The 69,605-nt window shown below is 33.4% G+C and overlaps 9 protein-coding genes and 3 non-coding genes across 14 annotated transcripts; 7 read left to right on the top strand and 5 right to left on the bottom strand.

Annotated features, from left to right (window-relative positions):
• The first annotated feature begins 2,140 nt into the window (after window positions 1-2,140).
• Window positions 2,141-3,580, top strand: LOC133316217 (cysteine-rich and transmembrane domain-containing protein WIH2). Its single transcript, XM_061517944.1, has 3 exons — window positions 2,141-2,291; window positions 2,547-2,709; window positions 3,362-3,580. Exons 1-3 carry the CDS (start codon window positions 2,240-2,242, stop codon window positions 3,405-3,407), a joined length of 261 nt encoding a protein of 86 aa, XP_061373928.1. The 5' UTR covers window positions 2,141-2,239; the 3' UTR covers window positions 3,408-3,580.
• Window positions 3,581-4,555: 975 nt separating this feature from the next.
• LOC133316173 (LIM domain-containing protein WLIM1-like) lies at window positions 4,556-6,160 on the bottom strand. The gene is made up of 5 exons (XM_061517895.1): window positions 6,023-6,160; window positions 5,309-5,405; window positions 5,157-5,203; window positions 4,878-4,961; window positions 4,556-4,800 (listed from the first exon to the last, which is right to left on the bottom strand). Exons 1-5 carry the CDS (start codon window positions 6,158-6,160, stop codon window positions 4,576-4,578), a joined length of 591 nt encoding a protein of 196 aa, XP_061373879.1. The 3' UTR covers window positions 4,556-4,575.
• Window positions 6,161-8,526: 2,366 nt separating this feature from the next.
• TRNAP-UGG (transfer RNA proline (anticodon UGG)) lies at window positions 8,527-8,598 on the top strand. Its single transcript has one exon. It is a non-coding gene; the product is annotated as a tRNA-Pro (tRNA).
• Window positions 8,599-9,397: 799 nt separating this feature from the next.
• On the top strand, window positions 9,398-9,469 carry TRNAP-UGG (transfer RNA proline (anticodon UGG)). Its single transcript has one exon. It is a non-coding gene; the product is annotated as a tRNA-Pro (tRNA).
• A 294-nt stretch (window positions 9,470-9,763) lies between these two features.
• Window positions 9,764-12,918, bottom strand: LOC133316179 (ADP-ribosylation factor-like protein 8b). Its single transcript, XM_061517901.1, has 6 exons — window positions 12,785-12,918; window positions 12,310-12,391; window positions 12,179-12,211; window positions 11,942-12,063; window positions 10,548-10,709; window positions 9,764-10,126 (listed from the first exon to the last, which is right to left on the bottom strand). The coding sequence occupies exons 1-6, from the start codon at window positions 12,826-12,828 to the stop codon at window positions 10,009-10,011; spliced, it is 561 nt and encodes a 186-aa protein (XP_061373885.1). The 5' UTR covers window positions 12,829-12,918; the 3' UTR covers window positions 9,764-10,008.
• Window positions 12,919-21,269: 8,351 nt separating this feature from the next.
• LOC133316215 (octanoyltransferase LIP2, mitochondrial) lies at window positions 21,270-22,913 on the top strand. The gene is made up of 2 exons (XM_061517941.1): window positions 21,270-21,517; window positions 22,195-22,913. Exon 2 carries the CDS (start codon window positions 22,198-22,200, stop codon window positions 22,903-22,905), a length of 708 nt encoding a protein of 235 aa, XP_061373925.1. The 5' UTR covers window positions 21,270-21,517; window positions 22,195-22,197; the 3' UTR covers window positions 22,906-22,913.
• A 3,909-nt stretch (window positions 22,914-26,822) lies between these two features.
• On the bottom strand, window positions 26,823-35,774 carry LOC133316221 (endo-1,4-beta-xylanase 5-like). The gene is made up of 7 exons (XM_061517948.1): window positions 35,711-35,774; window positions 35,582-35,628; window positions 35,130-35,352; window positions 34,571-34,737; window positions 28,281-28,379; window positions 27,366-28,157; window positions 26,823-27,170 (listed from the first exon to the last, which is right to left on the bottom strand). Exons 1-7 carry the CDS (start codon window positions 35,772-35,774, stop codon window positions 26,823-26,825), a joined length of 1,740 nt encoding a protein of 579 aa, XP_061373932.1.
• Window positions 35,775-40,578: 4,804 nt separating this feature from the next.
• On the top strand, window positions 40,579-43,226 carry LOC133316167 (uncharacterized). 2 transcript variants are annotated; one of them, XM_061517890.1, is made up of 4 exons: window positions 40,579-40,738; window positions 41,017-41,254; window positions 42,470-42,527; window positions 42,646-43,226. In XM_061517890.1, the coding sequence occupies exons 1-4, from the start codon at window positions 40,680-40,682 to the stop codon at window positions 43,224-43,226; spliced, it is 936 nt and encodes a 311-aa protein (XP_061373874.1). In that variant the 5' UTR covers window positions 40,579-40,679. The 2 variants fall into 2 exon arrangements, with proteins under 2 accessions (XP_061373874.1, XP_061373873.1); XM_061517889.1 differs by having other exon boundaries at window positions 42,467-42,527.
• On the bottom strand, window positions 43,221-50,223 carry LOC133316166 (probable beta-D-xylosidase 5). The gene is made up of 7 exons (XM_061517888.1): window positions 49,537-50,223; window positions 49,104-49,273; window positions 48,856-48,953; window positions 47,989-48,750; window positions 47,076-47,739; window positions 44,870-45,057; window positions 43,221-43,426 (listed from the first exon to the last, which is right to left on the bottom strand). Exons 1-7 carry the CDS (start codon window positions 50,221-50,223, stop codon window positions 43,221-43,223), a joined length of 2,775 nt encoding a protein of 924 aa, XP_061373872.1.
• TRNAN-GUU (transfer RNA asparagine (anticodon GUU)) lies at window positions 46,824-46,897 on the top strand. The gene has a single exon. It is a non-coding gene; the product is annotated as a tRNA-Asn (tRNA).
• A 5,748-nt stretch (window positions 50,224-55,971) lies between the features above and the next one.
• Window positions 55,972-61,488, top strand: LOC133316216 (vacuolar-sorting receptor 1-like). Of its 2 annotated transcripts, none has more exons than XM_061517942.1 (12): window positions 55,972-56,558; window positions 57,197-57,889; window positions 57,971-58,059; window positions 58,154-58,223; window positions 58,302-58,385; window positions 58,480-58,556; window positions 58,653-58,734; window positions 59,395-59,477; window positions 59,595-59,661; window positions 60,457-60,585; window positions 60,679-60,791; window positions 61,072-61,488. In XM_061517942.1, the coding sequence occupies exons 1-12, from the start codon at window positions 56,261-56,263 to the stop codon at window positions 61,171-61,173; spliced, it is 1,887 nt and encodes a 628-aa protein (XP_061373926.1). In that variant the 5' UTR covers window positions 55,972-56,260; the 3' UTR covers window positions 61,174-61,488. The 2 variants fall into 2 exon arrangements, with proteins under 2 accessions (XP_061373926.1, XP_061373927.1); XM_061517943.1 differs by having other exon boundaries at window positions 60,457-60,589; window positions 60,692-60,791.
• A 1,614-nt stretch (window positions 61,489-63,102) lies between these two features.
• Window positions 63,103-64,663, bottom strand: LOC133316190 (transcription factor bHLH84-like). Its single transcript, XM_061517912.1, has 5 exons — window positions 64,073-64,663; window positions 63,645-63,911; window positions 63,446-63,511; window positions 63,294-63,359; window positions 63,103-63,201 (listed from the first exon to the last, which is right to left on the bottom strand). Exons 1-5 carry the CDS (start codon window positions 64,661-64,663, stop codon window positions 63,103-63,105), a joined length of 1,089 nt encoding a protein of 362 aa, XP_061373896.1.
• Between the last annotated feature and the right edge of the window lie 4,942 nt (window positions 64,664-69,605).

The raw sequence follows: 69,605 nt of genomic DNA, 5'->3' as shown, positions 1-69,605 counted from the left end.
GGCTGGCCCTCCAGATCCCATTTTATCATCTCTAATTATCAATACCATTCCATATCAGCATGTAATAGATTTTTATATTTAAAAATAATAAGTTATGCTTGATTTATATTTTAAAGCCACATATAATTTTTAAAAAATTAAATATAACTATAAGTGTAATTTTACTTTGGTTTTAAGTATATATATATATTGATATTATAAAAAAAAAAGTATATATATATTGAATTAATTTGTTTTACTTTCCAAAGAATTGGCTGGTATTACTCCACAATTCGATATCATGACTAATTTTGTTGATTGTAAGTGTAATAATAACATAGATTAAAATGAGAAATAGAATGAGAGTGAACGAGGGGAAAGGAAAATGATGCGGTTTGGGTGAAGTATCGGAGCTGAGAAAGGCGCGAGGAAAAATAAAGATGTCATCTTAGAATTTGGTATTTATAAGAGTAATTGAGAGAAGGGAGGAAATGAAAAGTTTCCCACCTATAAAGTTTAAGTTTTGAATTTGAATAATTCTCACCTATTCAGTTCAAATTTCGAATTTGAATTTAACAATTAATAGGCTTAACTATTTCCCATGCAGAAAGTAGTGAGATATTAATCATTGTTGTTGGCCACCAAATAATTTGAGTTTGAAAATTGAATTATTTTGGAATTTATTTTCGAACTATTTTATTAAAATGAAAAAAAATTACTAAAAGAGGAAACAATTCAAATTCTTTCAAATGTGAACACAAAATTGAAAATGAAGGAAAGAGTGACACGTCAGCAAACTTTCCAAAGTTTGATTCTCCTTTCTATATATTAAGATAAGAATAAAAAGTCATATGTTAAATCTCCATTTAAACTAGATCTTTATCATTAATTTACTTGCATAGTTGCATAACTCACATAGTTAATAAATAATAATCATTAAATATAAACAAGATTAACTATTAGGGAGTGTTTGGTAGGAGGTAAATTTTTTTTTCCAGAAAAATGGGGTAGGAAAAATTATTTGCCTATAACTGATAGGAGGTGAAGTAAAAATATGGTTGGAATTTATTTTTTTCCATTATTTGCTTTTCTATGTTAATGGTTGGGGAAAATTATCATTGAAGGGGTGAAATTACTTTTTTCCAACGTGGTAGAAAAATTAACACACAATACAACATAAGTAAAATTAACTCAACATTTTCAAAATAATTTTGACCTATCAAATATCTTTTAATGACTTATTCAGGAAAAAAAAAATTCTCCACTATATTTTCATAAATTATTTTTTTCTAATAAATTATTTTTTCTTCTACCACTGTTAATATTAAAAGTGTAATCTGACCTCACCGAAAAATATATTAAAAACAAATAAAGTGGGGACTGATACGTACGCGCATTTTACCCGGTATAAGCTAAGAAAGAAAAGAAAAAAACGACTTGATAATGTGCCGAGTGACGGCCGTTGGTCAGCAAAACAATTTATAGTTGAATTGCCACGTGTCATGATCAAGACGATTCTTTCATTACCGTCAGAGCAATAACCCATGATAATGATAAAACAGAGTTTGATGTGAGATATAGAATTGTATCATTTTATTTATATTTTTCTTGGGTTTGATGTTTGAATTTTTTAAATGATATAAGTTATGTCATTTTAGGAGAGAGATAGATACAGAAAAATGAAATCATGGGAGAGAGAAAGTAAGTGATTTTTTTAATTTAAAATTTAAATAATTTTTTTTCTGTATCTGTCTTTCTTAAAAGGACAGAGTGTTATGTCATTTAAAATGATAAACACTTTTCTCATTTTTCTTTTATATAAAATCACACAATTCTCTATTCTTTTAAAAAAGAAAGAAAAAAGTGTTTGTCATTTTAAATGATATAAATTATGTCATTTTATGACAGATAGACATAAACAAATGTTTTGTTATTTAAAATTTAAATTAAAAAAAATTACTCACTTTCTCTCTCATAATTTTCCTTTCTTGTGTCTATCTCTTTCTTAGAATGAGATAACTTATCACATCTAAATTGAGAAACAACCAAGTCAAAAAGAAATATCTTTCCCATAAAATAATAAGAAACAAACAAAAGCAAAGGAAAAAAAAAAACTGTCCTCGGTTACAACCTCCGACGTGGAAAAGCCAACCACAAATCTTAAAAAACCTTCAATAAATATCATCCTCATCATCTATATTTTCGCATAACAAAACTGTGCTAAAACTCCTCTCTACTCTCATCCACCCGTCCCCAAACAATGAGTTACTACAACCAGCAGCAACCGCCCGTCGGCGTTCCTCCGCCCCAAGGTCCGTCCTCTAATTCCTCTTAAATGCTTTTTTTTGTGTGTCTTTACTTTTTGGTTTTTGTAGGTAGTTTAGTTATTATTTAACTCTTGCATGGTTATGTTGCTGGGTTGGGATTTTCTTGAATCTTAGTCTGACAGACAGGGTTTTGTGATTGTGGGGATGTTAAGGATCTGTGAATCTTTTTTTATTCTTTATTATTATTATTATTATTATTTTGGGGAAATCGGAGTTGGTGATTTTGTGTTTCTTAAATAGGTTATGGAAAGGACGCTTACCCGCCGCCGGGATACGCGCCGCAAGGTTACCCGCCGCAGCAGGCGTATCCAGCCCAGGGCTATCCGCCGCCTTATGCTCCTCAGTACGCTCAGCCTCCGCCTCCTCAACGCAATTCAAGCAGCCCTGGTTGCTTGGAAGGCTGGTGTGTCCTCTCTCTCTCTCTCTATAGCAATAATAATAATAATAAAATAAAAATTGAATGGGTGAATTTGGTTGTGGCGACTCAGATCGGGTACGATCTACTAGTTTACTCGATCGCGGTTGCCGGTGCACCATAACCTACGGTGCGTCAGCGGTTACAAGATATTATTTGCTTTTCTCTGAGGAGACTCCGTCACGCACGATACTCGAAATGGATGCACAATTTTTTATTTATTTTTTGGGTGGGCCCGTAGAGTGTGTACAAAGTAACTTAAGACGTGTAAACTATGCTTAATTAATTAATCGGGAAGACGTGTAAACTATGCTTAATTAATTAATCCGGATGATTATATTTACAATTTTTTTTTCTTACAAACTATATTAATTATGACTGGTCAGACTTTAATTAAGATTTCAATCAAGATACTATATCTGGTCATAGTATAGTTTATAAAACAAAAAAATTTATAAATATAACCTTCCTTCGATTAATACGAAAATTGCTAACTTGGAAGTAGGAACTGCATTTATATCTTATTGAATTTTCAGTCTCGTCTCATTTTTTGGGTAACCAGAAAATAATTACTGACTTCATGAAATTAATATTTTCAAGGCACCGATTTTAATTTGTTTGAATTTGTAAATTGTTCCAGCTTGGCTGCGCTGTGCTGCTGCTGCCTCTTGGATGCGTGCTTCTAAGAAGACATTACTCTGCACAAATTGGATTTACATAAAGTGTATTTTGACTTTGAATATTGTTCTTTTTTTTTTCCCTCGTTGATTGTTTGCCTTTTATGAATATGAACTATTGCTTCCGAAGATAACAGTGCCTCATTCACATGATTGGTAGATTTCTAATTTTCCTTGTGTTATCGTTTGATGCCTTTATACTTCGGCGGTAGATACAATCTACAACACCCTCTGATAGCGTAAGATTTGTTGTATGCGTTTGAATTGGAAATTTGGGTTTTGGTGACTCATTCACAATTTATTGACCTTACAATGATTTGATTAGTTAATGGAGCTATCAAATCAAAGCAAAAAGAATGAGTGATTGAGAGAAAACAAGAAATGGGTTCAGCCTGCAAACAAAGACAAATCTTTGCAGCACGAAATACTTGTGGCTTGACAACTTTCTTTGTGACGTGAATTGCACTTGAGCGTTGCCTTTTGTATATATGGTCCTTAATGTGGTTTGGCAGGTTATTCTCTTTATATTCTTTTGCCAGTAGAGTCACCATAAGTATTGAACAGTTTATTCCACCCACGACTATTCTTTTTTTCTTCTCCACACTTTCAACATTACTACGTAATCCACTGTTTAACCCTGTTCATGGGTTATCCTTTTGTTAGATTCTTGACAATTATTGTTATTCATTCCTTCATTCTCTTCCCCATCACACTGTTTCTGGAATATATTAGTAGGAGCCTTCTGTTAAGCGAAATACTAGTACAAAGTTCAGTGGTTGCGTATTTATACAGGTGTCATTGGTTGAATCTCATATTAAGCGGAATTAAATATGAAAGTTTTATATGTGTTTATTTAAAATTAAATTAAAATTAATTCGATTGCCCCAATCCAACTATGTTCGAGATGGATCGGTTAAGATTGAAAAAAAAGTTTTCTCTCAACTTGATCGGTTTAGTTTTACTTTTGTTTAAAATCAATCTAACCCATGTAATGACCCCTACAAGAGTCCTTCTAATTTTTATAAAAATGCTGAAAGCATTCTCAAGACGTGTACAAAGCAAACTTCATCTCCCACACCTTAGAACCTGTCGCAGCAACACATTCATTTTTACAAACGCAACACCATTGTAGCATAATGAAATTGGAGCATGGATCAGCATTCTTGTACATTAGACATTAAGCAGGAATTCCCGTGGACGCGATGTTGTCAGCCATACTATGCTTGTTGTCTTGGTCATTCTCGAGTTGGCTGTAATTCCCTTTCTCTTTGAAAAGTTGAATGTGATGATGTTTGCAGTAGAGTTTTCCCTCATGTGTAACAAAGTTAGATGAGCTTATAGTACAACCTCCATAGGTACATTTGAAGCAGCTCTTGTGGTAGGGATTCCTATTAATCGTAACCTTCAACAGAATAACAAAACCATATTAGTATTAATAATTAGGAGGAAGATGAGTAAAATAGTCAATTAAAAGGTTACCTTCTCAGTGGGATAGACAGTCTTATTGCAAACCACACATTTGTCTCTGGTGCCCAAGAACACGTTTGCGAGTACCTTGGCATTCTGTTAAAATTATCCAGTTCCATTTACATGTCAGTGAAAAAGAGAGAGAGAGAGAGAGAGTAAATAATGAAATCAATGAAAATGGCAAACTTGACATGACAAATGAAGTATACTCGCTACCCAACAAATGAAGAAAGAGATAGAATCCAAAAGAATGTTCACTTAGTTTGGCAAGAAATGCTACAGAGAAATAACCTCATTTTCAGTGTTCTGTCTTTCTGGTTTCTGAATTTTGGGTGTTCCTGTGATGATGAGAATAAGAGGCAAAAAAAATAAAAACAAAAATAGTTAAGTCTATTATGATTTTCACATGGGATTTCTGTTTCTAGTTTACTAGTAAATTTCACCTTCGAAGCTTTTGTCCAGGCTACCAGTTCGCTTGAAGAGTTGATCATAGTGAGGTCTGCAGTAGAGCACCCCCTCAAAAGAACAGAAGTTGCCGAGCTGCAAACAAAGTTACAACTCTCTCAAAAAATATTGGAGTATCATTTGGTCAACTTTGGAGGCTTAACTGTAGCGGGCTAGCCGTGAAAACCTTTTTTATTTTTTTATTTTTTTAACTAACATGAACTAAGTTCGGTCACATTTTGAAAGCTTTGTCTAACTAATTTAATAAATGGACTTTGACTAATTGATACACTAAACTTTTGAGAATGGTAGTCTAGTAAATTCTTCAACAGAGACATCTGTTTGTTGGGCCCTTGGAATTAAGGGAAATGAAAGCTGCTAAACATTTTTATCAACTACAATAGCCTTATATAGCACATGATTAGTATGAGTGGAAAAACCTAAACAGAAAGAGGATGACATGCATATACACACACATATATATATATATATATATATATATATATATATATATATAACTATGTAATGCAGCCATAATCATCATTAAAGGATAAATAATCCCTGCTGATATGGTTTCATAATGCTTCTCCCTACCAATGGAAATATACAACCCTTCATCATATTCATATATCCTCTATTTGAGCATTATAGATGCATACACAATGTTAAACATACAATGTATATTGTTACATACATTACATAAGGGTTTATACCTTAAGGGTATTCCGGCAATGGTGGCATCGGAAGCAGGCCTTATGATAGATACGGCCATCTGCGGTTAGCTTTTCAACAAGGTAAACGGTTTTGTCACAAGCCATGCACTTTTGTGTTGTTCCTGCAAAACTGGCCATGGCTTCCAATATCCACAGATGACCAGACCCTGACGGGCCTGACCAGAAAGAGCAAGAGCAACAGAGAATGAGAGGGTGAGGGAGGAAAATGCACTCTTCCGCAAGGATTTTCCTTTGCCAAAGTTGCTCTTATCCCAAAAGAGATAAAAGAAATCAGAGGAGGAGATGAAAAACTGAGAGAGAGAGAGAATTGTGGACAGCAGTGAATTGCGGATATAGATGCAGTGATTATTTGACTATGAATTGTGGATGAAATTAACAAGATTTATATAGAATGTAGAGCAATCATTTTGTCCTAATTTTATGTAAGTTAGCATCAGAGTGATCCAATCCAATGGTCAAGATATATATTTAACTTGAATTATTATGAATATCATTCACGCTTCGAGTACCACCAAATACCACGTTGGGGTAGGGCAATAAATACCGTAATCCCAGATCACGGTCCGAATTCTGGATTAGTTCAATAAGTAACTTAAAGAGTCAAACTTGTGAGGACACCGAAAAAAATCTGATTCACCTCGAAAAGATACTTTAAGTTCGGTTATATTAAAAAAAATATCATTGACTATGAAAGGTCAACCTGGGTTGGTGCCAAGTGGCTTTTCTCTGATTTTAATATTCGACTTTTTTATGTATGGTAGGGTCATTATTGATACTAATCACATTACAATTTTTCCACAAATATAATGAAAACTAACCATCCGACTATATGTAGGATCGTACATGAAAACAACCACCCAACTAATACCACGGGAAATAAACATTCAAAACAGGTTATGATATGTGGGTGGGTTAACTTATAACACGATATCAAAATTGATATTCAAGTCCACTAGTAAAAATATTTGTGTCGTGTTCGTGTTGAACAAAAATAACTTGTAAAAATTTCATGACGTGTCATATGTTGTTTAATCCATATTTTTTTATTTTATTTTATTTAAATTTTTTTAAATTTCTATCATTTTTTTGTCAATTACTATTTTGATCCACAATTTTGTGTCGTGTCAATCCGCAAAAAATTCATTTCGTATTTGTGTTGAAGATTTTGTCACGAATAAAAATTTATGTTGTGTTCGTGTAACGTGTATTCGTATCATGTCAAATTCGTGACGTGTCGTGTCAACTCATTTTAACACCCCTACATTTAGTTTATTGTTATATGTTTGTAAGTTTTTATTGCCTTCGATGAATTCAATTTTTTTATTGTAGGAAAAGAAGGGATGTGAAGACATAAAATACTGTGAAGTTATTGCAGCTAACTGCCGAGTTTCCTTTTATCATAGTTAGTGAAAGGTACACATATTGATTCAATTAGTATATGCTTGATTCCGTTTAAGTGTGATCTTAGGTTCAAGTCTACGTGAATGTAAAAAATTTTCTTTTGGGGAATTAGCCTCACGCCCTCACCATGATATGGATTGTGATTTATCAAAAAATAAAAATAAAAATTGAAAGGTTTGAAAAGGTAACTTCCTGGCAGACGCTCCAGTTTAAGCAAATTTAACAAAAACAAGAAAAAAGGAACTTGAGAAAACATTGGGTAAACACAGTGAATAGGGCCTACAGTTTACCCTGCTATAGGAAATGGGAGCATAGACACAAATCCAAGTGACGCCTCAAACTCAGCATTGTGGGGTTTGCATGACTTTATCAAAGTGTTTTTTGATGCATTAGTTTGATTTGCCTATATTGTATTTCTCTCATAAAAGAGATGAACCAGGGTACCCAATGGTGATAAGATTGCGATTTGAATGTTCTTTTGCTTCAATCCTGATTCCTGATCAGAAAATTTCACATAATAAGAACCTATTGGATATGGATATTAATATTGTCATTAATTTCGGCCTAACATTATAAACTCATCCTTTGCGTAATAATATATGAAAAATATAGGATGGGTATGGGTTAGCCTTTTATTATTGGAAAAAGTATTTCTACGGTCACCGGAGATAAAATTATCTTCATTGAGCTCAAAACAACGTTATTTTGGTGTTATAAGATTAAAAAATTATAATGATAAAGACTAATATAACTCTGCAATGTATTAAAATTATAAAAATATTTTGATTTCTGTCTCAAAACGACGTCATTTTGGACTCACTAAGGATAACTTATATCCATTGATTGCAGAAATCTTTTACCTTTTATTATTATTATTTATATAAGGTAAATTTTGCAATACGTCTTGTACATCCTAAAACGATATTAAAATTGTGTGTTACCATTGTAGTGATTACACGTGGCACGAGAAAGTGGTATAAATCAGAAGTAATGTTTATGACTTAGAACCTATTTTAAAATAATTTCACCGAATCAACTTCTTGCCTTGTAATATAATTAAAAAAGACTCACTTTACCACGCAGGGCATTTGGTCTAGTGGTATGATTCTCGCTTTGGGTGCGAGAGGTCCCGAGTTCGATTCTCGGAATGCCCCCTTTTTTTTATCCTATATTTTAAAGATCTGACGGCTGGCAAGCTTGACTTGTTAATTGGTTCAATTAAATACCGATAAACATCAGTTTTATTTTTTGTTTTTTGAAGATCTGGAAGCTGGCAAGCTTGACTTGTTAAATTGGTTTAGTTATAACAATTAACATTAGTTTTTTTTCTTCTTGTTTTTGAAGATCTGGAAGTTGACAAGTTTGACTTCTCAGCTGGATAAGTTAATTAAATAAATAAGCATCAGGGGCTGCAAGTGAAATTCCTTGGGATGAATGATGTGACCATGTGATACATGAACAGTTTTGGCCGGAAGTTTTTCACATTTTCAGTACCAACAGCTTGCCACCGAAAATGTAATAGAAGACTGTGTTCTGAGTCATAATTGATCTTAAAATATAAAACAAAATATTTAAACCAGAGTAGACAATGAGCAAACTCTCTGAGACACCTTCCTTCCTAGAAAAACATGTTAACTTCAGGAATTGGTAACTTCATCCAGTGGTCCCAATTCCATGAAAGGACATAGGACCTGCTGCTATGGTGAGTCATAGTTGATCTTAAACATATAAAACCAGAGTAATGAATAAGTTAACTCTCATAGGCAACTTCCCTGGGAAAACATGTTAGCTTCATCCAGTGGTCCCATTTCCATGAATGGACATAGGACCAGCTGCTACTTAGTAGTTCATGCCATTTTCTCATTTTCATGCAATCTTCCTACAAAACTGCAGATATATAAACATTTAAGAAAAAATATAGATAAATTAACTTACACGTAAGTGTCACAGAATGGGCATTTGGTCTAGTGGTATGATTCTCGCTTTGGGTGCGAGAGGTCCCGAGTTCGATTCTCGGAATGCCCCAAATTTTTACACTTCCCTAGTCCTAGAAGGGACCCTTGCTGCAGGGTCTTTTCTTCACTTGTTGAGCACACTAAGAGAAGACAGACAGCTTGCCACGAGGCACTTTATAGCAGTTGCTTTGACTTTCAATACCCACACTGTGGCAAGCGATCTCAACTCTCAGGACATCTTTTGAATCTAGACATTCTAAGATGAAGTAATATTGTTTGAAATATAATAGTGAATTGTTGTACTTGTACACGACGCCTGGCACCCAAAAATATCAAATCTTAAAAACAGATGTATGAACATAATGATTTATTCAAATCCAGTACACATGTAGCACTAGCAATTATCTTCCATTATAATTTACTACACTCAGATTTAATACGTAAAAACCTCCATATCAAATTACATATGTCTGATTTGATGTAAGCCAGTCAAAAAAGGAAGAGAAAAAAAGAAAAACTAGTATCACACTAACAACGAAGTCACTTCAATCAGCTTGCTATCAGAGTCTGTAATGCAACATACACAGATTCATAGGCTGGACGCGAGCTTCAGTTCTTTGATTTAGAATGTTTTACAAGCCAATCAACAACTGTATCAACGTTGGTGGAGTTTTTACATGAGACCATGAAGCAACAAACTTCTCTATCATTGATAGATTTCAGTCCCCTGCACATGTGAAGCAAAATTAATGAAAGAAAAGTAGGAGTGCATTCTGAAAAGCTATATTGTTCAAATCAAAGCATCAAACCACATTAGCAGGTGCAGAGAGAATAAAACGCATTGCATAGTGGCTATTCTTAAGGTACCTAAACAAAAGATTATAATAAGGGGAAAATACTTCTGCTGTTACCACAGAAGTATTTTCTTCTTGCGGCTGACACAACAAATTTATTTATTTATTTCTTTAAAAAAACAAACATGATAAATTAGCAGCTACGAATAATCTGACATGGCATTATTTGACTAGTAATTTCTACTTTGCTACAAGGGAAATGTTTACGTATACTATTGATTTAGTCAACACCATACTCAGCTTGGCTAGGTACATCTGACCATCTTATCTTGTATATCCAGACACAATACTTACATCTGTTCTGTCATGTCTTGCTCAGACAAAGCCTCTGGTTTGTCAATCTTATTACCCAGAACCAGCAGGGGAGTCCCATTTAAAGAAGGTTTGCTCAACAAGTCATGAAGTTCATTTCTAGAGACAGGTAAATTGTCATGATCAGCTGCATCAACAACATAACTGCAAGTTCCAACATAAAAAATTGATGATAATCGTACTTTAAGACACTTCACCATATACGTAGTCTAAAATGAAATTCTACAATAAACAGGAAAAAAATAAGTATAAAGTTGAAAATTTGTGATGTGTTTGATGCAAACAACAACGGCTTAATTAAACTATTGGCAATCTTAGTTTGCATTAAAGTTCAATTTTGGTACTCCTTTCAAATGTAACAATATTATCCCGATAGTTTTCACATTATGCAATTATGTTCCTCTGCGATGCTGATTGGCATACAATTGATAATGTGTCACTCTTTTTTTTTTACTTTGATGTATATTGGCAAAATGCCTCATCGGCAAAAATCAAGTTCATGCTGAGCTCAATAAATCTCTCAGACAAAGAGCAGCAAGGTGAGGGTTGCAGCATGGGATCTTAGTTAGAAGGTTAAATTGAATGATCACTCATTTCAATATACGAACTATATATAAATTGTGTTCGGAGATGTTCAGCCCAAGGGCGTGAACTGATGGGTTGATGATGTATGGACCAAGATGGAGTGATTTGAACGGAATGACCAGGTCTCCATTATTGATCGGTCTGTGTGTTTGTGTGATGGTTTCTGCCGGGTATACAGTGGAGAATGGGCAGTGAAGTTGTTCACCTGCAGAGTGCTCAGGGTATTCAAAGAGAGGTATGTGCTACAATGCAGGAAGCAAATGATCCTTGCTTTTAGGTTAAGAGTGTGACACAAATAGGTGGTTATGAGAAATTATAGAAGGTGTGAGGTAGCACAAACAGTTTTGAGGTGCATGAGTGTGTGTGTGCCAAATGTAGGGGGAATCATACGGCAGGGGTGGAAGGTGGTTGTTTGGAGAAAGAGAGTGGAGAGATGTTCCATGAGCCATGAGGTGGACATATTGTCCTGTAATGGGAGTGAGGATTAGGACGTATATGGGGCCTAATCCACTGGTTCAGAACAAATTGCAAATTAATCAATGTGACAAACTTTATACTCTTTGTCTTATTAAATATTTTTATAGAACTAATTTTATTTCTGTTGAAAAAATTTGAAATTTCTCAATCCTATTTCTTTAAAGCTGAAAAACTACAGCAGAAAATATTGAATCAAATGAGATTAAAGACGGGGCCTTTACAACTTACAACGAGAAAGGTATATGAAAACATTTCATCAGACAAGAAAAGGCTAGATCTCATTCACTGATGCAATAAGTGTTTAGAGGGCGTACACAATAGCTGAAACAGCACGGCAGTATCTCTCCCACATACTGCGAAACCTTGGTTGACCTCCAAGATCCCATAACTTTATTGTCACATTACCTTTAGTTACCTTTTTCATATTAAATCCTACCTGTAGATAACAACTTCATCAAGTAAATTTCCAGAGAAATAAACTAACCACAAATTTGCAGCAGGACATCCTCTAGTTACACAGTTATCAGTGATTTCAAAGAAAGATAGTGTACCGTAGGAATCATGTCTTCACTATAACCCCCAGTCTTCAGAAGAATATCAAACAGAAACTCAGCATCAGCATGGTAGGAAAAGAAGAAAAATAAAATAGAAAGTTAATAATGCAGAAGGTCAGGTCACATACTGCAATAACATTTACAAGTGATGTTTTCCCAGCATTCTGAAGGCCAATCAAAGATAGCTCCATTTCATGCTTGCTAAAGAGACTACCATTGGACAAGAGAAAGAAACAAATTATTAAAAAATCCACCATAAATGTCACTTAATCATCTAGTTGAATGAAAAATCACAGAAATACTAAGTAGCATTTCAGTTGAAATGCAAGAGCAACACGATATAATATAGTAGGTGAACCCTAGCAAGTAATTTTACCAACTTAATACTGTGTATTGAAAATAAACAACTTATGACATCGTCAATCTCACACAAACATTAAGAAATATTAGGTACACATGAAGTAACACATTCCAGTAAAACCATGCGAGTGAGCTCAAAAAACAAGGAAAGCAATACAAGTATTGAAAAAAGAGTTTCAAATTTTGTGAGAGAGCATCGAAAGAGGAAGGAAAAGAAAAAGACAAGTTTAGTAGTAGGTTCACCTGCGCAACCAATTGATGAAAGCATCCCACAGCCACAACCCCATTGGTCTCTGCTCCGATTCAACGGAAACGACTTCGCTTCGATTTCAACACCAACAAACACTTGGCTTTTCTTCCTACTCCCTCCTCCCGACAATCCAAAATGATATTACCTTTTTATTTTTATTTTTCTTCAAAAAAGTAGAAAAAGACATATGTTTCGAACAAGCTAATACATAATTGGAGTAAACAAATTAAATTTATATATTTTAATACGAGCGAACTATATTTACAATTTGTTTTTTTACATATTTTTCCAAACTATTTATATTGAAGTATTAAGAATTTATAGATAAATAATTTGTAAATATAATATATCCTTTCTAAATATATATAGAGAACGAATTTCCTAATAAAAAATATGGTTTCAGAGCCAACACAGCACAGACTTAACAAATAGGAATTGTTCTCACTTTTATTCAATTTTGCTGGGATTGGACACTTTGACTGGACGGTAATGGTCGGTGTTTTATTATTATTTAATTATACATAATATTGGGTTTCAGGAGGGGGAGGGTAGGTCCGGTCGAGTAAAAAATGTTGAATTTTAAAAGGAGATTTATGGTTTTTTTTTTTTTTTTTTTGGTAAACAATTTATGGGTTTTTATTACGTGATATAAAGTATGATTAAATTGTTTATAATATGCATAAAAGTGTTGTAATTGGATTAAATATACAAACTTAATTTTACTCTAATTTCGTTGTTTAAATTTAATCTTGTTGAAAAATGAGTTTACAAAATTGTAAACAGTAATTTATGCTTAGTAAATTTTCATTTGGAAAATAATTTTAGCCAAAATGATATTGTTTAAACATGTTGATAAAAATACGTTTAGGTGTATATTTATCATTACAGACATGTAAATATTATTAGAATAATAATATGATACGAAATTTTGAAAAATACTGTGACACTAATTATTAAACATGTTTGCACTCTCATATTTAATTCATGGTTGCCAAGCCTTCTTCAACAAATTATTCAGTCAATTTGATAGTTGGTTATGAATGAATGTTATTATTTTCTTCAACCCTTATTAAAGAATGGTTGATAGATGATTTTGTGCTTCTTTCAAAAATAATTTATTATTTTGTATTATTTTTTAAATTATATATTAATTTAATCCTTTTTAAATTATATATTAATTTCATTATTATTTTTTAAATATGGACAATGCCAGATTTTTTTTGTTATTCATTTTCTATTAATTTCGTATTTTTACTGAGAATGTTTTCAAATTTTCAATAAAATTAGATATCATATCTGAAGTGATTAATAAGTAGGGGTGTTAACGGACCAAGCCGAGCCGAGCTTTGGTCTTAAAAGACTAAGTCTGTATTTAAATGTGTCGGCCTTACCAAGCCTGTTACCTGTAACGGCCGACCGCTTCAAGAATCAAATGACTATTCCCACATACTAACACGAGATTTTTCAGTGTGTTTTTTCCTTACTCGCACACTTTCCGAGAAAACTTTCCAGGAGGTCACCCATCCCAGAATTGCTACACCGTACTGGAAGAGAGGCCCTGCTCTGACACCACTTGTAACGGTCGACCGCTCCTTGTCTGTGCCTCTTTGCACCGGCGATCACTCCCCCGCCCTCGTCAGCGCTCAGGATGTTACATGACCACCAGCTTCCGCCTGGTTCGTCCTCGAACCACTCCGTACTGGAAGAGAGGCCCTGCTCTGATACCACTTGTAACGGCCGACCGCTTCAAGAATCAATGACTATCCCTACATACTAACACGAGATTTTTCAGTGTGTTTTTTCCTTACTCGCACACTTCCCGGGAAAACTTCCCAGGAGGTCACCCATCCCAGAATTGCTCCAAGTCAAGCACGCTTAAGTGTGGAGTTCTTCTGATCCGGGTTACCGAAAAGCAGATGCATCTTGTTTGTATAGGTAGTACCAATTAATTCTTATAAGCTATCCCAAACTGTGCAGTCTCACACCTGCACAGTCTTTGGAATCCCTCTCTTTCGGGTGTCGATTCGAATCATTCATGCATGAAACCCCCCACTGGAAGCCTGTCAGGAGCCGCTCCTTGTCCGTGCCTCTTTGCACCGGCGATCACTCCCCGCCCTCGTCAGCGCTCGGGATGTTACATTACCTGTTATGAATATAATTATCGGCCTGTGGCCTGCCTTATTTACAAAAAATAAAAGCCTGATTTAGCCTGTTAAAAATAAATAAGACAACAAAAATTTATCCAAACAAAATATACAATCAACAACACTAGTAATTCCATAAATATTCATAAATTCAATGTATATCCAAACAGCATAATATAGAACAAAATCATTCAAAAAGTCTGTTTAACTAATAAAATAGGGGTGAAATGGATTGAAAGGAGAGAGGGCTATTATAAATAGTATAAAAAAATATAAATAAAAATAAAAATCAATATGCTAGGCCAGCTTGAGAGGCTTCAAGGCCGAGCATTTGAATTGGAGCCTGAGGTCTTTTTACTAAACAAGTTTTTATAAAAGTCCAAGCCTGATTCCAACAACCAATATTAGGCATGTAAGCTCAGGCCTTCACGAGCCGAGCCAAACGCCCCTCTCTCGTTTATCACCCTAAGTTATCCATATGACCATATCTATATATTAAATTATAATATATCATTTAGAAAGTGACTTAACTTATTTTTTTTTTAATAAATCATTTTTTATTAATTTATCTTTTTCAAAAAATTTAAATTCAAATTTACTAAATTCAATCATGAACATATTTTTACAATTTAAATATTTTTTAATATTAATTTTAAGGTTTTATCTAAATCAATTATTATTAAGTATATTTTTATTTTAGTTTTTCATAATTTTTAAAAATACTTTTTATTTATATTTTTAAAATTGTGTTTAAATCTATAGTACTTATACACTGCATAAGATAACTGCTAATCTTATATTCTAAGACAAAGCCATTCTTTGGCAACTTCTGACACATGGCTGCTTCTCCTTCTGACACGTGTTTGTTTTCACACTCCACAATTCCAAAAGTTTCCTTTTTGGGTAATTCAAGGAATAAAAAAATTCAAAAAGAAATTATAATCTGGACTCAAAATTGATGGCCAAGATTTGCTGTCCAAAATCAATGGTGCAGATCTGTTCTCATCTTTATTAGGACATAGCTCATCTTATTTTCAAATTTTAAAAATTAACACACAACTCATCTTATTTTCAAAATTTAAAAACTGACAACTTAATTAATCTTCACCTACTTTCTCCCTTGGAATGTTAAACGTTTAACAAAACCTACAGGCCTTCTCATTTTTTTTAGTGGTTCCTCCAGATTGCTCACATCTTCTTCTTTCTCCTGTTCTTCGTGTTCTTAGCGTTTTTCCCAGCTGCTGTTCGTCATTTTTTTGGCATTTGTCGTTCTTAGCGTTGTTTTTTTCCCACATTTCATATCATTCGCCGTTTTTTATTTTGTTGCTGCTTTTTGTCTTCGTTTTTAATTTTTTTTTCTCCGTTGCAATTTTGTTGCTGCTGTCGTACTTGTTTTTTTAAGTAGCTTACTATCAGTTACTATTGAATTTTAATCGATTCGGGTGTGGAGACAAAGATGGGTTCGGTATATTTTTTATCTGATAGTGGATTTTAAGATCTGGGTTATGTTTATATTTGTGTTTCCCTGCGAAAGTTTGGAAATTTTGCAACGTGAGCTAGGTTTTTAGGGTTTTAGATGGTTATTATGTGATGGGTCCTGGAGAATTTTTCTTTTCTTTTTTTTGTTTTTTGTGTTTAAGATATATTCAATGGTTTGTTGATTAGGATTTTGGGTTTTGGTGATGGTTTTGAAGGATATGGCTGAGGTGAAATCAGAGGAGTGTTGTATGGAGAATAAACAATCTATTTCCTGTTCCTCTGTTTCTGAAGGCAGTGGCAGTGCAATTCACAAGTCTCCAGGGATATGTAGCACAGCATCAACATCGCCTTCAAATCGATAACATAATTTAGTTCTTTACTTTTTCATTGCAGTATTAGTCATGAATTATCATGATGTGGTTACCTTGAGGGCAGTGTTTTATGCCTATCTATTATTGGCATAGTTTCACATTCTGAAATAGCAGCTGATTCCCTTTATACTATGGAGAACTTATCCATTTTGTATCTGTGTTATGATCTCTATGCATTGATTTTCAATGTATGAATATTTTCTGTACAGAAGGACCACTGGACCTATAAGGCGCGCTAAGGGTGGTTGGACAACACAGGAGATAAATCTTTACTCATTGGAGTGGGTAATATATTTTTCCTCACTGTTTTTCATTCTTTTATTTTTCCATTTTTCTTACAAACTCTTTGCTGCCCTTTTTTTGTTTGTAGACGTCATTGGTTTAATCTCAGGAATTGGTGAAGTTTGTGAAAGTGTGGTGTCTGGTAGGAAGACAAAAATGGTGTTGTTGGAGCTTGACAACCTGAGGTATTTAAAATGTTAGAGTAAAAAAAAAATTGTTGTCGTCTATTACCTTATATATTATATATTTCGTGTATAACGTTTTACTTGCTGCAACTCATATATAGAGGTCACAAGCTGAAGTGCACTTTGTGGGAGCATTATGTGGATGAGATGCAATCTTTTTTGGCAAACAACGACACTCCTCATAACATCATAATAGTTCAACTGGGAAGGATAAAATGTTTTAGGGGTATGTTTTTTTTAAAGAAACATTTTTTATTTTTTACTTCTCTATTATGTTTTTTATTCGATTTTTTTTTTCAATAGGTATATTGATGATAAAATGTGATGTACATTTCCTATCTAATTTGGTATATTGATGAACGCTGTTGAACTCCACTTCTTTTTCTTTCAAAGGAAACTAGAACCTCTTTAACTTAAGTGCAAGAAAAGGCTGTAGGTTGGGTATTCAATTTTGGAATCATAAAACTGGAGTGGGTCTGAAAGAAGGCTATAGAGAGAGCCTTTGAAACCGTGGAAGAGTTGTTGCATAGAAATGAAATGTTCTTGATGAAGTGTTTTTTTTTCAGTACTTATTACATACATGTATGAATATGGTGAATTGTTGATATGGTAATGGCCTTTGTTTATTCTTAATTTCTGCATATAAAAATCTGTGATTGGTACCTATTAAGGCATTAACAATGAATGTATGTCTCCTAATGTATAAATGACTGATTTAGCAATAATAGTTGATTGCTATGCTTTGAGATTGGCTGCCAGGTGTGCATCTCTAAAAGCTGATATGAGAAAAGTATAAGATCAGCTAAGAGAATGAAGATATGCTGAGCAAAGTACTTATACATCCTTGGCCAGGTAAAGAGATGAGAAACACCTCTTAGGAGATGTCCTACTTTGAGCAAGAGAGGCTCATGGAGGTGTAATGAGAAGAGAATGATGCATATATGTTTGTTTATTAACTGTTATAATGTCATTAGGCTTTATATCTTTTCTTCTGTTCATATGTTGCCAATATTTTCTTAGGCACTTAGGCAGAGAAGAATCCGAGTTGTTGAGGGAAAGACCTCAAGAATTCCATGGGTTATTGACATTAAAAATCTCACCCTTTTTAGGGCTGCTAAAGCAGGAGAAAAAAATGACAAAGGCGAGGCCATTGAAGGATGCAATGGGCAAGAATAGGGCTGTTATGTGGTTATGGATGTTGTGCACTTGTGGGAACTATCACATGAAGTATAATTTGAAGCATGTTGTATTTTGAAAAATATGTTTTATTTTGATGAATTTGTGTAGTTGTGATATATGTGGCTATATGATTAGGAGATATTTTGTAATATGGCTGACTTAGTATATAAATTTCCCTCTGGATGTATGTGAACCGCCACACAATAGAAAGAAGAACTAGGAGTTTCTTTTGATAGATATTGTGCTGGAGGTAAACTGTTATAAGAATGATGTATGTTGCTTGTGGTGAACTTCCAATGTGATATGTTGCCTCATGATGTTGGGCTTCAATGAAACCTTAATGGTATCTTGTGTTGTCATTTTGAGGATTATAGCTAAACTTAAAAGGGGAGAAGTACAGGTCCACAACAGAATTTTCATCCCAATACTCTCCTACTGTTTTTTTTTAACATTGATTCAAAACTTCTAGCGAAAAAAAATAGTACTCTCTTGCTGCTAAAAAATTAGTTATATCTTCCAGTATCAATAACGACGTTAATTAATATTAAAAGCAAAAATTGTAGTGTTACATGTTGTGCAATAAATGTTAATAATCAAATGATTAATCCAATCTTTGATTATGTTTTGGTTCGTCTTTTACAAGTTTAATTTTACAAGTTCGATTTTACTCAAACAAAGACTAAGTAAACAAAAATTATAATCCGACTCATTGAATAATTCAAAAAACACATACTAACAACTGATAGCGTATCGTTTTGGAAATTTATATGTCAACAAATCTTAACAGGTTATTTCTTTCTATTTCTTTTCTTTCTACATTGTCATTTTTTGAATTTAAATTTGAATTTGGAACGATGGTGTATTGGGGACCATCTGTCATCAAAACGCTGCATCTAATCTACTGTTTACTCAACGTAGAAATTAATTAGATCTCAGGTTTAATGATTGTTGCTTAATTTGAGGAATAATGGTTTTGGAAATCGTCCAATATAATTTAAAGCTTAATTTGTGGACCATCTGTCATCAAACCGTTGCTTAATTTGAGGAATAATGGTTTTGGAAATTGTCCAATATAATTAAAAGCTTAATTTGGGGACCATCTGCCAAAAATATTTATTTATATAAAATGCTGACAGTTAGAGGCCGTGCTGACCCGCCAATATATATTTATAATTCAATTGAAATTTTATCCTTCTTCTTTTATAATTAAATTACTAAATCTGATTTCAAATTTTGGAAATACAAATTTGTGAAATTCCAAAGACTAACGACACTAATCCTTGCAAAAAAAAATTATTTATATAAAATGCTGACAGTTAGAGGTGAAAAACTGGGCTCGGCCGAGAGGGCCGACCCGCCAATATCTTTTTATAATTTAATTGAAATTTTATCCTTCTTCTTTTATAGTTAAATTACTAAATCTGATTTCAATTTTTGTAAATATAAATTTGTGAAATTCCAATGACTAACGACATTAATCCTTGCAAAAAAATAATTATTTATTTTTATTTTATAAACCTGATTGTAGTAAATGAAATATTTAATAAGTGTTGATCTCATCCCTCCAATGATTGCTACGAAATGATACTGAATGAATTGCGTTTTTATATTATAGGTAAAAGCTGATCTTTTAAATCCATATTTGCTTGGTGTTATTGTTACCTTGATTTTGTTTATGAATATTATAGTTAGCAATAATTTGTATGCATTTTTTTATATCCCTTCCTCATGTTAACATGGTGTATTATAGCGTATTATGGTGTATTATGATGTAGTTGTATGCAAAATTAATTATCTCTCTAAATAGCAATTTTTTTTTTGTGGTTGATATTTGCAAAGTTCTGTGTCAATGATGTAATTTTTTTCACCTGAAATATAGAACAAAATAGCAACACAGATTTTTGTAAGTATAAAATTTGTAGTGCGATTAACCAATCACGGTCGACGACAAAAATTTTGATCTTTTTTTCCCGTGAATCGCACGGGTAATATACTAGTTAACTATTGTTCTTAAGACATTAGACGAATATGTAAAGCGTTCTTTAGTTTTTGCCATAAAATCGTTCTAACAAATCTCAAACTCTTACATTGTAAATAGAATTCACATATTGTTAATTACAGATGTTATACTTACTAACATTTTAGTTTTATTACTCTTATACTTTATTGGTTAACGTTGGATTAAATTAAAATCAATAATAATTAATTTTTTTCACATTTTTTAACTGTTAATTTTAAATTGATCCAACTATAACTAATCAACTAATAAAAGTAATAAGTCTAAAATGATAGTAAATATAATTGTTCCTAATTTATGAATATTTTTTATTAGATTTAATTTTAGGGTATTATCAATATAATTTTTTATAATATATTAAACGGATATATTTATCTCATGCAACAGAAACAAGATAGTGGAGTCCATTATATTTTCAAAAAAAATAAAAAATAGTAGACCCCATCATTTTGTCTATCTGATGCAACATGAGATAATTATTTTCCTATGTTAAATTATATATTACTAAATCATTAAAAAAAGTTCATTATCACAACCATTATAATTTTTTAACGATATTTTAACACATGATTTTTTTTTTGTAAACATTTTTAACAGATAATTAAATAATAATGTACATTGTATATCAAATTTAAACTCTTTCATTTTAAGTAGAAAGTTTCATTATATTAACAAAAAACAAAGAGCCATTAATGTAAATATGATTTTTCCGTAGCTAAAAGATTTTTTTTAGTATTGTTATTAGTATTACCTAATGAAATTTTCTACTTGTCACCACGGTCTTCCCTATTTTCTTCTCATCCTTCATCTTTCATTATCCTCGTTTCCTTCTTATATCTCTGCAATGCAGTTATGCTCAATAGTAATACTGCAGCACTTTCAACATCAGGTTGACCACCTCCATTACTAGTCCTCGCAATATTCTTCAATTTACTCGGTGCCTTATTACCCATCTCAATTAATTCAAGATCACTCTTATATCTCATCTAAACCAACACGTTGAAATATTTTCACCCACCCATTATATTTTCTTATCTATCCCAGGTGTGTCCTTTCTTCTTCATTCCAGGTAGGCCTTTCTTAACCTCTCAATATGCAATTCTAGATTGAGATTTTGCTCACTGTTGAAAACCCATTTGAGTCTAGTAAAAAAATTTTGTTGAAAAAATTGCGTTTTATGAAATATGTGGGTTTGCTGAAAATGCCCTTTAAATGTTTGTTGAAATGTTTATTCGAACTGTTTATGTAGATTGGGAAATTGTAGTGCATTCTGGAGCTCTGAATGTGTACTGTTGCGTCATAACTTGTAAATAGAAATCAACCTAATTTAGCGAATTGATTCTGGGAAGTGGATGTACATAGGTAATTTTTGGTGCAGGATACCGAAAATACATATGAATTAAGTTTCTAAAGTTGAGACATAAAAAATCGTTATAACAATGGAGAAACTAAATGCATACTAGATTATAGAATACAGACTGTAACTTAGATCATTATGGGAGGTTCAAGCTCACAGTACCATGGCCTATGGAGAATTTGTCATTTTTTTGGCTTGAAGTTGGTTCGATTAATTAAAACAATTTGTGACCTTTTAAAACCCACCCTTCCTTTCTCTATTGTGGGCTTTTCAATGCTGGGAACAGTCTCACTCTCACAGAAGTTGGTTATAGAACTTATGGTATGACATTGGAAATTAGACTAGGTAATAAAAGTAGATTATGTAATTACTAATGTTATCATGAACAGGGAATGAGGGTTTTGCGAACCCTTGAGGTCTGGAAACTGGGAGTAGTCAACTATTTGGATGCATTAAAACTGCAGGAAAAGCTGGTCTTGGATAGAAAATCTCATATTAGATGTGATACTCTTCTGTCTTTGCAACACCCACCTACATACACTGTTGGCAAAAGGCAAACTGTTCACAATTTATTAATCCCCCAGTCCGATCTGGAACAAATTGGAGCTGAACTTCACTACACACAACGGGGAGGGGACATTACATTTCATGGTCCACACCAAGCCATTTTATATCCTATTATATCACTTCGTGACATGGGACTTGGTGCTCGAAGTTTTGTAGAAAAAATTGAGTTAACTATGATTGAACTGGCAGCTTTATATGGTGTGAAAGCTTGTCCTGGACAAACTGGTGAGACTGGGGTTTGGGTTGCAGAAAGGAAGATAGGTGCAATTGGTGTTCGGATATCGAGCGGAATCACTTCTCATGGGATGGCATTTAACATTGATCCTGATTTGACCTACTTTAGGTACATTGTTCCCTGTGGTATTACAGATAAAGAAGTGACATCTTTGAGAAGGGAGACAAATGTTGTCCTTCCTGCTGAAGAAATAATACAGGAGCAGTTGATTACTTGTTTTGCAAGAATCTTTGGTTATAGTAACCTGATATGGAAGGAGGATGCTTCAATATTTTCTGATAAAAATGAAATTGAATGAGAAAGCTATTTTAGCTAACAAATAGTTGTATAACGTTTGCTTTTTCTTTTATTCTTTGAAAGAAGAGTCTTGAACCAATAAAATTCTTGCTTATTCTAAATCCATACATACGTTCTTACGCGCTTGTTTGTATGATATACGTAAATTTTATTTCTTTCTTCCTGAATTTTTGGGATAGACTTGTGGTTGATAATGATCAACCTAATTCAATAGATTGATTCTAAATTTTTAAAAATATATATTTGATTATTTGTGACTAGAAGTAGTAATAATAGTTGTATTTTTCATACTGCTGCTGCTGCGTCCATTTTGAGGTGGGTGTTGTGAAGTTGCATGGATACGAGTGTGAGTACTGGTGTCAGTATGAATATAGGTATAGGTTATGACAAAATTTGTATAACTAAGGTATGAGTACGAGAGGATATATCGTACCTGAATATAAAAATAAGAATTATAAAGTTTTTAAATCGTAATATAAATATAATTTTTACGATGTTCTAACTCAAGCAGGGAAAAATAATTAAAGAACGCGAAAATTTGAAGGGAGTGAAGTAACTTTTCATTTACTAGCAAACCAAAAATTTAGCAATAAAACGTGGTCTTAGGCATGAATTGATTTGTATTTGAGTAATAAGTGAGTATTAGACTAATCATGTGTACCCAATATATATATATATATATATATATATATATATATATATATATATATATATATAGTAAGGATATGACAATTATTTAGGAGTACTCATACATGGATTAATATTGGATGAGTCTTTACTATTATGGTTTGAAGGTGATGACGAATGAGGTGGAACTTAGAAGTGGGCGGCTTGACTTGATGAGTCATGACCATGTGCCACTAATGAGCTATGGTAACGCTGTGGTATATTCGTTTCTCTCCAGATCAGGTGTCAAAATCAGAATAAATATTGATAACCACACTCCATATATATGTTGAGGGATTGTTAATTGTTATCATGCTGAACCTGTTTGGTTGGCTGTTGGACTTGGAGTTACAAACTTTCAATTCATTTTCTTTTCAGATTAGAACGAGTTTGCTTCTGTCACGTGATCCAAAAATAGCAAAGCCTGGAGCAAAATACGAGAAGAGTTACTCAGTCTCAGTTAATTGGAAAAACAAGTTACTATCGCATCATTAACAACTAAGAAAACAAGTTCATGAACCTAAGTATGAATAGATTACTACCCTGATTCTTGTTGAATAGATTATTGTTGATCAAGCAATCATTAAAATTAAATTATTGTTGAACCAATTAATCTGTAAGTAAAATATTTTGCTTTGGTTACCCGTGCGAATTCTATTTTGTTCTTGCTGACATCGACCATATGTTTTTCACAGCAGAAATAATATTGAAGCCGCAGTCTCCACATGCAAACTTTATTCTAATCATCTCAGACCTTTGACAACAAAATCCCAATATTATTAAAAGCAACATTCAGGAGCCACTTGACTACATTATCTATTTCAGGCCAAATAAAAAGATCACATCCTCTAGTAAAATATCTATGTAAGACCTCAAAACTACATCAAATACCATAAAAATGGTTATATACTTTAAGGGTGATGATTTTCTCCTGTCGTAGAAAATCATTTCCTGTTGCCCTCATAAACATATTTTTATTTTTATTTTTTTTTTATAAAAAAAGAACACAATGGAGCCCACTTGTATTTGTCTCTGTGGTTGGAGAGGAAACATATCCAGTAACTGGAGATATATATTTCCCATATACTTTAATGGAGCAATTACCGCTATTTATATAAGTTACCTAGCTTTTCCGTGTTCCTTAACAAGTATAATTCGCTATTGAGTTCTATACAATTGCAAGTGTAATTACCCAACAGGTTAAAACTCCAGGAATATAATGAACTTGCTATAGTGTTTATGTTGCATGTGGAGCTGTAAAATACATTTCCCTCGGGAGAAAGAAACTTCATGTTCAAGTAATCTCACCCAGCTAAGTTCAGCTGTGCTTGTCACACATATCAGAAATACAATCAATAATGAAATTAATATGGCCAAGAATATCAGTAAATGAGGAAACCCAATTTATATCATGTGGTTAGTCACATGATACATATTGGCATGTGATGGAAAGATTGTAGAAATGTCGGAGAAGTATGGGAATTGATTAAGGTTCACATGACAAGATCCTTCCATTCCATGTTCTGCCCCACAACACAACAAAGATGTGGCAGGTCAAATCATCTAAATCTGAATCTTTCACACAGCTCTCTATTTATGCATTACATTAGTAATTGATAGTCCATAGAAGTCTTCAACAACAAATAGGCTATTAAAAAGACTTACTTCACTTTGAGATACCCCTTCTATCTTAGGCACAAACTACAACACAAACAAGCCTTCCAACTTCCTATGGGATACCAGAATTCCCTTCTTTTAACTATCTTCACTTGTTGTTTCTGCTAAACCCTGTCATGAAAACCACTCAAAGTGCTTTGGTGGGTTCCTTTGTCTTAATTCTCATACTCTTCATCAAGTGCTCTATAGTTTCAATCAATAGTGAGACTAGAACTAATCTGATAGGTAGGTGCCCTCCACGGAAGCTACTAGCCCTTGTCTCCTCGTTCTCTGCAAGTTTAGATAAATTGAAAGGATCTTATGAAGCCTCTCAGAGATCAGTAGATACAAATTTAAGGACGGCTCCTTCAAGCAATTCAAATCCAACCCAGAACAAATGATTTTGATGTTGATCGGGTGTAGGTGTCAGTTGGAAGGAGGAATTAAATCTAATCTCTTTCTACAGTTTGTCTTAATAGGTAGGAAGCTGGGTTTGGGATCTAGATCACATTTTTCATTTAGCTGTTTAGGACTGTTGAATTTTATTTTGTTTTGGACCACAAAGAGTTTTCACTTGATGTAATAGGAGCATATTGTAGGAGAAACTCTATCTACAACATTCTGAGAGAAATTTATGCAGTATTTTCTTGGACTTATGTTTTATTAGATTAGATCACCGGTCGGTAGTAGATTTCTGACAAAAGAGTAGAGTACATTTTTGGTTTGAAGACATTGGTTTCTTATGGTAATGTTAGGATTTTTATCTTAGATTTCTAAAATTCGTAGGCACTCCTATCCTTCTTTCCATAACGTTGAGTTCCGACTGATGAGGAATCATTCTTTTGCAATCCGATCCTGCAAATGTTCCACGTACTCTAGCTTTTTGAGATTTTTTTCACATGATCTACGCTTGTGCTTGGCTGCAGTAACATAATCATCAGAACCCAACAACCACATTTTCTTAATGTGGATCGGTAAACTTCTTATTTTATCTGATCATGAAGATCAGCCTTTCTGTGTTTTTTTTATCTGAACATGAGAATTAGACTTGGACTAATAAGCGGATTCCCATTTCCGGATTGTACACGGTAAAGAATCTTGAGATACACCACCCCAAAAGCTAGCTCAAAGGGTGAGAGTGTCTAAGGCCAACATGCCCAACCTACTTGTGTAAAGAAACTCCACAAGAGAAAATGGGAGACGGCGAAGCTCTGATACCATGTACCATGTAAAGAACCTTGGGATATACCACCCAAAAGCTAACTCAAAGGAGTAGGAGTACCCAAGGCCTTATAAACTCCACATTAGTTGCTCATACAACCAATGTGGGACTATATATCTCAACTTACACATCTTTGGTTCATATATCAATTATTAATTCAAATGTAGATATGATAAAGTATGGTCATCGGTTAATATTAGAAGTTTCTGTCTGGAATGAATGTAACTTTATGGATCAACATTTTCAGGGTACATTAATATTGGTTATTATTTGTATTTCAAAACCTTTGATCGTTGAAGGATTTGGGTAACATTAATAATCAACCATGATGCTGCAAGCCATTTTATTACCATCATTCAAATTTACACATGTAATTAGGCATGCATCATCACATGGATGGTTTCATTTGAAAAATCTTTCCTTACACTTAGATTCAGCGTTTTGGAGGAGTGGTTTAGAGGATGTGTAACAGTTACATCAAAATCTCCGTGATGTAGTAAAACATCTACACATCCTCTGCTATCCACAATGGCTTCCAGAGACCTAGTTTGCCACTCATGAATAAGCTTGTCCACAACGTTTCCAGCTGGAGTATTTTGGAAATTTTCATCTGCGAGGGGTATTTTTTTGAAACCAGCTTTTACTGGACCAGTGAACATTATAATCCCTTCCACAGCAGGATGAGAATATCCCTCTCTTAGTATCTCTTCCAAATACTCTGCCTGCCCCCAAAAACAAGAATGAGAAAAAGCAATGTTCATTTCCTTTTTCTTCCTTTAAGACTCAATGAAGTGTTGATTTTAATATGATATGGATTGCGATGTCACCAAAACTAAGAATTCTAAACAGTAAGTTCATGTTGCAACTTATAACAAACAATATCTCTGAAGGAAGACTTTATGAAGTTGAGGAAATACCTGATTTGGGTCTAAATCCACACTCACTTCTGTGAGCCATATTGGAAGTCCAATTGTACCTAGAAGATCCAGACCAGACCTCATGTAAGCAATATTTGGCTGGCCAAAAGCAAAATTGCCTTGCAACCCTATTGCCAGTGATATTCCACCAGTTCCTGGAAATGACAGAATCTCCTCAAGTTTTTTGAGGTAATGTACTGGGTTGGCAACCTCATCTTCACTATGTTCAATAGTGTTATACTCATTTAGAAACATGGTTGTTGTTGGATCAAGCTGGTAAGCTGTTGCATAATATACCGCAGAAGCATTTTCACCAAGTTTATCCTCAAAAAATCTGAAGTGGAGATTCTCATTCACCACATCCCATGCAATCAGTTCTCCTTTATATCTTGTAACCACAGATTTTATTCTTTGTGCTGCTGCTACTCTTAATTCCTCAGGAGATAAGGACTTAACCCATTCAGGCTGATATTTTTTGTCGTCCCAGAAAATGTTATGACCTCTGACAGAAATGTCATTCTCTTTGGCGAATTTCAGCATAGCATCTGAGATAGTATAGTTTTCTTGGCCTTGCTTTATCTCTGTACTATACCACTTCATTTCATTGGTGAAAGTTGTAAATTTGAATCTTGACACAAACCATTTTTGGTAGTCATTGTTTGTGAGGATATTATGGTTCATTCCACACCCAAATGGGAAGCCTGGCTTTCTTTGTTTGATGAAGATTCTAGCTCCTTCCAATGCTGTTTCGTTTACATGAGTTACCTGGAATCTCACCTTGCTCTTACGTACCTGCAGGTTATAAACCAAGACTCGTTAATTTTTATGTATCTTTTACAATTTACTACTGATTTTGTTAATGTAATTTGATCATATATCGTTTTCATTCCACTTGATCTATGTGATCTCGCTTACCTTCTCAATGCTATCGTCTTGGTGTGATCTCCATTGCTTTTTGGTGAATGGTTGTAAGGAGATACTATCAGCCCATATTTCCACCGTTGAATTCTTGCTCTGCATTGTTCAATAAATTTCAGTTAACAAACTTTAACTGATATCTAAATACTTAAAAACGGCCCCTTTGAGACTCTCTCAGACAGCTCACCCGATCCCACTATTTTTAGAGAATTCAAACTCTCATGTTTTGTTTAATCTCAATTATCTATTGACAAATCAATTGTCACAATTTTATTAGAGAAAAGAAAATAAACATTGTAATTAATCGAATTATTTCGTTAATTGTAATTTTTCAAATGACATGTAAAATCAAGCAATAATAGGATTGCTCCTATGTTTTCACTACTGTCTCATTTATACACCAGATTAATTAATAAGGGATGTAATCTTGCACCTGGGGTTGTGCAAGGGTCAGCTCAGGTCAGATTTTTGTGCCGACTCGACCCAACTTGATTTTTATAGATCAGGTATTTTAACCCGACTCGCTTTAATTTGATCTAAGTCATGTTTGACTTGGTTTGGATTTTTTTGAACTAGTTTAGAATTAGGTCGGATCTGACCTGACTTTTTCTGAAGTTCTTCTGACTTGGTTTCTGAAGTGAGTCAAATCTGATCTGACCCGTTTTTGACTTGGTTTCTGTTGAAGATAGGATTTAATTTGTTGATAGAATTTAGTTTGTTGAAATATTGTTGTAAATTGGATAGGATTGATTTGTTTAGTTGTTTAGATTTATAGAGTTTGTTATCTAGTTTTAAGTTAGTACTGTTATTGATACTTGTATAAATACCTCAGTTAAAGAGGAGAAAATCAATGAAGAGATGTATATTTCCAGGATTAGAATTTTAACATGGTATCAGATGAATTTTTTAATCCTAGGAATCTATACTACCCACATATGTTAGTATCCTTTTTCTTCTGACCCGTATATATATTTTTTTTTATTTTCACCCGTATCCGCTACTGATTCTCTGTTCAACCTTCAACCCGTATCCGTTTTTATTTTTTTTAATTCTTAAACCCGTATCCATTTCTTTTATCTCTTTGACCCGAAAGTTCTCAAATCCTACCTCTGCCTTGCTGTCTCATGTCCCTCGTCCCTCTGCTGTTCCTCATGGTCAAAAACATCGCAAAGAGGCACCCTCTGGAAAAACCTTCCAATGTACTCACTGTGGGGATTCTGGTCATTCAAAGAACCGGTGCTATGAATTAATTGGGTATCCTGATTGGTGGGATTTCACCAAACGTCCTCGTCGCAAGGCTGTTTCTAAAGCTCTCCTCTCTTCCGATGATGACTCTTCTGCCTCTCCTCAGGCAAATGCTATCTATGAAGGAGTCTTAGGTAATTCTCTTGCTCTCTCTACTCACTGTAGAAATTTGTCTTGGATAATTGATACTGGTGCATCAAACCATATGATTCATGATGCCTCTGTTTTGACTGATTTTTTGCATTGTGATAAATCTTTTGTTACTACTGCAAATGGTAGTGTTGCTTCAATTACGGGTCAAGGAATTTTTGTTTTATCACCTACTATTACCCTGCACTCTGTGCTTGTTGTCCCCTCCCTTGAGTTTAATCTATTGTCTGTCAGCAAATTGACTTCAGAACTTCATTGTGAAGTATTGTTTTACCCAACGTTCTGTGTGCTTCAGGACCTCCAAACAAAAATGATTCTTGGCTATGGTGTTAGAAATAACAACCTCTATTTTTTTGAAGCTCCTCATAGTGCATCAAACATAAAGTATAGTGCAATTGTTGTTCATAATTCTGAAAATAAATTTCCTACACTATGGCTTTGGCATAGGAGATTAGGACATCCTTCTTTTACGTATCTGAATAAATTGTTTCCTCATTTATTTTCGAATTGTAATCCTTCTGAATTTCATTGTTCTACTTGTGAAATGGCTAAAAGCCATCATATGCCTTTTTATCCTAGTTCAAATAAAAGTGAAATTCCCTTTCAAGTTATTCATTCTAATGTATGGGGACCAACTCGTGTGTCTTCTTTTTCGAATGCCTTTTATTATGTTTCTTTTATTGATGAATGCACTAGAATGATGTGGATCTCTTTACTGAAAAACAAAAATGAAGTGTTTTCTGTATTTCGCAATTTTCATAATATGATTGCCACTCAATTTAAAACTTCCATCCAAATTTTGCAATCTGACAATGGACTTGAATATAAAAATAAAACATTTTCTGATTTTTTAAACTCTAAAGGGATCAAACATCAAACCTCTTGTGCATATACACCTCAGCAAAATGGTTTGGCTAAGAGAAAAAACAGGCAATTATTAGAAGTCACTCGAGCTTTTTTATTTGACATGAATGTACCCTCTCATTATTGGGGAGAAGTTGTTCTTTCTGCAGCTTATGTTCTCAATCGGACCCCCTCTAGTTCCTTGAAGTTTCTAACTCCTCAACAGAAACTTGAATTTTATTTTTTCAATTCCTCATGTTATGAATCTAGAACCTAAAGTTTTTGGTTGCACTGCATTTGTCCATATTCCAAAAGTTTTACGCACCAAACTTGATCCTTGTGCTAAGAAATGTATATTTCTGGGCTACTCTGACTCCCAAAAGGGCTACCGCTGTTTTGATCCTAAAACTCACAAGATGTATGTCACACTTGAAGTCTCTTTTAATGAATCCGAAGGTTACTATTCAGGGGGAGTTCCCTCTTCTTCTTCTCAGGGGGAGATACCTAATATTCTAGAAGAAGAATTCTGGTCTTCTACTTCTATTCCTATTCCTTCCTCTATAGATACTAATTCTCTTCAAAGTCCTCCTTTACATGAGACACCAAATATATCCTACATACCTGAGACCCCGTCCTTGGAAACATATGAAACACAGTCTGAATCTCCTGCCACTGAAACCACTTATGCCCAAAATACAGATCATCCAATCCCACCTGCTATTGAAGTCGTTTCCGTCCAGAATACAGATCCTTTACCTTCGGATATTATACGATCAGAGAGGGCAAACAAAGGCATTCCAAAGACCACTTATGAACCGAATCTGAAAGTGAAAGGGAAATATCCCATTAGCAATTATGTGTCATCCCATAGGTTATCTGAATCATATGCTTTAACAATTGATCAATTATCTACTGTACAAGTTCCTAATAGTGTGCAGGAAGCATTGGAAGATCCTAAATGGAAGCAAGCTATGAACACTGAAATGGAAGCACTTCAGAAAAATAACACTTGGAGTCTGACATCTCTACCAGAAGGGAAGAAGACAATTGGTTGCAAATGGGTTTATACTGTGAAACTAAGGGCAGATGGAAGCATTGATAGGTACAAGGCAAGACTTGTAGCAAGGGATTTACACAAAGATATGGAGTAGACTATCAAGAGACATTTGCTCCCGTGGCAAAGCTAAATACCATCAGAATACTAACCTCTATAGCAGCAAACCGAGACTGGCCCTTAAAACAATTTGATGTGAAGAACGCCTTCTTGAATGGTGATCTAGAAGAGGAAGTTTACATGGAGGTACCCCCATGAGTGAAGACAACACATTCAAAATAGAATATGGTTTGTAAACTGGAAAAGGCACTCTATGGTCTTAAACAATCACCAAGAGCATGGTTTGGTATGCTCTCTTTAGCAATGAAAAAGTTTGGGTACCAACAAAGCAACTCAGATCATACTCTATTTATTAAGCATAACAAAGGGAAGGTGGAAATACTTATTGTTTATGTAGATGATATGGTGTTGACTGGGGATGATCTAGAAGAAATGAAGTCTTTGGAAAAGAAGTTGGCTACTGAATTTGAGATGAAGGATCTTGGTCCACTGAAATACTTTATTGGAATAGAAATTTCAAGGTCTAAACAAGGAATTTTCTTATCTCAAAGAAAATATATTTTGGATCTTCTCTCTGAAACTGGATTATTGGGTAGCAAGCCAGCAGAAACTCCATTGGAGATGAATCACTCACTTGGTGTCTATCCGAATCAGAATGATGCAGATAAAGGCAGATATCAAAGGTTTGTAGGTAAATTAATATATTTGTCACACACTAGACCTGATATTGCATATTCTGTAAGCATTGTAAGCAGATTTATGCATTCCCCTAGTGAGGAACATATGAAAGCCGTGTCCAGAATCCTTAGATATCTCAAAGGAACTTCAGGAAAAAGGCTGCTTTTTTCAAAAAATGATAGACCATGCAGTGAAGGCTATATAGACTCAGATTAGGGTGGTGATAAGACTACAAGGCAATCAACTTCTGGGTACTTCACCTTTGTAGAAGGAAATTTAGTCACATGGAGGAGCAAGAAACAAAAGGTAGTGGCTAGGTCAAGTGCTGAAGCTGAATTCAGAGGTATGGCTTATGGTGTCTGTGAACTGTTATGGATTAAAAATATATTAGCTGAATTGGGAATTATATATAGTCAGCCAATGAATCTTTTCTATGATAACAAAACTGCGATAGAGATAGCACACAATCCGTTTCAGCATGACAGGACTAAGCATGTTGAAATAGATAGGCATTTTATAAAAGAGAAGCTTGAAAATCATATAATTGAGATTCTTCATGTACGGTCTCAAGAACAACTTGCTGATGTATTGACTAAAGATGTTTATGGAAAAGCTTTTGAAGAAGCCATTAACAAGTTGGGCATCATAGATATTCATGCACCAACTTGATGGGGAGTGTTGAAGATAGGATTTAATATGTTGATAGAATTTAGTTTGTTAAAATATTGTTGTAAATTGGATAGGATTGATTTGTTTAGTTGTTTAGATTTATAGAGTTTGTTATCTATTTTTAAGTTAGTACTGTTATTGATACTTGTATAAATACCTCAGTTAAAGAGGAGAAAATCAATGAAGAGATGTATATTTCCAGGATTAGAATTTTAACAGTTTCGTCACAAAATTTTGTCAAAATTTCTATTTTCCAAACGACGAAAATTTCGTCACAAAATTATTTTTTCGACGGAATACTTTTTGTCGAAAAGCGACGAAATTTTTTCTCTAATGAAAATTTTTACAAAAATAAATTTTCTATCGAAATTTAGTTTCCGTCAAAAGTTTTGACAAAAATGATTTCGTCCATCAAATGTTTTAAACGAAAAAAGAATTCCGTCAAAAATTTTGACGGAATATTTTTCGTTCAAAATTTCGAAGGGAATGTGTTATGACGAAGATTTCGACGAAAATTGTTTTGAGGGAAATGTTTCATTCGAAACTTTCGACGAAATTTAGATTCTCTGAAGAATTTTGACAGAATATTTTTTCCGTTAAAATTTTTTATCGAAATATTTTTTGTCAAAAAATTTTACGAAAATCTTTGACAGAAATGTGTTTCGTTAAAATTTTTGATGGAAGTGGAACTTGACGAAAAATATTTAGTCGAAATTTTTTCGATGAAAATGTGTTTCGCTAAAAATTTTGACGAAATTTTTTTTTTGACAAAAAGTTTAACGAAAATGTTTCCGTCGAAAACTTTCGTCGAAATTTGAATTCTGTAAAGAATTTTGATGAAATTTTTTTCCGTCAAAAAGTTTCGATGGAAATGTGTTTCGTCGAAATTTTTGATAAATATGTTTTTTTGTGAAATATTTTGACGAAATTTAGATTTCGTAAAAAAATTTGACAAAAAAAATTTTCCGTCAAAATTTTTTTACAGAAATATTTTTAGTCACAAATTTTGATAAAAATATTTTGCGTAAAAATTTTTGACGTAATTGTTTTATATTAAAACTTTTCTTTTAATGTAATTGTGATTTTTCTTTTCTTTTCTTTTTTCACATAATGAGTATGAGGTTTTGAGTCAATGAGTTATTATTAAAACAAGTCAAGTCTAAAACTGACTCAAATAAAGTGGGTCAGTATTTAAACCCAGTTAAAAAAATAGGTATTTATGGATCAAGTGAAGATCAGATTAAAGACGGGGCAAGTGAACCAGTTTTTTTGCGCACCCATACTTGCACCAAGATACTCTATTATTGACATTAAATATTACATCAATGACATTAAATGCTTCATCAATAACTTTTTAAGTTATTTCATCCACAAATTAGACAATATGTAAGGGGCACACCCAACAATTACTGCTCATGTTTTATAAGTATTGCGAATAACTGTTATCAAAGTCAATAAGAATCATTTCAGGGAAATTTTAAATCCTTCAGCAATCTAATTGTTAAACAAAATTTATTATAATTTTTTTTTCTTTTTTTTTTTGTATCTGAAGCTGAGTGGCAGGAATATAAATGCAGAATGTATTAACCTCAAAAAGAATCTGAACAGAGCTTGAGAAGTTTGCAACTATGCCGCCTTTTAGCAGAGTCCAGCATCCATGTTTTGCTATCACGTGGCCACCTCGTATCAGTTCACTTCCATTTGTCTTAAATAAAACTGACACACTGTAACTTCCTTCACTGAGCTGAAACCAAGCTGAATGTGGACAAGGGGAAACAATAATCATTCAAAAAGTTTTAGAAAGGTAATGGCCAACGTGGTAACATTCATTAAACGAATGTTAGTGAAAGTGAGATACAAAAGATACAAAATAATTAATATATATCACCAACGCTTTAAGATTTTGGGTTGAATTAATTTTTTTTATAGGGTATCAGAGCTGGAGTGACCAAAAGGTTATGAGTTCGATACTAACAGTGCCCCACTTTCAGGTGGTGGGCCTTTGCAACATTCACGCTTCAAGTCCAAAGAACTCTCATGTGAAATAGTATATTAAAAAATAATATAAATTATTAAAAAGATTTCAACCGCAACAGTTAAGTTTTGATTGAATTGATTCTTTATCATAATAATATAGAGAAAGTTACCAGAAAAGCTGTATAGCATTCCTTTCTTAAGTTGAACCTTCTGTGAGAAACTATCCAATGGCTGAGTTCTGTTGCGGGCAACAATGAATCTATTGCCTCCATTAGATATTCGTTCCTCGATTGCTCCTTTTCCAAATACTGTCCAACCCTCTATGTTGTGATCAAATCCCGGATTTACTATAATGCCTCCTCCATATTGTGCTCTCTGAGGTTCTTCCACGCACTGCTTCATTTCAAGACATTAGCAACACAAGTAAGTTTAGGTATTAATTGCTGGTAGAGACTAGCACAAAGCCATGTTTATAAAGACCTGACTTGACTGGTTTAAGTTATAAAATTAAATCATTATGTATTCTGGAACCTGAGATGAAAAAGGTAAACATGTAATGCAACTAAGAATACTCTAGTTTCCTGGTTAGTATATGAAACTATTAATGAGGAAGTGTTATTGCCTGTGTAGTAGCAGAATAATCATAAGACAAAGAATGGACGCCAAGCCCTGCGTGTGTTGAGAAGATATATTAGTGTGAATTGCTATATGTGAAAACTATAGCTGGCACGGAGAGAAAACAGATAGAAACCTGAGATCAGTAAAAGGCAAGAGATGGTGAACAACAAATTGCAGCCTTCAGCAGCAATCTTCATCTTTTCACTACTCAGAATCCTTCACTAAATTTTATGTTAGTAAGGGAAATATATTGACGCAGCTAATTATATATCAAACATACCCCTTACACAATGTACCTACATGCGTTATGTGGTGAACCTTAACAATCAAGGAAAAAAATTTAATGATTGTCAGAGATATTAAATAGTAGTAAATATAAATGAAGATAATTATCTCTTCCACTTACAATTTATGATATATTTGATTTTACTTTTGTGGTGTTTGAAAATGCATGATTTTTACATTATAGTAAAGCTGATGCAGTTGTACAGTCATAAATGCACTTAAAAGTAAAGCTTGTGACTATTGGTTCTCATTTACTTAAAAAGTCAAAACCATAAACTGAGTCAGAAAACCCGCAATTGCATCCCAATGGCAGTTAATGGGAATTAAGATCAAGCTATGTGTTTTATTTATCACTATTTTAGGCTTATCATTCTTATTATCTAATTAATTATCATTACATCAATTTAAAATAAACCAATGATAGTTATTTTCATTTTTTCATTTTTTGGTTGATTTTAAATTGATCTAAAATTAATCTAACCTTAATCAATTAAATAGTAACAGTGATAGGCATAATACCCAATCTCAAAATGTATGGAAACTAAGGTGGTGTTTGGTTGGGAGCTTTTCAGCGGATATCTATCTTTCTCAAGTATGGCTTTTAGAAACACCATGTTTGTTTCAACGTTTTTCACCAAAAACCCATCTATCCAATTTGTCTGGATTTATGAGAAACATAGATATTCGTACTGTTTAGAAACCCAATTTGAAGGTGAGATTTTTCGAAAAACCGGTTATCTGACTTTTAATGCACTGTTGATTTCATAAAGTTATCTAAAAAATTTTTCCGTAAAGTTTTTCCCCACCAAACAACTTTTTTTTACATTTTTCTACCTATCTCACTTTATCTATCTTTCCAATCATTTCTCTACTATTCTAAAAAAATTTCCTGAACCAAACGCCCCCGGAGGGATTGATCCACCAGAAGATAACTCAACCAAAATGCTGAGTTATGGAATATTACAAATTAAGTTTTCTTAGGGATATAAACGCCATAACCTAACCTTCATCTTTTCTCTACTCAAAGAAGCCTTCACTCAATTTTATGTTAGAAACAGGGAAATATATTAACGCCGCCAAATAATCATATATCAGAAACTTCCATTACTTGAGACGCTATGCGGGATATAATAAGTGGTAATTAAAATTTAAAAAAAAAATACGAAATTATAATAAAACATTATGTTTCTGGAGTATAAAATCCTAAATCAAAATATTTATTAAAGATGAAATTCTTAAATTAGAAAAAAAATTCAAAATCTTTAAAATTATAACATAATTTCTTAATAGGAAATGTTATATTTATAATTTTTTTGTTTACAAACTCTTACAACCAGTAAGACACTCTTGAGTGAAGTCTTACCAGTGACATAAAGTAATTTGTATGTTTGTAAAAAAAAGTTTGTTAATATAACTCTTCTCTTTCTTAATTATTTAAATAATAGGTAGATAATGCGATGAAGGAGGATATAGGAATAAGAAATGTCAAATGACAAATTTGATAGGTTCATATATAGCACAGACATACCTTTGGCAATGTCAGATAATTTGAATTATGGATTCTAATGATGTCCCGTGAATCATCTTCCACTTTATACGTGTTACAACTTCCAGAATATTGGTTTCGAGTAATTTTCTTGTTAGTAATTGATTAGTAGTTTGAATATGAATTTAGTTGAATTAATTTTATATTTATAATATGTTAAAATTGAACTCTATAAATATATGATTTTAATACATGACTACATAAATTCTAATGCTTAGCCTTAGCCATGATTGACTGATTATTTAAGTGTCCAAATATTAATAGCTATAAGTTTTAACACAAATTTTATGAACTTAGACGTATTCTCATATCATACTATTATAATAAAAATTTCTTAATTTCAGTTTAAAATACAAAATAATGGTAAAAAAAGAAATTGATGCACAAAAGTTTAATACACATTCCCACCAAAAATAAATACTCTAACATATTGTATTATCATTTTCTTGAATAAATATTGTGTTACTAAATATAGTATTGCTATCTTACTTCAGGATTTTTCTAAGGGTTTTATTAGTGTTATGTTACATAATTTAAGTGTTGTTTCCAACACACACACAAAAATAGAGAGAGAAAGTGGAATGATAAAAGAAAAAGAAAAATATGTGGATCCCGCCTCTTTAATATGTGTGTAGAAAAATGATGTTATATCATGTTACATGATAAACATAAAACCATTTTTCTAATGTGCTCCAGGAGCACAACACTATTTCATGATTCTTTACTAAAAAAAGAAAATTTTCTTTTATTTATATCCTTTCCTTTTTTTCAAAATTCCATCTTAATCTTTCTTTTCTTCCTATTTTTAGAAGGGAGTACAAGTTTGCGGAGCATGACAAACGAGCTCGTTACTTCATCACTTTAGTATGTCATACCCACACAGTTTTTAAATTCAATAAATATACAAGTGGCATCTGAAGAGGAATGCATCTTCATAAATAAATGATATCTAGTTTTATCACGTAAACAGAAGTTGCTGTTGGTAATTAGAAGCATATAATTAATGGGCATTATCAACCATGATGGTGAATATGACGAGTATTTCACGAAGATTGGTTGCAAAGTTAAAATTCAACAGCGCAAAGAGCATGTATTGTCGTGTCAATTCTTAATCTGAACCAATCAACCATTGTTTAGTGAGTTACAACTCATTTTTGCCTATCAAAATGAAAGATTTAACTGATGTAGGAGTGACGTGTGTTAATGGAATTTACAATTTATATCAAAATCAAATGTATGGATTTTAAAGCTTTAATCCTGCACCCACTTCGAACATGATTAATTTCTATGGAGAATATATGTGATTTATAAAAAAAAATAAAAAATCAAATGCATACAGATTACATTACTCAAATATCACAGTGCACTGAGTATTAGTGAGTTGGATTAAACAAATGCTGTGTAGCGTGTGTTGAGTAATGACACCACTACCACTAAATCCAGAAGATGGAGAAACACTTGCTGAATTCAGGATAATAAATGTGATTGCTTAATTTTCAGGTAGAAAGGTTTGGCTAGCTCAGCATTATGACAAAGAAGTTACTAATCCACTCTATCAGCTGATCATTCACTGTGAGACCATCAATGATCTTAGGCAAAAGTCCTCCAATCTTAGTTTTATACTTAAATGCATCCATTAATTAATGGTGAGTTAGATATCCGTAATGTCACTTAATTTGATATAAGCATCTACACCATTCACTCAAACTATTATACTTGAGGCTAAACCAAAGGAAAACATTAATCAAAAGGGATTTGTTTCACTGTTGTTTAAAACTGTGTTGTTAGAGGGAATTTTTGGAGCCGGTAAAATTTTGTCTTACAACTGAAAAATTATGGATTCGAATTTATAGAATAATTTTTTTTAAAAAAATATATATAAATAAGACTATATACAATCCACCTCACTTTTATCCTCACAAAGTTCATTAAAGGGGCGTTTGTTACGCGGATTATATTTTATAATTCGGGAAAGTTAATTTGGAAATAATTGTTTGCAGTGTTTGGTACCAAAATAGGGGAGAGTTTCTTGGGTAAAAATATTATCTCACTTTTGCTTGTAAATCTACATAAGAGAAAAGCAAATGGAAGTCCATTCAATATATGGAATAGTATGTAGCCCGAGGATATGAAAAAGTAAATATGGGAGTATTCTTGTAAAATAACCTCACTTTCCTACTACTATTTTACAATCAACCAAACAACAACTCAAAAGATTTAATCAAATTATCTCGGAAAAATTTTGGTCAACTAAACACATTTTTGTAACTTATCCGAAAAAAATCAGTTCCTACCAATTTTTCCGTAATATTTTTTTCCAAGTAATTTTTTTTTCTCCTGTACCAAACGTTTCTTAAGATTAAATTTTTTGAATCAACTCATTAAGTACTTTGAATTTTTTATTTGAGTTCTCATAATTGGATAAATCTATGAGCATCACTTATAAAATTTTATGTGTACAATTTTTATATTGGTTAATGATATACTAATGTACAATTTTATGATTAACAATATATTTTATGGTTAATCAATTAGCATACTACATTAATAGATTATTTGTCCGTTAATCACACCAAGCATGTTGTTAACATTAAACTTTTACATTATTAACGGGTGTAAAAATGATATAAAAAATGACGTGTGTGAATATCGATGTTGTTCTAAATATGATTATTTTTGCTATTAATGGCATTGTGTTCTTCTAAATTAATAGAAAATATATAGCAATTGATTACATTATTTTCTAATATTATATTTGAACAACCTCTTATTTATATCAAGTTTCTCGAAGTTAAGGTTGATGGAAAATAAGTACGAGTAATATTAGTTTTGGAAAACATTTATTGATTTTGTTTACCGATTGAATTCCTTCAAACCATAAACACTATTCGCATAATCTGATTCTGACCATATAATTTAAGGAAAGTTATTATAATTATTTTTTAATGGCAAGATAATAGTTAAAGTAGTAACATCATTTCACAGCAAGAGATATGCGACACATACAATTAGCAAATGAAAATAAACAATAAGGACCAAATTTATGAAATATTATTTCAAAGTAATTTAATCTAAAAGAATATTTAAAAATAAAGGCTTTTCGTTCTTCTTAAGAACAAATATATGAATATATGATAATACGAATTATATGATTAATTGTGGAAGGAATAGTGATAGTGGGACATAGAAATATGATAGAATCGAAAGTAGGTAAGCCCTAATACTGAATACTGAAGTGTGGGTAAGGATTGAGATTCAACGGAAAAACCTAATGTCTCGTCGAGACTCCGATTCGAAGCGTCGCCATTCGAAGTTCGATCGAGAACCAAGGTACTTTCTCGTTTCATTCGCTATGCCTATGCCTATGCCTATGCCTGTTTTCGACTCAATAACAATCACAATCACAAGGTTTTCAATTGAATCTGAGTAATGCAATCCATTGGGTTATTAACTCTCAACTTGAAACCTTACTCTTGAAGGTTTCAAAATTGTAATCACATGATTTTCAATTGAGCTAGGGTTGGGTTAAATTAAATGCATTCTTCATTCTTGCTCGAGTTCTAGTGAAAAATAATGAGATGGTTTTGGTTGTTGAATGTTGATTCTAGTCCCAAGAGGTATAGAAGGGATGGGAAACAAGAAAGAGAAAGAGAGAGGGACAGAGTAACCACAAATGGAGGAGGTGGAGACCATAACCATATGGATCGGGATCAGAGAAACCTACCAGTGTCACATCATTCTAAGCAAGAACCTTCCGATGCTGCTCACAAGAAATCAAATTCAAATGATCATTATGAGCCACCCAAACATTCATCTCAACAACCAAGATCTCGCTCTTTCTATCAGGTCACAGCATTTTTTTAAACAATTGAATGCATGAGCTGTGCTTGTTTACCTTTGAATCAAGTTCTAACACTGACCATATTCAAATCTGCGTATTGACTGGTACTAGATTAGATGTTGTTTAACCCTTTTTAAGCTCCTGTGAGTGCGTCAAGCCAAACTGGAAATGTTTGGGGGGCAAAAAAAAATCCTTAGGCTGCTTTATATTAAAATCCGTAATTCCTATATTCTTAAAGAGGAGGGGTGCATACGTTGGAAATATTCAAGTGTGAGTAGTGATGAAGTTCCACATCCATTGGAAATGAAACAAGTGAGGACCATAGAAATGCGAAAGACCCATAGGCCTATATTGTCTTAAGGTTTTGGGTTGAGATATGATGTTGGACCTTGTTGCTTAGGCCCATTTGATACGTGAATGGTAGTCTCCTCTAATTGAGCTCCCCTTAGCCGCTACCCAACGGCCAACAGCATGTGCATTATGCACAAACCGCTTTCTTGGATTGCATACAATAAGTCATGTTGTGTGTTGTTATATTTGTTGTGGGGTGGGGGTTTGAAGTGAGAGAAAAACATGAAAAACCAATCTTTACTTTCTGCTGGGCGCTATTAACTGTCTGGGACAAGTTGTAAGTGATTTTATTTGCTGACCTTTCAATTGTAATGCAAATTCTTGGCCATGACCTTTTACTCTATGTTTAACTGCTACAAGTGTTAACCAAAGACATGTAAGTTACTTATTTCAGAATGCCAGTAACGGATTGCTCTATAGTGTTGTTATACTAGGTGAAATATGGGCCAGAAGTGTTAACCAAAGACATCAACTGGAATTTGCTTTGAGGATTAATTATTGAATTGTATGGATAGTTTATACTTGCATAGTTGATTATGCAAGTTGTATAATAACAAATTCTTTGCCAGAATTGTTGAAAATAGTTCTTATTCTTACAACCCTTGACTGGTGAGGAGCTGCAGTATTTATCATCACGTACCTCTTTTATATGCAGTATTGAAAAGATGTTTTAATGATCATTTTCAAGATGACTTGGAGATTCATATTCAATTACAGATTTAAAATTCCTTTATATGCTTGATTGTTAATCAGTGTATGCAAACTATTTTTATTGGGTGATGTAGCGGGATTCTTGTTCAGCACCATGTCATCAAGTGCCTCGATATATAACCATCTTAGGCTTGTGTATGCATGTTTTATAACAGCAGGATGAACAGGGTACTACTGGGCAAGTTGGTCGTAGCACTGGCCGAAGAGAAGCTAGTGGTGAGTTTCCTTATTTTTATTTTGGTATATATGCTCTTTTCCTTTGGCTTTATTATGTATGGATGGTTTTTAGATTGACTGAATACACTCAAACACATAGTTCTTCCATTTCATGCAGGAAAAGCCTCTACTCAAATTAAAGAGAATAATCAAAGGGTGGAAACAAGTCAAAGTGGAGAGCAAAGAGGTGAGAATTCAGAGGCTAAACTGGATGATAATTTCCAGAGAAGAGATGGTTTTTCTGAAAGGAAAGATGTTCCACCTTCCACTATGAGGAAAAGGCCTGCATTTAGGGAGAAGAAGATACCCGCAGATTCAGGAGATGCTAATCCCGCTGCGACTGTATCAGTAAAGTCAAGCCACACTGACCACCCTCCAGAAAAGAATGAAAGGAAGGAGGAAAGAAGCAGCAACCCTCGCCATCTAGATAGACCTGAGAAGCAAAATGCGGATAACAGAGTACCCAACAAGAGTGAAGCTAGGAGGGATGGCTTTTCATCTAGAGTAAGGTACGGGAACGGTGGAGGCAATAGCAATTACAGGGGAAGAGATAACTTTAATGGAAGACAAGGTTATAATCCTGTTAAGACTCAAACGGAGAAGTGGAAACATGATTTGTATCAAGAGGTTAACAAAGATCCTACTCCAAAGAGCGAGGATGACCAGATTGCAAAGCTGGAAGCACTATTAGCTTCATAATATCAAACAGCAGCTAGTATTTGCGAAGCTTGTCATGGTTGTTTTTTGGAAATCATTATTACAACTCGTGGCTTGTGGACAATTGCCAGAGATGATTTGCTTCATTAACAATTTTATGATTTCTTTTCCTCTCTGGTTTACATGTGCAATTTTTTCAACTTGTGTTGCACTTGAGTTGCTGAATTTGTTCATTATGATATCAAGCTATTACTGACTTCAGCATAGCTAATGGATCTGTTGTGTGTAACGATTGTCAATTTCTGCAAAGGTTAACAGGATTCAATCCCCAATGACAAAGGTGAAACATATTTTGAAGCTGGAATAATTCGTGGCTGCATCGGCTATCAGAGTAATGTGCAATGGCAAATCTTGTATTACCTATGTTTTCCAAAACCATCATAAACTTTTTTGGTATAAGGATAATTTCCAAATTACTTGTAAGGCAATAATATAAAAAATTAAAGATAATTTTTAAAATTTGTTCTATAATTCAAAAAAAGTAATTAAAAATTTTCTTTACATAATAATATCTCTCTGTTTTATTTTTTGGTATTTATATTTTTTTAGTAGGAGTAAAAAGAACTAAATTCTCATAATTGATAATCCTAAAGCCAACGGAATGGAAAGCCGTAACTCAATATTTCCACTTCGTGTGTGGTCAAAGTTTGGCAGAAGAATACCAAATATTTGATTTTTGTAAGGTTGTAGGCCTCATGATATATAATACTCATCCCTGCGTATCGCAAAACAGAATTTAATGTTAAACTAAGGGTTAAGTTAGTATAATGTAACATAAGATAGACACTTTCTCCTACTTATCCTTCCTTTTTTCTTTTTTAAAAAATCAATGGAACTCACACATATTGAGTCTATCACATAAGATACCTTATCTCCTACAGCATAAGAATAATAATTCCCTTGAACTAAACTGTTTGAAAATTTCATGTCTGACTATTCCATCTTTGAATTTGTCATTCTTATCTCGGAAGCTCTCTTTGTTGAATTTTGTTTTACTTTAGTACTTATTTACGCAAATATTTAGAGTGAAGTGTGATGACTTACCTAATTCAAAGAACATTTTTTTATTTTAAATACCAACAAAATAACAAAAATATTCCTCAAATTATCATTATAATACTTTTTCTTGGGTTAATTTACCCTGCTTAGAAATAATATTTTTTTTCCCCCTGGATTTTTTTTTGACCCCGCGATCGAATCCCCGATTGTCCATTATTGGACTGTATTTGAAAAATAAAATAAATTGATCTCCTAGAAATTGAAGAATTGTTTCTCTTCAAATCTCTTAACATTCATTAGAGTTGATCCCCTAAAAATCAGCTTACAAGATCAGAACTATACATAGATCACGAATGATAGTCACCCATCATCTTAAACAAATGAATCAAAACTTAGAAGAGACACATAATATCTAAAAGCCCCAAAAGATTTTTAAAAGAAAATGGAACATCCCTTATGATGTTGAAGATATCACTTGCGATGGCGAATGTTGTTGAAATTATTAGAGGGTTGGGCAGCATAAGAAGCAGTAGCATTGAGAGTGGGAGAAGCTGAAGTCACAGGGCCTCTGGGGCTGACCAAAAATCCATCAACACCATATCTTTGCTCTAAGAACTCAGCTGTGGGTGGCTGAAAATCAGACCTTGTTCTTCTGTGAGAAGATCCAGTTAATGAGTCAGATCCCATTAGCAAATGATAGCTACGGTTTGAACTCTCTGAATGGGAGAAGCTCCTGGGTATGTGGTGATGAGGCTTTTGCTTCTTGAACGCATGAATAAGATATGGAATCAAACCTTCCATTGCTTGTTTAGCTCTTTCTCTCTCACAAACACAACCTTTGACAACTTGTTTTTTTTTGTATAGCACAAGGTTGCAACGAAAGACATGTTTATATGGGCTAAATTGTCGGTGCAAAATTGTATTTCATTCATGTCCTTCCACGTGTACTATAACTAAAGAGAATTTCAAGTAATTCTTTCTATGTCATTTTGACAAAATACGACCATTCATTTTTGCTAAATTTTGAGCACTATATTATTATTATTATTATTATTATTACTATTATTATTCTGTTCAAATATGTTTAGTTGATGGATGATATTGCAAAACAATACAATTTAGCTTCCAACTGAAGGAAAGTTGTTTTGACTTCTGAGGGGTGTTTGAATATGCTCGCTTGGTAATTGGAAATTGAATTGTATTAGTTATTTGGATGACAACTCTGACTTTGTCTTTTGCTTTATATGGGCATTTGAAAGCTCCATGTTTTATTTGTGTCGTGTCAGTAATTGGATAGACCCTGACTATATATGATTTTCCTCAGCCGGCTATGGCAATGCGCGTAGGAAAACTACAGAAAGCGAAACAGCTCAACGCCACTTTCTCAAAAAAGGAACGTTTGACATTTGACCATCATGAAATGGAAGAAACAAACATCAAAACACGATATGTCAGCCGCCATGTCCTGCATTTCTCCAATCAGCCAATCATTCATCTAGATAAGGTTTTTTTTTTTTTAAAGTTCTTTTATAAAAAAATTTCTGTTGAGGTTTTATAAAAAGTTAAAGTTGTTTTCATTGATGTGTTTATCGTTTCTCCTATGGGCAATATTAATCTTATGCAACAGGATTTTATTTTTATTTTATGTTCATACATCGATACTTGTGCCATTTCTTTTTTATTTTTTTTCTTCTCTTTTGTGGTGGGCCCCACTTCAAGTTAAGTGTGCATGAGATAAAAAAAATTTGTTGTGACATAAGACTACAATTACCCTTCTCCTATTATATGAAAGGGGATATCTTTTCTCCTGTAGTAAAAAAATTAATCTTCCAGCAGTGACAATTTTTAGGTGCGATCCGTGACTTAAAAAAAAAGGAAATAGTTATCTTATGTCACATAAGATAATTGTCTTATGTTACACACTCATGGAATCTTGTGCCCATATTTTCTTTTTCTTTTTTATTTTTTTAATAATTGTGGATCCCACAACTTTGTTTCACCCATATAAGATACCTATCTTATGTAACATAAGATTAATAACTCCCAAAAAAAAAACAAAAAAGAGACAGACACTGTTACTGATGCAATAATGAGTGTACAGGAGAATTGTTCTCCTTTTTGTCGCCCGAGACTAACATTTCCCTATAAGAAGTAAGATAAAATTATGTCCTATAATTTTAAAATTACATCATTTTGAAAATTAATAATGAGTATTTTAATTATTTTATATTTTTTTTATTATATAAATTTTATCAAAACACCTTTCATCAATTTTCCTAACTTTCAAAATGACATAATTTTGAATTTACAAGAGATAATTTTATCTCATATAACATATAACAGGAAAAACAATAAAATCATAGAAGTGCTTTATTTTTTCTGTAAAGTTAAGAATTTTTACATGATATTGTAAAAAAATTACCTAGTAGATATTCCCCCGACTTATTATTCAAAATAAGATAACTAAAATTATATTGTTAAACATTAATCAAATATATAAATATTGGTCATTAATAGTGTATGGCTGTGAATCACAAGTTTAAAGAATCTACAATAAATTATTAGAAAAAAAATTCACAAGCTGGAGTAGCTCAGTTGGTTAGAGCGTGTGGCTGTTAACCACAAGGTCGAAGGTTCAAGCCCTTCCTCTAGCGAATTTATATTACTTTTTCTATAAATATATATATGTATTAATATCTCTGCTATCAAACTCATAACATCCAGAAGCAACTTCATTTTCCCAGTACATGATGTGAGTAACAACTAGCTAGCGGATATTATTGCTATGGCTTGTAGCTGCTAGCAAAGCTTGCTTATTGGATTCATTCAGACATGAATTCTTCTCCCTCAATAGTCTCTGGAAGTTTAATATCAATGTGGTGTCTAACCTGGGTTTCACTGGAAGACCCAACCAAAATTGTGTGCTGTCCAATGACCAACTTTCTTTTGCCATCACTATCCACGTTACTCATCTCTTGGCATATGTCAATTTCCACTGTTACAAACTCTGTCATCCCCACCATAACTTGTACTCTTTCAAATCCTACCAATTGTTTAATAGGAACCCCACTCACCATCTCAGAAGTTGCTGGCTCCCAAAACACAAGCACCACATGGGATCCATCAAAGGGTCCATTGTTCTTCACACCAATGACAAGTAAAAATGTCAATTCCATGCAACTTATGGTGGAAATATCAACTGCTTGACCGTCAGATAGAGACTCATGTTTGGTGGCTGAGTTGGAAGAGAAGATATTATTATGTGGTTCAGAAATGGATATGTTTTGAATCGTTATGGTGGAGGGAGCAGATGCAATATAGGTGGAGAATGTGGAGTAGCTTGATCCATGGCCAAATTCATAGAGAGAACTCCCATTGTAAAACCTGTAGGTTCTTCCAGGGAAACTTCTACTGATGTTGGCTCTCATGTTCATGTCTGTCATGGGCACTTGATCAGCATAAGATTGTGGATACCATGTAAAAGGGGACCTACCACCTAAAATTTAATACTTCACTGTTAGTTTCTAAAGATTTGTAGGCAATATCCAGTAACATATATATTAAAAGATAAACATGACCACAAAACCACATGGATTAAATGGCACAGGGTTATTCCAGCTTAACGGGTGGTAATTGTGTTAAAAATTTAATAGGAAAATTTGTCAGTTGTCACCCTGAGTAATCAATGAACCAGTGAAGATATCTCAAAATAAATATATGTAGGCATTTAATACAAAAACAGTACCTGGGTTGTAGTCTCCAAATATTACTTGGGCTATGGCATCTCCTCCAGCTTGACCAGGATACCCTACCCACAATACCCCCCCTATGTTACTGATTCTTTTAGTGAAAGAAATGTCAATTGGACCAGCTGCCATTAGGACTAAAATCACTGTTCCTTTGGTAGCATTGGCCACATCTTTCAGCAGCTTCTCTTGAAATCCGGGTAATGTCAAGTTCTCTCGGTCCAGACCCTCTGCTTCAATAGATTGGTCTAATCCCACAACCATCACCACTGCATCAGCAGAGGCTGCTGCCTTAGTTGCTGCTGCAATAAGGTTCTGATTACCACATTTAACATTGCTACAACCACTTGCATAGGATACAGAAGAAATGTACTTCTGTAGTCCTTGTAAAGGGCTAGTGTAGCTGCAAGGTATGCCAGCATAGTTGCTAATCATAACTCTGGTGGCATTGGCATTTGGTCCAATCACAGCCAATTTTTGAATATTAGTTTGGGATAAGGGAAGAGCTCCACTATTTTCCACCAAAACTATTCCCTGCTTTGCAGCATCTAGGGCCAATTGTTGATTTTCTGTAGTACATACATCTGATGGCCCAAGGTTTGCAAATGGAAGTGACTTTGGGTCATCAAAGAAGCCTAATCTCATTAGGACTATGTAGTTGTACACCAAGGCCTGGTCTACAGTAGATAAATCTACTTTTTTCAAGTTTACTGCTTTTGCAGTGTATTTTTTAAGAAAGTCGCCACAGTTCATGTTTAAACCTGCATGATAAGATACCATTTAATAATCCAAAACCAGTCATAATTTTTTTTTCCTTCCAAGCAGAAAATTGTAGAATTTTTTTGCGGTAGCTACTTCAGTTCTACCTGCTTTCAGTGCAAGAGCCACTGCATCTTCAGGAGTTGCAGTGTAATGAATTGAGTTGTAATAAACTTCCACTGAATCACAGTCTGAAACAATATATCTGTACGAAAAGTATAAGATATCAGGGAGCTGAAACCATGTCATATTAATATATAGTTTCTCATGGCTAGCAAAACTAGAAATTGTTGTATAATGTTTTTAAGTTAGCCTAACATATTATGAAAAAAATGAAATGAGATGGAAGACAAACCCGTCTAGACCCCACTGGCCTCTGATTACCCCTTTGAGGAGGTCAGGGTCAGCACATGTAGGAATCCCATTCACCCTATTATAAGAACACATGACACTGCTAACATGCCCCTCCTCCACACAGCTCTTGAAAGGAGGCTGATACGTGTCCTCCAGGTCTTGCTTTGTCACCTGCAACAACCCCAATTATGACAACATTCATTGTCCAAGTTATTAGGCATCTTAGTTATACTAATAATGTTAAGAGTCAGATACATGTTCATTAACTCCTCTCAGAACATCATAAAAAGGAAGCAAAATCACCTACATTGAGAGATCTCATTTACACAATTACACTTTTAACTCTTTATCAAAGAATCCCATGTGCGGAAAACATGAACAAAATAAATAATGCTTTCATCGTGATCCAATTACTTATGCATTTTTGTCTTTACCTTTGCATCAAAATGGAACCGATCAATGCCTTTCCAGTTATCAAGGTCATAAGCAGTATAATGCTTACAACAGCTTGAAACCTTAAGCCTATTATGAGCTTTAGCACTTGCTTCATCATCAAGTTCTTGTAGGCCACGAACATACTTCACAGCATATCTAGACACAACCAATGGATCCTCCCCTGGTGTTTCCTGGCCACGCCCCCACCTTGGGTCACGAAACACATTCACATTAGGACTCCAAAATGTCAAGCCAGCCAAATCCACATTGTACATGGCTCGAGCCTCGGTTGACACCACTTGCCCCATCTTGTACCATAGAGTTGCATTGAAGCTAGCAGCTGATAGTATCACTGCTGGGAAGCTAGTGGCACCAGGTACTTTGCTGTCAAAACGTGTCCCTGGCCCTACATTGGAGACACCATGAAGTGCCTCTGACCACCATTCATAAGCAGGCACACCAAGCCGGGAAATACCAGCAGAAGGGTTTACTAATTGTTGTGCCTTTTCTTGGAGTGTTAGGCGTGACACTAAGTCCTTGGCCCTGGCTTCATAAGATAGTGAAGTGCTGCAAAATGGAAAGTTGCTAGTCTGAGGAGAGCCTTTGTCACATGCATGTTTTTGGGTAGCAGTTGGAAGTATCAGAAAAGAAAGGGAAATGGATAAGAACAAAAGTTGATTTTTCATGGTATGGTTTGCCAAAACTTTATGTAATGTTATGTTGGAGAGAATGTAAGTTGTAACCTCTTTGCTTGATTTATATACCAGAATTTTGGGCCAAAGACTATATGCTTTTTTTCCTTTTTCATGCTAAAAGGTGGTTGCTTGTGGATTGAGATATGTTATAGAAATGGATTGGTTCCTGCTTTGGCATTGATACATACATAATGATTCTAAGATGCTTAAAAGAAACAAAAGCATCTTTGGTTCTTGCATGACACCACTAGTGTGCTACATGGTCCAACATATCCCTATCTTGACCATAAAATTAAGTATTGAGAACAATAGTTGTTGGGCTACAATAATAATTAACGAGGGTAAAAATTTCATGCATCATAAAAATGGATTGTCACTGGAATAATGAATTGCTTCATGTAGGAATTGGAGAGGATTGTTTATATGACGTTGCTCAATGTGATTAGCTAACAGAGCCACTGTCAATGCTGCTAAGTAATGATCTATATATTTCTTCGCGAATAAGCTACAAGTACATATGAATCATACATATTTAGGATATATAAAAGTGGCCGGGCAAGAAAGAGGTACTCATGGTAGGGTGCCTTAGAAGACATGGCAGATAAAGTGCACACTTCTATATTTCTACAGTTGCAACCATATCAATGGTTAACCACTCTTGATTGTGCAGGTATATGCTGCTGCCAAATTTGCTAACTCATGCCTCCGTGGCATATGCAGCTTTGACTAGCCATGGAGATTAGTTGTGGCATGTGTATTTTTATAAGAAAGATAAAATAGACATATTCATTAAAAACTCTAACATTAAGGAGAGACTTGGATAGAAAAAAGCAAAGAGATAAATGATAAATAAAATATATATATAGAGAGAGAGAGGAGAAAGACAAATCATAAAGGGTATTTGAATTTTTCCCTTAATAATAATATAGGGGTTTATATCTATCATTTAACATAACCACAAAAAATTTCCTACACACACAACATTTTGTGGGACCCGCATGTTTTTTAAAAAAAACAACTACGGCACGCAAAACGAATCTCTATAACATAACACAATCATCTTTCCTACAACATAACTCTTATAAAACCCAATAATATATCCCTTTAGATAAGTGTCTATTGGGCTTTTTGAACAGTAGATATTATACAAACTCACTTATTTGTATTAAGAAATTTCATATTATTTAATAATAAAATAGGAACATAAAGATTGAACTCGTAATCACGTGATGATAGAAACTTTGATATTATATAAAAAATTAATTTAATCTAGAAATTTAAAGTGTTTGATAAAGATTGTTTGATAAAGATTATGCTAATAGTTTTATATTATAATTATCTAATAACGAAATTGACGAGGTGATGCACGACTATGTTGCACCGACACCGATACGGGACATGGGATACGACACGACACTCCGACACGTTAATTCTAAAAAATGTTAAATTTCGACACGTTAGGATACGTTTTGATATTATATAATATTTTTAATTTATGTAGTGTATATTATATTTAATATTCAATAATTTAATAAAAAATAAAGTCAAACTTATAATACCCATCAATTTTGCAAAGAAACATAAGATATCCCAAATGTTTATATTAAACTCAATAAAATATTAAACTCAATAAAATAGTAACTGTAATCTAACGAATCTAATAGTTTGAATTCAAAATGCAACGCAACATAACTTTTGAATCTTTTTTGAGTCTTTGCAACGAGTATTGGAGTGTCGGAAAGTGTCGGAGTGTCGGTGAGTGTTGGGAAGTGTCGGATACGACACATCAGGAATTTTGAAGTGTCGGTGCTTCATAGATGCACGACGCTAGCTGAAAAAGATAATTTTAAAAATAATAATAACAATAATAATTTATTATTATTTGGGAAATATAATCATCATGTTACAAGACACAAGTTATATCATGTTGCAGAGACAAAATTGTTGAAATCCACTGTTTATTTTGTTTTTTATTTAAATAATGGATCCTACCAATTTTATTTTTATAACATGATATAATTTATGTCATGTAACATTACCAAATACAATGCCTTATATTATTATATAGAAAGAATTATTCATACAACTATCCATGCAATAAACAGAAATGGTGGTAGTTATTTGGACCGGACATTGGGCCAATTCAAGGTCCAATATTCATTCCTCCACCTTAAGAAAAAATGTATCATCACAATTATAAAATAATTTTACATTCAGGACGAATAATTACTTTAAAAAAAAAAATCCGCCACATTCCACACTCACATCCTCATTTTCTACTTAAAATATTTACAAATTAAATTTGATAAAACTTTTTAAAACTCTTTTTTGCTTAAAACTAACTAATGAAAACATCATAGTTCACTCAAAGTTAGAAAATTCTTAATTTTCCCGTTTAAAATCCTAACATTATTTTTTGTAAAATCCTTTAAATTTATTAAAGTTTCAGTTTTGTATCATTCAAATATTCTATCCTTTAAATTTATCATAAACCCCAATCATTTGAGTAGAAAATGAGGGTTTGAGAATTTAAGAGATTGAGATAAACAAATCATTAAAGATACTTTATTATAGTAATAAAAAAATTATAAGAATTAGACTGGAATAAAAAATTATTAAACGATTAAAATCGAGAATTGACCATAATAATATGATCAAAATAACAATCAATCAGGAAAAAAAAATCAAAACATCAATTAAGCCTAAAAGTTATAATTGTTTCACGTCAAGCTTAAAATTTTCTACAGTTCTAAAATCCAAATCCTTATAGCATTTTATTATATGATAAACTTAATTTGATAAATGGGAATCATTGGACAAGAAATTGCATCCTCTGCTATTCTTTTAGAAACGTAGAAATCCTCAACCGATCTTATATCACTCTCTTTTTTTAAAATTTGTGTCTTATACCACTTTATATCCGTAATCTTTTTATTAAGTGTCCATCACAAACAAATGAAACATAGTGTGCTCGAATAGGATTGGTCCACGTCAGTCATTGAGAACACTTGTCAAATGGTTGTTGGCAGGAACGCGACATGTGAAATAGCTATTGCTAAATGTGCTCATATTTTAATATGAACGTTTTCCGCGTGCAATTAAATAACAAAGAATTAGCCCCCCCCCCCAAAAAAAAAAAAAAAAAAACTCATTCAAACAAAAATAATTTTATATTATAAATTTTTATTTATTAAACATCTAATTTTTTTATTAATTTTTAAATTATTATAATTTCTCGGTTTTAACAACAATAAATATTTTTCTAAACAATTTATCTAATTTAAATTAAAACAAGTGTTCATTGTTTGTATAAATCTAAAATCATAAAATTTTATATCGTGGAAATTAAAATTTTTTTTCCTAAATTTAGTATTAATACTCATTTAATTTCTTTGGTATTTCAATTTAAGTTTTGCTTAAGTGAGCGCGGCAGTAGAAAATGGTGGTCTATAAGTATAATCTGAATATTCTTTCTCCGTTAATGAGTATGTATTCTCCATTAATAATCTACACACTCACACACACATTCACAACTCGCAGGAGACTTTCTCTTTGTTTCTGTAGCGGATTCTCTCTTACAAATTACAATACATTAAAGAAAAGCTGAATAAATGAATAGCTTATGTAAGTTTTGCAGGATTTAAACGATGGACAGATGTTAGTGAGTAAGATATAATGTTTTGAATCAAAGTACCTTATTTATAAATGAATTTCGTGAGTGTGATTTTGCTTTCTTGATGCACTCAATAAGCTTTATGGCTTTTTCTTACTGCCAGCCTTTTGTTCATAATTTCTTAAGTAGCAGTTGCCTTGCTTAACTTTTGTATTTGGTTTTTGGTTGTTACTTGTTAGATAAGGGCAATGCTTACATGAAAGTTAGGTAGGAATTTTTATTTTATTTTTTAACTTTTTAGGTTTTATTCTTTCTGGATTTATATGCAATCTCATCAATACCATTTCTTACGTATTTATGCATAATAAATAAGGGGTAAGTCCCTCATGTTTTGCAGGACATAACGTAGGTATCTTGCAGACACAATATCGTATGGGATTCATTGTTTTAATAGAAAAGAAAAGAAAAAAGGCCAAAACATTTTTTTTTATGGATTAGCAAGACATGGTTGTTGTTTTCCTGCAATATAACAGTTGCATTTCCAATAAATAATGGTTGATTGACCATGAAAGCGTAAATTTTGAAAAAACAATAACTTTGAAAGCCATGTCACAGAAGATTTTGGAAAATTAAATATATTCAGATATCTTAATTTGTCTTTTTATTTTATTTTTAAGGCGTATATCTTAGCAACTTGGCATCTTTTCCATCGAATCATTATGGAAACTCTAACTTACGAACTCGGCAACGGAATAGCTATAAAACAAGTTATGGAGGATAACACCACTCTAATACTATGTTCATATCATAGAGATTTAGGATTCGTTTAATGTACAAAATAGAATATGGATGATAAAGGGTCGGATAAACTCATATCCTTTTTTTTTATTGATATAGTGGTGGCATTAAGACTCAAATCAATAATTTTATGAAAACTATCTAAATCTCTCCTCACTAAATCAATTTTAGTGGTTTGATAAACTCATCCATGTGCCTAAAATGATTATGTTACGGGAAATATGTCATTTTGAACAACACAAATTATATTATTTTATAGACATAAAAATATAGAATCCACATATTTATTTATTTTAATGAAACCCACGTCTTTTTTGTAATTTTTAAACAAGGATAAGATTGAAAAATGCCTTTTTTTTTCTTATGAACAAACACAAATAAATGCACCTTACGGTAAAACTATTTTTTTTAGAGTTACCAACCCTAATTATCTCTTTGAGACGAGTTGGCTCTCTCCGTTATCCCCACGAGCTTCGACTCTTTGAGCCGGCTATGAGACTAATACGGAGTGCGGGGGAACAGTGATGACTAAAGGTTCAGCCCCCTCCCCAAGAATGGATTCAGCAGGAATCGAACACATATCCAACCCCACTAACTCAGCGCCAAGTTACCAACTGAGCTGTACCCATTGGGTTCCTTACGGTAAAACTATGACCAGTCATTTGTTTTACCCATTAAAATAAGATTTACATTTATCATTTAACATGACAAAATTCTTTTTCCTAACCACATTTTTTGAAATAAAAAAAATTACGGCACGCAAAACGAATCTCTATAACAATCACTTTTCCTACAACATAACTCTTATAAAATTCTTAAAAAAAATTTCATTAAATGCAAATAAGTTATTTATATTAAGTTCAAAATGATATAATTTAAGGTGAAAATTAAAGTGTTTTTATAATTATAATTTATTCTAATATTATAATAGTTTTTTTTATACAATTATTAATAGTCTTTATTATTATAATTTTTTAATCTTTCTATTTAAAATAACATTATTTTAAAAATGAATGTAGATAACATATATATATTCAATATAAAAATATTAAAGCCTAAAATAAAAGAAGATGTTGTAAAAAATTAAAATAATCCTGCGTATGATAGGTTGATAAGGAAGAAAATAACAAGTGGAAAAAGGGAATAGAATTTAAAATCTAACCTCAAATTAAAATTAGCCCATCATCTCTCTCTCTCTCTATTTTTTTCCAATAATAGTTAAATTTTAAATTAAAAAATTAATCAAGATGAGATGAGTAAGGTGGCTACGGCGTCTATGCTTAGTAGTTAAGGTTCCAAGAAGAGTAATATTTTGTCTCCGTGGACTCAACACTCTGAGAGAGAGAAACATCTTTGCGTTTCCGTGTCTACAAGTCTTTCTGTGAGACTTGTTTCTAATCTCCAACGCAAATACGCAACACGAGTTCTCAACTTCATTTTGTTTCTTCTCAAACAACAACAACAATTACTACCTTTTTTTTTGTGTTTTTAAATTAGAAACTGAGAATAAAGGCGCAATATTTATCCCTCCTCGTTCGCAGAATTGATCTCTGAACCCGACCCATTTTTGAAATTGGAAAACCCAGTTAGCCTATCCCTTTCTGGGTGTTCCCAAATATGAAGCTTCGGAGATCATGGCTGGGTTTTTTTCTAGGGTTTATGTTGCTGTCCTCGGCTATGGGGAAATTCGTGGTTGAGAAGAACAGCTTGACGGTGACGTCGCCGGAGAAGATCAAGGGCACGCACGACAGCGCGATTGGCAACTTTGGGATACCACAGTACGGAGGTAGCATGGCTGGGAACGTCGTGTACCCCAAAGATAATCACAAGGGTTGCAAGGATTTCGATGAGTCTGGGATTTCCTTCAAATCCAAGCCTGGAGCTCTTCCCACTATCGTTTTGCTCGATCGCGGAAGTAAGATTCCGATTCTTGTACCTCGACTATTTTCATGTTTGATTTTAAGGTTTGGGGTTCGGATGGTTATGTGTTTGTGTTTTTTGCCCTTTGGGGTTTTCGCTTTTTGTTAATTTTGTGACTGGTAGTTATGAGATTTTGTACCTCGTTTTGCTTTGTTGCAGATGCTTTTTTATCCCTTCGCTGATTGTTCTGCTTGTTGGTTAGCTTAAGTTTAGTTACACTGCCCTGCTGTTTGGTTCATGGAGATTTGCTACTGCTTGTTTATTTCTCCTTGGATTAATGTTTACGATTCTTCCCTCCTTGTTCATCTTTTTTTTTTTTTTTTCTCATTTTTGTTCGGATTGAATTTTTAAGTGTCACTAGATTGTTTTGTTTACAAGGAGTTATACATGGTAGGTTTAGTCTTCTTTTTTTTTTGGAGAAAAATAGTTATTGCCCCATTTGTTTGTTTTGAATGGATTGATAGTTAAAACTACGTCTTTAGGTTTTATTTGGTAGTTAAAAAATTAAATTTGCGGTTTGCTTTTACCCTAAGTCTGAGAAAGTAAGAATATGAGTAGCACACTGTGCTTATGATCAAGTCTTAAAATGTTCTCTCAGGGGTATTCTTAGTGCTTTATATGTGTTCCTTGCAGATTGCTTCTTTGCATTGAAGGTCTGGAATGCCCAGAAGGCTGGAGCTTCAGCAGTTCTTGTTGCAGATGATATTGAGGAAAAATTAATAACCATGGACACACCTGAAGAGGATGGATCATCTGCAAAATACATAGAGAACATAACAATACCATCAGCTCTCATTGAAAAAAGTTTCGGTGAAAAATTAAAGAATGCCATAAGTGATGGGGATCTGGTCAACGTAAATCTTGATTGGAGAGAGGCTGTCCCCCACCCAGATGATCGTGTGGAGTATGAGTTGTGGACCAACAGCAATGATGAGTGTGGGATTAAATGTGATATGTTGATGGAATTTGTGAAGGATTTTAAGGGTGCAGCACAGATATTAGAGAAAGGTGGTTACACTCAATTTACACCCCATTATATAACTTGGTATTGTCCTCAGGCATTCACATTAAGCAAACAGTGCAAGTCCCAGTGCATAAATCATGGAAGATATTGCGCTCCAGATCCTGAGCAGGATTTCAGCAGTGGTTATGATGGGAAAGATGTGGTTGTTGAAAATTTAAGGCAGCTATGTGTTTTCAAGGTGGCAAATGAAACCAAAAAGCCTTGGGTGTGGTGGGACTATGTAACTGATTTTCAAATTAGATGCCCAATGAAAGAGAAAAAATACAACAAGGAATGTGCAGATGCTGTCATTGAATCACTTGGTAAGTGAATCGTTATTGCCTATTTTCTTTTTCTGAGTGGTTGACAAAGACTTTTCAAATATGATTATTCAATATCTGCAGGTCTTGATATTAAAAAGATTGAAAGGTGCATGGGAGATCCAAATGCTGATTCTGAAAATCCTGTTTTGAAAGAAGAGCAAGATGCCCAAGTACTTTCCTTTATAACTTCATTTATTTATGTCATCATTCAATTGATTGTATCAGATTGTTATATATAGATGTTTAACAAACTAGTGTTTGTAGGTTGGGAAGGGATCACGAGGTGATGTTACCATATTGCCTACTCTAGTTGTCAATAATCGACAGTATCGAGGTTTGTACTGTATGCTTCTCTGATAAATAGTGATCTGAATTTCAAATTCTTAAAGTATATTTTATTTTATTTTTCCAGGAAAATTGGAGAAAGGTGCTGTTATGAAAGCTATTTGTGCTGGTTTTGAAGAAACTACTGAACCCGCTGTTTGTTTGAGCAGTGGTAAATGTTTTCTTTCAATTGGGGGAATATATTTTTGTTTACTTGTTACGTCAATTGTTCTGAACCTGATTCTTTTGGAGTGGCAAAATTTCAGATGTGGAGACAAATGAGTGCTTGGAGAACAATGGAGGTTGTTGGCTGGATAAAGCTGCTAACATCACCGCATGCAAGGTACTTTATACTTTAGTGAAACTAACTACCTATTAAGAGAGCAATTTGGGTTCCAGTTTATGCTTTTCCTTTTTATGTATGTGAATATTTTCTCAGGATACATTCCGTGGGCGAGTGTGTGAATGCCCCTTGGTGGATGGTGTGCAGTTCAAAGGAGATGGTTATACAACATGTGAAGGTTAAAATGCAATAAACTTTACTTTTCTGTTTGCATAAATTTCATCAAACTCTGTGCATGTTACTTGTAATTGAAGAAAATAAAAAGTATGAAATTAGAAGGATGCATACTTAAAATTGTGGAAAGTGATCCGCGGTCTTCCTATGCATAAAAGTTACTCATAATTCCTCATTTTTATTTTGCAAATTTGTTGTTCTTCGCTTAAATGAAATAAAGGGGTCCACGAGTTAATTATTTACTTATTGCCATCAACTCTGTGCAATGAGTTTTGAACATCTATATTAGAAATAGGTCTGGTTAAATATTTTTTAATAGGAGCCCTTTACTTCTAAATTTTTTAAATAGATCACTACTGGTTGATGGCCGTTCAACACCACTAACAGATTCTTACAGTCATTTGCAAGCCATTCTGTTTTATGATTATAGGTTTCAAGGATTGATTTATAAAACTTTTAAAATAATTGGGGCCTAATTGAAAACTGTGTTAAACTATAGGGACCTATTTAAAATTTTTGTAGAAGGATAGGGATCCCTTTAAATTTTAAACTGGAGGGAACTAGTTAAAAATTCAGTATAACTTTTGGAACCTAAATAATAATTTAACCTTTTTTAAAATATGCATTTGTAGTTTCATTCAACTAGTTTCTTCTGGGTTTGCAGCTAGTGGACCTGGGCGGTGCAAGATAAACAATGGAGGTTGTTGGCATGAAGCCCGGAACGGACATGCATTTTCTGCTTGTTCGGTTAGTAGTTACCAAATTTCTTGACACTTCACTCTGCTTTTTTTTGTCTCCACCAAATCTTTAATGTTTGAAATTCTTTTGGTTTGTAAAACCATAATGGAATTGCTTCCTGAACAGGATAATGGCGTAGTTAGATGCCAGTGTCCTGCAGGGTTTAGAGGTGATGGTATCAAAAATTGTGGAGGTGAGATATGTTCATGTTGTTTTTTATTTAATTTTTGTTGGAGTAAACCCCTGTAGTATATTGCGATTATCTAGAACAGTAAGGTATTCACAGCATCAAAATCCTGGATCCTGTTTTTAATATTGTTGTCAGGTGTAAGTGGATATTCTCATTAGTTTACAGATATGTGTATAATAGTAATAGGATCCATGGTTTATTGTATGTTCGGATTATAGTTTGCAAACCATGGTTTGAGACCAAATGGAAAAGCAACTTTTTTTATTTCCGCTCAAACGATTGTTTTGAGATCAAAATCATGTTTCAGCACAACCCAACTGAAATTTTGCAAAGCATGTTTGTATGAAAATGAAACTCTGTTTGCACCCTCAAAACTGGATTTTCAAACATGCTATAACTGTTTTATACTATGACTACATTACTACCTAATGCTGAAACCAGGGTCAAATTCCTTGCTCTCTCTTCTTTCCATTGTATGTAACATCCTCTTTAAATTTGTGTTTTTTTAAGTTAAACTCCTAATTACATTTTGAAATCAATGAATTGAGACATGAGAACAATAGAAATGACTTAAAATATAGACATATTGCTGTCACAGTAAGTGAAATGTTGGCTTCTATGTAAATTATACTTGGATAAACCATATTTTAACTAAATCTCACCATCAAAGTAGTCTTGTAGTCTTCTTAGTCCTTCGGGTTGACATTGTGAACTTGATGATTGATGATACCCGGGAATGTTTTCATCATAACTAAAACAATGAATATCTGAAGTTGAACTCCTGCTTCATCTTTACAGACATAGATGAATGCAAAGAGAAGAAAGCTTGTCAGTGCCCTGAATGTAGCTGCAAGAATACTTGGGGCAGCTATAACTGCAGTTGTAGTGGGGATCTTCTGTATATCAGGGACCATGATGCCTGCATAAGTGAGTTAAATATAAATACACTTCACATTTTTTTTTTCTTGCACAGACATTTGAATGTGCTTGTTTTCATATTCCCTACTGGGTATTCTGCAGGTAAAACTGCCAGTCCGGAGGGAAAATCTGCGTGGGCTGCTTTTTGGGTCATTTTAATTGGCTTAGTTCTGGCTGCTGGAGGAGCATACCTTGTGTACAAATATAGAATAAGGGTAAGCTTTGTCGCATTCTCGGTTTGGTGATGTTATTGGATGCCTTCTTTAATTCTAAATTTATTTAGCGTTATGGTGTGCTATGAGATCCTTTAATTAGAAACCTAAATTTGAGAACATGACATGTACAGCAGAAAATTTGGACTAGTCTGCTTCATCGGCATTTCTTCATTCATTATTTTCTGCTTCTATAAAGAAGCAAGAGACTTTTTCTTCATAATTTACTTTATTGTGTTTGATTGGGTAAAATGTGACCGGTATATTTCTTGGTGTTCTGCAGTCATATATGGATTCTGAAATCAGAGCCATCATGGCACAGTATATGCCCTTGGACAGCCAAGGAGACCTCGTAAATCATCATGTCAACGATGAAAGAGCATGAAAGGAAAAACTTGTCAGCCTTTTGGGATATCATGTGTGAAGCATGGGTGTGGCTAACCCTGTACCTTTTTGAGCTGTTGAGGATTCTGAGCATTGAATTTAATAGACTGTACCATATGGACAATAAAAAGGTTGAGAATTAGATAATTATCCTGCGTTTTTTATTGGGAATGTAGCAAGTTGTATACTTCAAAGTGCTGAGTTTAGGGCAGACTCGTTAAGTTATTTCACTAGATTTTAGGATTTCTGTTTATGTGACATCTTGTTCCACACTTCTGATATTGTAACCTGTCTTGCTTTTTAATACAGGCTTAAGTTAACCTTGTTATTCCATTTATTTGTGGGGGGGGGGGGGGTGTTCTTGCTTTCTTTTTTCTTTTCTTGGGTGGGGAATTCTGATTAATGCATATAACAATTTAGCCTATGAACTAGCCTCGGGGCCATTTTATATGTGGAGACTGCATGAAATAGCATTCCACTTGTGAGAATTGTAATGCATTACGGAATTAGTGATTCCTTTGTCTTATAAGATAGAGGTGATTGTACATCATCCCTGCCTACAGAAATGCCAACAAATACTTGGCATGAACCAATGTTTACGTACGATGAGCTTTTTTTTTAAAAAAAAAAAAGATTTTTCGTTTTGAAAGTCAGTTATTTTGCATTTGGATTAATATCTCGGAAATATTTTAAAATAAAACAGTATTTTTTTTTGTCAAAATACTGTTTTAATATTCAGAAACTTTTTAAAATCCAATAATTCATTGATGAGAAAATTACTATTTTAATATTCAGAAAGATGCATAAATTTGCAGGTGGTTCTGCTCCAAGACTATATTTGTATATATAATGATGTTGAGGGTTATACTTATAAACTTTTTATTTATAAATTCTTACAAACTTTATTATGTACTTTCGGAAGTATATTATGTTATATTATGTATTTTTGGAAGTACGTAGTGTAATTTACAAAAAATTGTAAAAAATGTTTATAAATAAGTCTTTCCTCTATAATGATTGGTGAAATTGAATGGCATAAATGGAATGTAATAAAATAATCATATTATTATTTAATTATTATGTAATAGAATGGAATAAAGTTTTTATTTTATTTTATCATATTTTATATTTGATCATTCTATTCTAGTCTATTTTAAACAATCTAAACAATGACAGTTAATGTGATTCTGCTTCATTTCATTCCTTTTCATCAATCCAAACATATCCTAAAAGGTTAACTATAGAGTCATTAAATGTTCAAATTTATTTGAGTTTAGTATTATGCAACCTAGTTGTGTATAACATGACCAAACTTTGATGAAATGGAATATTTAAGAAATCAAATTATAAAGTCAGTGCTTCATTCATTTATGATTTAAGAATTCAAATTAAATTGTGACGATAACAAATGATGATAGCTCAGTTGGTGCATGAGAACTAAGTAGGTGGTGGAATAATCTCGCTTCGATTCCTACCAATACCATCTTTGGGAGGGGATCTTAATCCGGGATTAGTCTCATAGCCGATTCAAAGAACTGAAGCTTGTCGGAATACTTAGGAAAACCTACTCGACTCAAAGAAATAACTAGAATTGGTATAAAAAAAAAGTGTATGTGACATGAAAGCACAGACTAATTTTTTAATCTTTAAGTAAATCATATAAGATGCAAGTGACTCGAAGTCAATAAAACGGTGAAACCAATCATAAATAATCAAGAAATCATAAATAGAGAGTCAAGAAATCAACTCAAAATGATGTCTCATTGTTCAAAAATACACAAGGCCCTCTTGATTAATTAATCTTATACTTCCTTAGGATTAAGTGCCAGTTAATAAATACTTATGAACATAACAGAAACATAACAAAATGCCAAGATGACATCCTAAGCTATTAAATTGCTGCATGCTCTTTTATTGTTATGCCATATATTTATGGCTGTTTGGTTGGGGTAATATTGAGGTCTAGTCCAATGTTCATTCCATTGTAAGCAATGGGAGCGTACATCCAGAGATCATCAGAGCTCAGAAGCTGTTAAATTGAAATCAAAATAGGGAAAACATGAGTGAGTCTCTATAAAGATAAATTGAGTAAGGACTAAAACAGGATCCTCAAGTTGTTACCTTGATTTGGAGCTGTAAAAACTTCACATATATGACAGCTTCCTCAAGCATGGTGCTGATATCTACCTGCAATTCATGAGTAAACAAACTTGAGAATTTTAGCATCTTAACCAATTGTATGGCAATAATTGGATTGCCATTGAGAAAGCTACCTTGGTTCCATTGGGGACTAAGTTTTGTAGGATTTTCAACCTTTCATTTATTCTTTCTCTTCTTCTCTGCATTATGCAAAAGGAAAATCTCTTGAGATCTAATCCTTCACAGTTCACAGTACATGGATAACAGTACAAGATCATTCAATTATAAGCAAGGATATTTTGATGAAATAAATGCACTTGGAAGAGGACATACTCTTGCATAGACGCTCTGTGGATCAGTAGCAGAACCTCTATTAGATCTTGACTTGCCCTTTAACTTCAAAGTTGTAGAATCCTTTGGACTCAAGCTTGAACACCCTCCTCCATTTAGCTCCTGAGAAGCATTGGGGTCATCATTATCTGAGCGGCAATTGCTCAAGCTCTGCCCCTGAAGATCATGACTTCTATCCTCTTCAGTGTTGCTTACAAAAGCAGATTTTGGTTTCTTCATAGATTTAACATGTCTCTTGTTCTTCCGGACCTATAAAATCATTAAATCAAAATTATCAGAACCACACAATATAAAACACATACCATAATTTCTGCAGGTAAAGCAAATGCTTATCACTATGACTAGGAAAAAACAGTAGAAAGTGATCTATTTAGAAAAAATAAAAATAAAAATGACTTGTGTTATTCTACCTCCATTGAGCTTCTAGATCTTTTTCCCGACTTCTCCTCCAGGTTGCTGGCTATATCCTCTTCTGCTGGTTCAGAAACTAGTACTTCACATTCTTTGTGAGCCTGCAAATTTTTGTCAGCAATAACCTCTAGACCTAACTCTTCGTCAGTGTTTTCATCTATCTGTTGGCTATCATTCCCTTGAACACTATATGGGGCGAATTTGGCATTCCCCAAGGAAAAACCCATGGACATGTAGCCAATGTTTGCTACTGAATCATTCAAGAAACAGTTTTCACCACTTGTAGTAGGAAATATATTGCTACTATCATCAGCAGTGAAGCTACTTCCTTGTGAAAAAGGAATAAAAATAGTATTACTATTATCAGCATTTGCTGGAAAATATGAGCTGTTGTTGCTGCCAGTCACACTCACTATTGTGGATTCATGGCCAGGCCATAATGCAGATGGAATTCCCAAATTGAAATTTCCATACAAGTTCTCAGGGATTGAGCTGTTACTAAGGAACTGGCTCATAAAATCAGCTTCCTCAGCAGTGTACAATCCACTAAGAGAACTCCATTCTTCAGAAATTTGCTCAGCAGGATCCATTTTCTTTCTTTGGTAAGAGTCTTCCGTTTCAGTTGTTATTGTAAAAGAAGCTCTACTTGTTTCAATGCTTCAATAGTTGAATGAGATCAATACATCTATTTATACCCAACAAACAGAAAAAAAAAAAAAAAAAACCACTACATATAAAAAGGTCTCAATTCATGATTGCCAATAATTAGCATCTGACAAAGTCCTACCCTTAAATAAAAATGTATAAGTCCTTGATGGGACCACTTAGAACTCAAAAAGGACATAGTTGAAGTATTTGGTTTACAATAGAATATTATTAACCCCAATACAGATTACAAAGACATGAAAATTCTTCCAATGGGTGAGAGAGAAGCACAATCAACAACATCAACACCAACAACACCTTTATCCCAAATTAATTGGGGTCGGTGGTAGATGATAAAAATATAGCTGTTTTTTACGGCCGGTTCGCAACACCTGACGCCAACCCTCCTCCTTTATCCTGGGCAGAGTTAGAGAGAAGCACAATATTTTAAGTATTTCTTAAGGAGAATGAGGAGATTTGGAGGACTGCAGAAAGGAGATAGACAAAGAATTACACCTGTTAATTGTGAGGCCGACGTGGGTTTGGCATTGAAAATGATATTATAAGAATTCTGTGTTAGGTAAAATGAAAATGACGGCATGAGATCGTGGTGATGAGTCTGAAATTTTAAAACAAGTTTGAGAACTAGACAGCATTATCTGTTAACTGTATTTTTGTCCCCTCCAGAGCTGTTAAAAACCTACCACATTCTCTTCATGATTTCAACTCAGCTTTCAGTTATAGATTTGCAGTTATATGATTTCAACTCAGCATTTTATGTTAATGCTGAGTTGGTATGCAGGGCAATAATCAAGATACGCAGTAGGTTAGAAAACTATGAGAAAATTAATCATTTATGTTCTGGTTTCATGGTAGTGATCTATTCTCGGTTGTATTTTTTAGCATTGGAATATAGGGACAGCAATATATTCTTTCTGACATATCGATTAATAAAGATTTCTTGTTTTTTCTACATATGTTTACGTGTGTGTGTATCAAATAGCAATTCAAATGGTGAATTAAGCTAATTTTTGAATCTTGAATCCTAAATCGTATTGTCAGATGCGGGGAACAATGTTGAGATATATAAAATCATTAATGTAACCTCATCCAACAACTTAAGCTTTTGGGTTGAATTGGTTCTTTATATGATATCAGAGCCCTCGATGTACCGGGTTCGATCCTCACCGCCTTCATTTTCTTTCTTGTGGAATTTCTGCCCAGTGAACTCTCGTGTGAGGAGGGGGCGTGGAGTCAGGGATCACACACACACATATATATATATATAGGAAAAAAGTATCTAATATTACTTTAGATAACTTTGAACAATGTCATTTTGGGATTGAAAAATTAAAAAATTAAAATGATAAAGACTATTATAACCTTGGAATAAATTAAAATTACACAAACACCATGATTTATGTCCTAAAACGACATCGTTTCGGTGAACATTAGATAAAGTTATCTAAAGTAACTTTAGAAAAAACAAACCCTATATATATATATATATATAGGGTTCGCTTTTTGTTATGTGACATGACTAGAGCACTTTCCTGCACACACAAATCAAGTGTGGGTCCCACGCTTAAAGAAAAAATTCAGACCAAAATCAGGATACGACGCTGTATCCTTAAGATACGGACGCGGATCTTTGTTGCAGGAATGAACAGTGTCATTCCTGCAACATGATTCTTATATTTCCCATATATATATATATATGGGTTCGCTTTTTGGCTATTTGACCATTTTGCCCCTCATTAATTAATTAATAACTATTTTGCCCCTGATTCAAAACTATCCACCAATCTGCCCCTCTTTAATCGATTAACTTGCATTTTTAATCGATTAAATGGTTGTTGGGAGATTTAATTGACTAAATCTCCCTACTTAATCGATTAAAAAATCATACTGACTTGTTTCCCTTTGTTGCCTGTTGGGAGATTTAATCGATTAAATAGGGAGATTTAGTCGTTAAATCTCCTAACAGCCATTTTTGCCTGTTTTGACCATTTAATCGATTAAAAATACAAGGTAGTCGATTAAAGAGGGGCAGATTGGTAGATAGTTTTGAATCAGGGGAAAAATGGTTATTAATTAATTAATGAGGGGCAAAAGGGTGAAAAAGCCTTCGCTTTTTCTACGATCAATGTAGATAACTTATCTACAGTGAGCCCAAAACGACGTCGTTTTGGAGCGGAAATCAAGGTATTTTTGTAATTATAATTTATTTCAAGGTTATAATAGTCTTTTTCATTATAATTTTTTAATTTTTCAACCTAAAACGACATCGTTTTGAGAACAAATGTAGATAATTAGGGGTGCTAAACGAGACAGGGGCCTTTGGCTCGGCTCGTGAAGGCCTGAGCTTTTACGTCTAAAATTGATTGTTGGAACAAGGCTTAGACTTGTATAAAAGCTCGTTAAATAAAAAGGCATCAGGCTTCAATTTAAAAGCTCGGCCTTAGAGCCTCTCAGGCTAACCTAATATATTAATTTTTATTTTTATTTTATATTTTTTATACTACTTGTGATAGCTCTCTCTCTCCTCAATCCATTTCATCCCATTTTATTAATTAAATAGACTTTTTGAATGATTTTGTTTTATATTATGCTGTTTGGATATACATTAAATTTATGAATATTTATGGAATTACTAATGCTGTTGACTGTATATTTTGTTTGGATAAATTTTTGTTGTCTTATTTTGTTTTAAACAGGCTAAGAGGCTAAACCAAACTTTTATTTTTTTGTAAATAAGACAGGCCACAAGCTGAAATTATATTCATAACAGGTAACAGGTTTGGTCAGGCTGACACATTTAAACACAGGCTTAGCCTTTTAAGACCAAAGCTCGGCTCGGCCCGTTAACACCCCTATAAATAACTCCTCTACGTTCACTTTAGAAACATTAAAGCTTATATATATATGAGGAGGGATATTCTCACTACCAAAATTTTTCACTACCAACTTACTACTTATCTAATCACCATTAGATTAACATTTTCTCTCTCTTCAAAAACTTTTTAACATTCTCTCTCTTTGATCCAATGGTGATGTGATGGGTATTAAGTTAGTAGTAAGAACTTTTGGTAGTTAGAATATCCTCGCTCTCTCTCTCTCTCTCTCTATATATATATATATATATATATATATATCAATCTATGAGGAGAGAGAAAAAAAGTAATTTTAATGTTATAACTATGTTCTTCCGGAAGAACATAGTTATAAATGTGGGGTGTTGAGATATATAAAATCATTAATGTAAACTCATCCAACAACTTAAACTTTTGGGTTGAATTGATTCTCTACACATATCATATAATATAATGCTGGAATTAATTATTTTAAATTTGGGATTCAGAATTGGCTGAACAACTTCTCACAAATTAAAATCACAAGTTATAACTGAATCATATAAAGTGAATGCATGAAACTTATAAAGAATAGTTGAATCATTCCATTAGTATTTTTTTTTTTTTGAAATATTCCAATTGGTTCATCGCTTTGCGACTAGTCCGATTCGGAGCTTGTCTCCGGGTTAAGACTTTAAATCTCTCTCAAAGAAGATATTGGGAAGGATCGAACTCTCACCCCCACCGAGTTCCATGACGCCAAGTGCTACCATTATTTGATATCATTCTATTCGTATTGATGGTACATAATCGCATCAATTTATACATGTTTCATATTATTCAAAGCAATATTCAAATGATCACATGATACAAATCCTAGCTTGCCAAATTGTATCGAATCGTGCTATTTGAATTGCTAATCTTTCCTTTCTAACTCCTCCGTGAGTATGTCAATGCCCGGACGATTGGATCATTTAGATGAGACATTCCGCTTACACAAAGTAAAAGAATGTTATATACAAGGTAAGTCATGCTACAATCCTTAGCGAGGGATTATGGTGTTACTTACGCACCACGACTTAAATGAATATAAGTCTTAACATGAATCGAACCCACGAGACTTTTTTGTCTCACACTAATAATCTCTATTCTCTCGTATATATTTCCCTTAAATTGTAGCATGACTTACCTTGTATATGGCATTCTATTTCGTTTTTCTTTGTGCAAGAGGAATCTTACAGTAGGAAGAATCTCATCTGAATTGTTAGAGATATATATAAAAAATCATTATTGTAGTCTCAACTACCAGCTTAAGTTTTGAGTTAAATTGATTCTTTACATGGTATCAGAGTCTCGGTGTCACGGGGGTTCATTCTCACTGCACTTTATTTTCTCTTGTGGAATTTCTTAGTAAGTGGGCCCGTGCATTATCCACTCTTTAGGCCGCCTAGTGAGCTTTCATTTGAGGGGGCGAGTTAGAGATATATAAAAATCATTAATATAGTTCGATCATTGTCACCTCCTACTTTCTCTTCTTCAATTTCTTAGCACAAGTAAGTTGAGCCTAATGCATTATCCACTTTTCGAGCCCAATGGGTTCTTGTGTGAGAGCGTATTAGAGATATATAAAAAATCATTAATGTAGCCTCACCTGTCAGCTTAAGCTTAAATCTTGGGTTGAATTGGTTTTTTACGTAAATAATTGCTCTTACTTTAATATTCTTCCTTAGCGAAAGATCTAATCAGATGAGAGATTCTTCCTGCTGTCAGATTCCTCTTACACAAATTAAAAAATAATTGAAAGCTATATACAAGGTACGAACTTAAATTAATGTAAGCCTTCAAAATCAATGATGTACAATATATTGCGGAAGAAGACTCAAAAGACTCAAGTATTAGGATACTCTAATCCTCCAATTTGTTCACATAAAGAGTCAAGAAGTTAACTCAAATTGATGTCTCATTGCTCAAAAATAAAAAAATGGGATTGTTTGATCAATTAATCCTGACCATAACTCGCAGGATTCAGAGCCAT

Source organism: Gastrolobium bilobum, unplaced genomic scaffold (assembly GCF_033153095.1).
Source record: "Gastrolobium bilobum isolate Gb01-03AN ecotype WA unplaced genomic scaffold, APGP_CSIRO_Gbil_v1 utg25868, whole genome shotgun sequence".
NCBI classification, from domain to species: domain Eukaryota; kingdom Viridiplantae; phylum Streptophyta; class Magnoliopsida; order Fabales; family Fabaceae; genus Gastrolobium; species Gastrolobium bilobum.
Note: the sequence above shows the minus strand (reverse complement) of the source record. Positions and strands in the feature narration are given on the sequence as shown.

Coding starts and splice junctions, on each gene's coding strand:
- LOC133316217 (XM_061517944.1), top strand. CDS start 2,240: ATGAGTTACTACAACCAGCAGCAACCGCCCGTCGGCGTTCCTCCGCCC. Junction 2,292..2,546: donor CGGCGTTCCTCCGCCCCAAG/GTCCGTCCTCTA, acceptor TTTCTTAAATAG/GTTATGGAAAGGACGCTTAC. Junction 2,710..3,361: donor CCTGGTTGCTTGGAAGGCTG/GTGTGTCCTCTC, acceptor AAATTGTTCCAG/CTTGGCTGCGCTGTGCTGCT.
- LOC133316173 (XM_061517895.1), bottom strand. CDS start 6,160: ATGGCCAGTTTTGCAGGAACAACACAAAAGTGCATGGCTTGTGACAAA. Junction 5,204..5,308: donor CCTGGACAAAAGCTTCGAAG/GTGAAATTTACT, acceptor TCATCATCACAG/GAACACCCAAAATTCAGAAA. Junction 4,801..4,877: donor CTGTCTATCCCACTGAGAAG/GTAACCTTTTAA, acceptor ATTCTGTTGAAG/GTTACGATTAATAGGAATCC.
- LOC133316179 (XM_061517901.1), bottom strand. CDS start 12,828: ATGGGGTTGTGGCTGTGGGATGCTTTCATCAATTGGTTGCGCAG. Junction 12,212..12,309: donor CACTTGTAAATGTTATTGCA/GTATGTGACCTG, acceptor ATTCTTCTGAAG/ACTGGGGGTTATAGTGAAGA. Junction 12,064..12,178: donor GTGAAGACATGATTCCTACG/GTACACTATCTT, acceptor TGTTATCTACAG/GTAGGATTTAATATGAAAAA.
- LOC133316215 (XM_061517941.1), top strand. CDS start 22,198: ATGAGGGTTTTGCGAACCCTTGAGGTCTGGAAACTGGGAGTAGTCAAC.
- LOC133316221 (XM_061517948.1), bottom strand. CDS start 35,774: ATGAAGATTGCTGCTGAAGGCTGCAATTTGTTGTTCACCATCTCTTGC. Junction 28,380..34,570: donor CTGTTCAGATTCTTTTTGAG/GTTAATACATTC, acceptor TGAACAATGCAG/AGCAAGAATTCAACGGTGGA. Junction 27,171..27,365: donor TGGATTTAGACCCAAATCAG/GTATTTCCTCAA, acceptor TTTTGGGGGCAG/GCAGAGTATTTGGAAGAGAT.
- LOC133316167 (XM_061517889.1), top strand. CDS start 40,680: ATGTCTCGTCGAGACTCCGATTCGAAGCGTCGCCATTCGAAGTTCGAT. Junction 40,739..41,016: donor AAGTTCGATCGAGAACCAAG/GTACTTTCTCGT, acceptor TGTTGATTCTAG/TCCCAAGAGGTATAGAAGGG. Junction 41,255..42,466: donor GATCTCGCTCTTTCTATCAG/GTCACAGCATTT, acceptor GTTTTATAACAG/CAGGATGAACAGGGTACTAC.
- LOC133316166 (XM_061517888.1), bottom strand. CDS start 50,223: ATGAAAAATCAACTTTTGTTCTTATCCATTTCCCTTTCTTTTCTGATA. Junction 49,274..49,536: donor GGTTCCATTTTGATGCAAAG/GTAAAGACAAAA, acceptor GGGTTGTTGCAG/GTGACAAAGCAAGACCTGGA. Junction 45,058..47,075: donor ATTGAGGGAGAAGAATTCAT/GTCTGAATGAAT, acceptor TGAGAGAGAAAG/AGCTAAACAAGCAATGGAAG.
- LOC133316216 (XM_061517942.1), top strand. CDS start 56,261: ATGAAGCTTCGGAGATCATGGCTGGGTTTTTTTCTAGGGTTTATGTTG. Junction 58,735..59,394: donor TGGTTATACAACATGTGAAG/GTTAAAATGCAA, acceptor CTGGGTTTGCAG/CTAGTGGACCTGGGCGGTGC. Junction 60,586..60,678: donor GGACCATGATGCCTGCATAA/GTGAGTTAAATA, acceptor GGTATTCTGCAG/GTAAAACTGCCAGTCCGGAG.
- LOC133316190 (XM_061517912.1), bottom strand. CDS start 64,663: ATGGATCCTGCTGAGCAAATTTCTGAAGAATGGAGTTCTCTTAGTGGA. Junction 63,360..63,445: donor TAGTCCCCAATGGAACCAAG/GTAGCTTTCTCA, acceptor CATGAATTGCAG/GTAGATATCAGCACCATGCT. Junction 63,202..63,293: donor TTTTACAGCTCCAAATCAAG/GTAACAACTTGA, acceptor TCAATTTAACAG/CTTCTGAGCTCTGATGATCT.